Source organism: Urocitellus parryii, chromosome 10 (assembly GCF_045843805.1).
Source record: "Urocitellus parryii isolate mUroPar1 chromosome 10, mUroPar1.hap1, whole genome shotgun sequence".
Classification (NCBI taxonomy): Eukaryota; Metazoa; Chordata; class Mammalia; order Rodentia; family Sciuridae; genus Urocitellus; species Urocitellus parryii.
In genome coordinates this window covers 88,261,886-88,325,529 of record NC_135540.1, presented here as the reverse complement: position 1 = coordinate 88,325,529, position 63,644 = coordinate 88,261,886, and the positions used below count along the sequence as shown (strand labels likewise).

Below are 63,644 nucleotides of genomic sequence, written 5' to 3'. Positions count from 1 at the left end.
TTAAAAGAGTAGATTTTAAATATACTAATCATAAAAAAATGATAAGTATGTGAAGTGTTGGATATATTAATTAACTTGATTTAATCATCCCACAATGTATACATATGACATCACATTGAACCCTATAAATATAGAACAGCTATTTTTCAATTAAAAGTAAAAAGAAATCAGTAAGTCCAACTCAATCACAGGTGAGGAGGATTAGGCTGCATCTTTTGAGAGGAAAAGTACCGAAGATTTTATGGATGTATCACAAGTTCAAGACCAGTCTGGGCAACTAAGTGAGACCCTACCCCCAAATAAAAATGAAACAAAATGAATATTAAAAAATAAAAAAGGGCTAGGGATGTATCTCAGTGGCAGAGTGCCCATGGGTTCAATCCTTAGTACCATAAACATACACACACACAGAGAGAGAAAAAAATATTTAACACATTTATTATAGAACGCTTAATAAGTATAGCAAAACTAGAAATACATAATCACTCTTAATTCTGTAGTACAGACAAAATTACATTTAACATTCTTTTTTTGTGTGTACACATACAAATATTAGTGTGTGCATGTACACATATAAACACATATGTATCTGGTTGATAATAAATATTTTGCAATATGTATATATTCTTACTTAACTATATAAAGAAAATTTAGCTCTATAATTCAAATTTGGAAAAAAAATTAATGACTGCATAACATTTTCTGAGTAAATGTGTTGTTTCTTCTTAAATCTTTTTCCTATTTTTTGGACATTTATGTTTTTCACTTCCTTTTGTCACAATAAATGACAATATTATATTTGAAGAATGTCTTTGCATCTCTATTTCTATATAAGATCTTTCATGTAGAATTATAGAATAAGCTTACTACTAACTCGTCTTCAAAAAAAAATCACACCTATTTGTATTTCTATCATTTGTCGGAGTGCCCATCTCATTGTGATTTATTGAGTAGTTAACATTTCTTTATCTTTGCTAATAGAATTTGTCTTCTGTTGACATGCTAGTTACTATGTTATTGTTTTTCAACTCCAAGTTCAGTTCGTTGCCTGCTGTTATGAAAATGAGCACCAGCCCTTTAAATGTTTCCTTTGCAGTTTACATGATGTGATGCTTTGCCAGCAGAGGGCGATGCAGGTGAAAGGAGGCTTTCTTAATTCCTAGGAGCTGGCAGGCCAGATTCCCGGATATAGGACTTTGCTTCTCCACCACTCTGCTCAGAGTGGTTTCTCCAGCCCAAGTTGCCTGTAGGGTGCAGTTTTCTTCAGCATTTGTTTCTCCATCTGCTTCTCCAGCTTTTGATTTGGGCAATGGTGGTCTACCCTGAAGCCCAGGTACAGGCCTCTTCCTTGGCTCAAATTGCTGCTGTCACATCTGAGCACAGTGTCTGCTTGCAGACTCAAGGGGTCAGCGATCTAGCGTGCTTCTTTCCTGGCATTTGTTCCATGCAGCTTCGAAGATGCCCCAGCCTAAATCTTATACAGTATTATTCTAGATTCCTGCAAAACAGCCCCTTCAGCTCCCAGTCTTCGTGCCCACCTTCAACAAAGCTCCTAGTCCCTCTGTGTATCTCCCTCATCTAGTCACACTCCAAAGGTTAGTTCCTGCTTGCCCAGCAAGTGTGTGCTGTTCTGGCCTGGGCAGCCTCCCTAACTTCTATCCAGGGGGCTGCAACCACACCTTTCCCAGTAAATTCTGAAATCCTCTTTCCAATTTCTTCCTTTTTAGGGTTGTCTCCCTCAGCCTTAGGTACCCTTTCACTTTCTCTTACCATCTTTACACATACTCTCCCATCATGACTTCATAATTCTTTGTTTAAGTTACTGCATGTTTCTGTCTGCTGATTGAGCACATACACAAAGAGGTGATCACTGTTAAAGATACAACTTTTTCCCTATACTTAGTTGCCATTTGTACTTCCTCATCTGGGATTTTTCTTTTCATATCATTTCATAACATATATCTTTTTATTTTCTATGCAAGGCTTGGTACTTATGCATTTTGTAGATTTTCAATATGTTAATTTTTATCATTTATAGAAGGCACTTGATATTGCCTTAATTTTTTAAAGTAGACTGAATTTTAACTATCACATTTATCTTATTTTAGTGAGACAAAACTATTTTCCTATTAACTCATTGATGATAAAAGTAGAAGCCTCTTTTTTACTCAGTAAAAGAGTAACAGAAAAAGTCATAGTACACTTTCACTTTCAACCAGTTCAGATTTCTGTGATAATGGTAAGTAATACCTCTGTCTTAAAAATGTTTCACATTTTAATGTTAATAATTAATCTTTCAACTGGGTTTATTACATACAACCTTATTCCTTAGAATATGCAATGACCAACAATATAACACAATGCTTATGAAAAATGCAAGTGGAAGTAGTTTGGGGAATGGAAGAATGTTGCACCATTCTTCATTTTAATACAGATTCATAAATAAAATCATAGCTGGAATTTGTAGCATTTCTTTCTTCTGAGCGTGTTTTTTCAAGATGAGTTTAGCAGATTATAAGTACCTTGAGTGTGTCTTGCAGAACAGGGTTCTTCGACAGCACAGCTCCAGACCTCTGCCTGGCACAGCCACCAGAGCTTTGCTTTATCCACTGTACTCATTCAGCCAAAAATAGATATTTGTGGCCAAGTCTGGTTTTATCTAATGCAATATATTAAGTCTTTGTGGTGTTTTTGCTTGGAAAAATAAAGAAAGGGAGTTCAATTTTAAGAATAGTTTTGAAAGTGCTTAGTAGAGCAGAGAAAGAAAAAAGGGCCAAGACTGAGAAAATGATAATTTGGATCTCTTAACAGACTCCATAATCTTTTCCTTCCCAAAAGATAGATAGCTGTAATATTACAGTCATCAACTCAAAGAGAGACAATCCTGGCTTTAATGAAAATGTCAGCTTGTTCAAGGAGATGTGGAACACCGTGACTGTCAGATCCTTGATGGTGTAAGAATGTGATTCTTGTTCATTTCAAGAACTGGCTGTTTTTACTTCCAGTCATTTCTGTGTCAGCTGCTGATATTTCAGTTCTCTTGAGAATTCAAGCTAAAAGAAGTTTGACCTGCATAATATCTAAAAATGCCACTTAAACTTATGTTCATTACACATTTTACGATAATAGATATTTTTGGAATACACAGTATCCAAACTTATTTCAGTTACTGAAACTAGATTTGAACTCATTTTAGTCTAAACATGAACCCTGGTTAACCTCATCACTTCAAAGAAAAACAAGCTGTTTCAACATTTGGTTTTCTACCAGTTCAAAGTCACAGGTAATGGTTTGAATGCTAGTGTAGACTTTATGCATTTGTCAAATAGCAATCTCTCTGTAATTTTGTTGCCATGTTTTAGTAATAGAGGCCTGTATTACTAAACTGTCGTCTCTGTTTTTACTTTCCGTTTACTTTGAAGACATTTCAGTAGAATGGCCTTTTCTGTGTGGAATCTGGAAATGCGAAGTAGGAGAGAGTATTAAAAACCGGACGCATACTGTGCATTCCGTCTTTTAAAAGGACCAAGTGCCCAGGTGCACACACTTGACTTACTTTGCTATCGTTTTTTGAATCTCTCTCTTCTCTTCTTCATTTAATCTTTGAAGAATGGACTCCAAGAGGGAAAAATGAAAGTTAATGTATTGCGCCACCTGAGAAAGAAAAACATATAAAAAAAGAAAGCAGAACATTTATGTGAGAAGTGCTGAGTCAGGAGAGAAGATGCAAAGGCAGGTTCAGGGTGGTCAGATCCATACATCACTGCTAATTTCTTCTGCATCTTTATCCATGAGAAAAATTCGAGCATTGTTTTTGGAAGGTCCTTGTAGAAGCCTCTGCAGTAGTGGGATATCTGTCTTTTTTAGCCGTCTCTGCTCTGTAAATGAAAACAAGAAATCAACCACATTCAGGGACATTACTAGAGAAAAAGAAGAAAGATGATTTTCCCATTCACTTTCTTTGTCTCATTTCGGAAAAAATAGACCTAAAGAGAACATACAACAGGAAGCTCTCACTTGAAGTGGTACAGTATCCCCTCCCCCCTCCCCTCCCTGGTTTGGAGCAGGTGTTCCAAGACTCTAGTGGGTGAAACTGCAGATAGTTCCAAATCTTACACATGGCATGTCTTTTTCTTATACACACATACCTGTGATAAAGTTTAATTTATAAATTAGGCACAATAAGAGATTGACACTAATAATAAAGTCTAAAACTGTAACATAATATATTCTAATAATATCGTCTGCATCACTACTCTGAGGCCATTATTAAGTAAGTAAGGGTTATTTGAACACAAGCCCTGTGGTACCTGTGGTACCTCAGCAGTTGATGAGTAAGAAAGAGATAATCAGGTCAGAGAGAAATGGGAGGCAATGATCACTACCCTAATAGACACAGCAAGAAGAGAAAATGAAAAAGATAGATGTGCAGAGGTGGACAGAGATATAGTTGCCTAACACTTCCTGGAGAACCCTCAGTGGACCCCCAGGGGTTCTGATCCCCATTCAGATAATCGAATGGCCACTAAGAAAACTCTTAAGTATTATAAATTCTTTGAGGATACTTCAACTTTAGATTATCTTTCTCTGAAATTGAAGGACATAAGTAATGTTCTAAAACCCTCTTCTCTTTCTCCTACCTTTCCTCTCTTTTTTTTCCCCACAGAATGATGTCATTATAAGACACTGGAGTCAGGTGCAAAGAATGATCAAGCTTTCTTACCTCCTGTTGAAAAAATAATGTAAAGAGCAAAATCCTGAGGACTATTCTCAATCTGTCAATGGAAAAAAAATGAACAGACATGATTCTTTGTTTTCATGATATTTTCTAAGCCAACCAACCCCAAATTATGCATTTATATCCTCGCTTCCCCTTTTTACTCTCAAACATAAAACCTCTGCCCTCTTGGAAATAATGTGATTTCTTAGGGCATCATTACTAAATGGTGTTATACAAAGGAAAGACTCCTTCAGAACTGAACATACAATTTAGATTTACATGTTCACGGGTCTTTTCAGAAGAGTGCATTTATTTGTCCACAGTTAAATTATATTCAAGATATGTATAGCTCTGCTTAGTATAAAGAGTACCTTAAATTTTTGGAGAAGTTGCTTTATTACTTCTTCAGTTGTCATGGTACTGTTTATTCTGACCTTAGTTTCTGATCCAAAGGCCGGGGTGAAAATTGATGTCTGGGGGAAAAAATGTCATATAAGTTCTTTAAATTATATAAAGCTAACAAAAATCATACTGTGAATCTGAAGTGGACAGAATATATAATTCCTGAAAGTGATGACATTATTTCACAGGATATTCTAGAATTCTCAAATAACTAATTATTTAACATAGTCTTGACAATGTATCAAACTCTTCTAGACCCTTTATAAATACTTACTAAATTAATTTTTTAACACAATAATAAAACAAAACTAATTTTACATTTTATGATACAAGTGATATATGCTTAAATTAAGGAGAAAAAGTAATACGTAAGTGGAGACTCAGAAGTAGGTAACTAATGGTGTGTGCACACTTTATTACACTCATCTTGGAGGAAATATAACTCTGTGTGCCAGAGCAATAAATGGGGAAATGCCTAGTTTGCTTCATTTTATTTAATGCCACCCACAACCTTGTAAATCAGGAAACTATGGAAGAAACTAAGACCAAGAGATTGGGCAACCTATTAACTTTGCTTGACAAAAACTTGAAATCATGTTATCAAGCTCCAGAGCTCAAGCACTTAACCACTATGTTAAGATGACAGTTTAGTGCTATTTTCATTCCCAGCACAAGTGATCTATTTGGAAGCCACTCATTTGTAGCAACATTTCTTCAACACAGATCAGCCCCACAAGATGATGACATATAGCATAATTGCTGAGGACAGAAAGAAACCAGGACAGTTGGTAGGTAAATATCTGTGGAGAACTCTTAATGATACTTTATAGGTAGGAGGATAGTTATTGAAACCAGAAAAAAATGTTTAATTTGAACAAAGGATTGAGAAGAGAGGTTTCTCCCCACCGGGTTCCAAAAACAGTACTGATAGACTCCCAGCTGAAGAAAATAAGCAATAATGTAAAAAATCCTATAGTAAAAACCCTACAGAGAAATCAGTTGATATTTCTGATTGAAGGTCCAGAAGGTACTTGATATAGTTAAGTGCTTTTAAAGTATGTGTTTAAAAATGCATAAATGATTACTAAAGCATATGACATAAAAATATTTGAGTATTAAAAAAGAACGATATATTTCCTACTTTCAGCAAAATGAAATGTCTTATAAGTACTAATGGAAAGACATACATACATATAGCATACATTAGTGGCAGGTAAGAACACAAATTTTATCTAAACCATAACCACATATTCATTACAAAAATATGTGTGCAGGTACAAAACTTGAAAGAGACAGAGAAGAAGTTGTGCTCCATTTGTGTACTATATGTCAAAATTCATTCTATTGTAAAATTGATTAATTAATTAATTTTAAAAAGAGAATAAGTAAAATAAGAAGTTTGATTTATTAGAATAAATAGGTTTGTGGCTGACTTTCCCTTTTATTTAAATGTTAATATTCAAGTGTCCTTTGAGCCAACTTCCATGGTATTCTTTGCATTATTCTGACATTATCTCTTGATATTTTTATTTCCCTGTGCAAGTTCTGTGCTTCATGCTGGCAGAGGCATCCATTGACCCATTGGTATATTTCCAACACCAGCTCAATTCCTGACACTTAAGTGGAGTTCAACCACCACACTGATTAATAACTTGGGTTCTGGAGTCAGACAAATCTGGACTCAAATTTAGAGCTAATACTTAAAAGCAGTGTGCTCTAAGACAAATGACTTAACCTCTGTGAACCTCAATGAACTCATATGTAAAGAAGAGAAAATAGTTGTACCTACTTGTTGAGAGCCACAGCCAAAGGGGCCCTAGCAAACTTCCAGCTGCCGGCTGATGATTGGCTCACAGCGGCCCCAGCAACATCTAGCTGATTGGCTCCTCTGCGGTGATGTTCATTGGGCTGTTTCCCTGCCCTTCAGACTGCCAGCTGATGATTGGCTCACAGCGGCCCCAGCAACATCTAGCTGATTGGCTCCTCTGCGGTGATGTTCATTGGGCTGTTTCCCTGCCCTTCAGACTACGGAACTGCTCATTGGGGGACTTCTTTGGCTCCGCCCACGCAACCCAGCCAATCGGCCTCAAGAGCAGGAGGATTGTGGGAGGTGGTGTGGTTTGTGTGGGGAGAGGCTTGTGGAAGCCGGTGGTGGCAGTTGGGCTCTGAGGGTTTTTCCTGAGGAGCTGTTTTGTTTGGTGTTTGTAGTTTTAAAAATAAAGTTTGTTTCTTTTGACAAGTGGCTCCTGAATTGTGCCCAGCCAGACTGCGGCACCTACTTCATAGGATAGCTCTAGAGGTTAATGAGATAATTCATCAAAAATCTATTTGAAACCCTTAGTTTAGAGCTAGCACATAGGGAGTGCCCAGTGAAAGTTAGATAGACTACTGCCATTGTTATTATTAGTATACTAAATTTTAAGTTGAATTGAGTGGCATTCAACTTTTGTTAGAGCAATAGACAACACTGTTTTAAATCACATTTATGGAACTGTGACTCACTCACTTCATGGTTATAGAAGTGTCCATTAATAGAGGCCCGATGGCTCTGTCTGTCTTTTCGGTCCATCATTGGAGGCTTCCTTCTTTTTCTTACCAGGGCTGCTTCACTCATGGTTCTATAGAGCAATGGGGACTCTGGTTCTTCATATGCATATGGCTTCAGAGTACTGCTGTGATAAGATAAATAGTCTGGGAAGAATAAAGATCATAAGCCCATATCATTTAGCTGCCCATCTCCTTGTATCCTAGGAAGATTGGGATATGTTTTATTTAATTTTGAGAATATTGCTATTTCTCTACATATTTACTTTCTAAATATTGTCGGGGACTGATCAAACAGCAAATTCTCTCAGTGAATTGTGTCTCACATGAAATGATCCCAACAATCACATGTTTGGGGGTGGAGCATTCTTTCAATGTTAATTTAGTGTGAATAGTAAATTTTATAGAATTTCAGAATATTAGAGATGGAAAAACTTAATATTCTTTTAATCTGATCTCATATTGATAAGATAAAGCACAATGAGTTGAAGTGACTTTTCTGTGAACACAGTACCTTGAAATTATGGAGTCAAGTCTGGATCTCGGTTTTACATTTACTCCTGAGAAGATGGACATTGGCCCTAAAAATTCTATAGACGCTTGAGAAGCCATTTTTAACGTATGTAGGAATCTTGAAAGATTTTGTTCCCATCTTTTATAAAAGCAAAAGTAGCCATATGCTTTGGACAGATATCTGCTAGTAACATATCAGATAATTCATAAAATCTTTCTAGACATTCTAGGAATACAATTTAGTTTTTCCCCTTAATTGACCACTATCCTATTGTTTCTTGTCATTGGGCCATGTGAATTCAACAATGACCCACACTCTAGTCAAAATTTGGTTATTCTGTCATTCCAATTCATATACCAGATTTTAGAATATAAAGTTATAGTAAAGCTTCAGACTGACCTAGTTACTATTGGGTATACTGTAATCGTTAAATGAAATTGGACTGAGCAGCAATGTATTCCTAGTCTAAAGATGCAGAAGATTCAAAACTGCCTTCAGTACTTTTTCCAACTTTCTCAACTGGTTTTTCTGTAAGAACTGGGCCATCTGGTACCATCTGTGTTCTATTTTACTTTGGAATCTTAAATAATTTTCTATTGTGACTAGAGTACCATCAAATAGGTATGAGTTATTTAATCTTGCTCTGAAACTCGTGCATAAATACAAATAGACTTTTGTGGTAGCTTTGGTGCCTGATATTAAGATTCCTTTGGATTTAATGATGATTTTCAAAGAGATAATTGGATGGGCCTATAGATAATAAGATCCCATAAAACAAGATAAGGGAAACTTGGAAAAAATATCACGTTTTGTTACAGTATCTGAGACCTTATGGAGAGAGTGGAGGAAACAGAATTAAGAAGGGTTTAAAAACAAAACTAAAAAACAAACACTGGAAGTTGTTGGTAAGCTTTTGAATTGAACACCAGCTGCATGCCCCTTGATCAGTCTGAACCTAGGCTGGAAATATCAAATCCCCAGTTTAGGTGTGTGAACCCTGCTGCCCTGGTCCCCAGCTTCAGTTATCAAATCCTTTTTGGATCTCTATATATGAGAAGTACATAAAACATCCATTTAAAATATAAAATATCATGACTGACACTTGGCAGAGTCTCACTAAATTACAGTTATAATAATCATTATTATTACTACCACTGTCACATAATCATCATTATTATTGCAATTACTGACATCACATGTCATAGGAATTGGCATTTTCCATTGGATCTTCAAGTTGGATGGTTGACCATTTGATATTTAAGTAGATTTATCTTTTAAAAATTAAAATAACTACCAAATATAAAAGTGATTATAGCATATTTGCCTCTTTCTAAGCAGCAATACTACTTAAATATCTATTAACTAAAATCTTCAACGTCTAAAAACAATGTGATATTAGCTCTGAGGGACTTGGTCTAACATGAAGCTAATGAGAATAATAAATGGCTCTAATCCTCAGGGAAAATAGTGAACACTTAACAATACAAACTTTGTTCAAACCATTAGCTCTAGGTAATCTAATAAAGCTAAGGGACTTGATGTAATTTTTTAAAAGGTCAACATATTTTTTATATAGCAAAATAAGGTTCTTGAACATCATATTGTAGAAACTTAAATTACTATGCTTCTAGGAGATTTTAAAGAAATACTTATCTGTATATATTTCTTTTAATTCATACATATTTCATATATATGTGTGTGTATACCTGTGTGTGTGTGTATGGCAAGAGTTTACTGAGTAGTGGTCTGTAGAAAGAAACATTTAGGAGTCAGGTTTTACACTGATTAAAAATAAAGTCTCCCCATTAACAAGTTTTGATACTGACCTTCCTGGGAATTGCTTGCTTCAGACAATGGAATCTGGGTCCTCTCCAGCCCACTGATATGATAAAGATCATCAAATTCCCCCCAGCGTGTCATTCTCCTAAAAAGTAATAAATCTTGTAAATGTCATCAATTTCATTTGTATTGAAACTCAAGATAGTTTTCAGATTTATAATATTAATATAATACTTGTAGGTTTTTGTAGGTAGACATATTATTCAAAATTATAAAAATTTTATGATGCTATTAACATTATATTCATATCAAAGTGGGCAGTATGTGTTTTAAATACTTCCTGAACTTTTTTTGGAGCCACATCTTGATATCTTTAGTGTAATAATTCAGTTATACACTGAAACACAAGGTTATATAGAATCTATGAAGCATATATGCAAATATAATTGACCGAAACCAATATGATTCATTTTTACAAGCATACCTCACTATATTCTTAGGGGAGTTTAGATACTAAAGCGTTCACGTTCATTCCACCAATATGTATTGAGTATACCCATTGTATTAAAATGATTATTATGTAAAGTAACTCTAAAATAATAAGATATAGTGCCTAATAATAAGATATAGTACCCTGACCACATGAAAAACACAAAGGAGGAAAATGTATGAGAAACTCTGTCTATATTATGATTTATTTTGGAATATAGAAATTTTCTATGTATTCTGGTGCCATGAGTAAATGAAACCTGCTTATTTTTGCAGCAGGCTAACACTTATTTTATTTATCTGATCTTAAACAAGTTACTTATCATTTCTTGGCCTTAGTGTTATCTGTAAAATGGAGATGGTGATGATATGAGATAGGATGGGGTGCCTGTACTGATTAAATGAATTAATTCATATAAAGTTCTTGAAATGGTGCCCTGAATAATACTTAATGTGAGTATGATACATACTTAGTATATATCTAAAACTTATCAGAATTGTCTTCATCTTCATCACCATCATCTGAATCCATTTCCATGGGTTAAGCACAACTGGGATCCACATATTCCTGAATCTCTTGGGGGAAATGAACACTGTTATTTATGGAAACAGTCTTAGTCTCAATAAGGACATCTTCCATAATATCTGTGTATTGTGAACAAAAACATATTCACCCTAGGGAGTACGTGACATTAACACTACCAAAATGTCATTGATAGAGTATGTGGAGGGAAACCTATGAATACTAATGGTAGAGAATGTGAAAAAAAAATCATTCTTGTTTTTCCTCGACTTCTGAATTATTCAGAACTCTTTTCCAGCTATTTTATCAATTCATCTCACAATAGGCATAAGAAATAGATAACACAATCCTGATATATTTGTTAATGAATTTTGTCCAGAATATAATTAGTTGGTTAAAATAAATGATATAAAGGCCAAATACTACATGTAATAACTTAACTCAAAGGAGAACTACTCAGGTCCTAATGTGGAATCTAATTATTCTCACAGTATATAAAAATTATCCACTTACAATCTAATCTGTAGCAGATTAATAATCAAAAGAGGGCAGGTTTAGTTATCAGAGAAAGAGGGTAATCAGTAGAAAAGATGGAATTCCACGGAAAAGCAGAAACTAAATGGGCAAGCAACCTGATGCTATTTCATATGGGGGATGTAAGAATTCCCAGGATGCCAGATTAGTGATGTGCAATACAAATTATTGGTGACTCTGGAAAACTTGTCAGCTGTCCTCTCCTTCAGTTTAAAGGTGCCACACTGACACAGGAGTTCAAACATGGCTCAGTATATATAGTGTTTGGTTTATTTTCCTCCTTACCATCTACAGCTGAAAAAAAGACTTTTAAGCTGTGTGTTGTGTAATTTGAGTGCCATTCTGTACAACTGTACACATGACTAAGCTTGAGGGCAGTTACCCAGTGTTTTCAAGAGAGAACTGGTTAGAAATTTAATATCAAATAGTTTAACTTGCCCAAACACAGGACTGTTTGAATTGCTCTAACCAAACTTCAGGATGTGTACCATTTGCAAATTTAAACTCTAAGGAGGTTTCCTAATGAGTTGCAAAATAAAATGGAAGTAGAAATTTGATAGACAAATAGAAGCACTTCCCTAACCATATGGTAAAAAAATAAAAACAGTACTGGTGCTATTCAAATATGCACCTGTCCTGTTTCTACTCTTTACCTCATTCTGCCATGACTTGTTCAAAACATGACAATACTGATTTTGAAAAAATATTAAAAATAGCAATGAAAAGTAGTGCCATCAAAAATAACCTCAATGAAGCTGTTCTTTCCTTTCCTTTTCTTTTCCTCTTCTTCTTTTTTATTTTTACTTTTTGAATGGAAAATTTTCAAAGAGAACACTTGGCCCAGATATGAGAAATCAAAGTGCTGCTCATAGATTCATGTCTATAATGGATCACAAGTGGTCAGAACTCAGACAAATTTATTTTTTGTTGCTACAACTCCTATGTAAATGCTACTTCTTCAGTGTGACTCATTTTTAACGTAATTAAAACAAACTAGCATGACAGGACTGACGATTCTCTCAAACAGTGAACTGAAATACACGCAATTGCAGCCCTTCCTGCAGCTGGATACACAACAGCCATGACCTTTCCTGCTCGTTCACCCACTGGAGATACCAAGTCCATGTTCTTGCAAGAGCAGAGGTGTTAAGTTCTGCCTGCAGGTGCCCTGAATGGAAAAAGGCCCTTTGGAAAAACCTTGGGCGAGGGGCTAGTCAATTTCTTTACACAATCAAATAGAGGCTTAGAATTTAAATGAGTCAACCCGAGTGGTAACCAGAATTAGGACATTTAAGATTGGATTAAAACAAAGAATGATACTTAAGTTTGGCTATGTACCCCAGGAAAGAACCAGAGACCACTGAAAAGCCATTCCAAGTTATGCTTTGTCTTCCAGTGTGAATGTTCAGCTAATTTTCACCAAGTATTCTTGACTTATTAATCACAATCAAATCTAATTTTGCTCTTATGTGTGTGAGAATCTAAGTGTTTGTGGAAGGAGTGCCACTGTTTCCTGCTAGTTCTTGTCCACCCCAAATATCTGATATTCTGCAAAAGCATATTTCAGATATTCTAGTAAGTCTTGTTACTATGGTAAAGGCAATCTGATGTAGTTTTCTAAGTAATTCCTTTTCAACTTTAAACAATAGGAGATCAATGTTCTGGTAAACAATGAAAAATTCAAATAGGTTCCATAGAAGGTACAGCATAAGGGTATCATCTTATAATCTGCCTCAGTATATAGAATAACATTAATATTACCTTGCCTACCTGGGATCTTGAAAGTTATCCAAAAATTTAGAGTATTAGGAACAAGTATTTTGAATTTCAGAAATTAAAAAATATCTTGGGATAGCCACTCAAAATAATGATGGTTTACTGTGATATTGCAAGTACTTTCCTTCCATCTCCTTGACATCTTCCTTTAATTTAATGCACCACACTTATTAAGTTTTCATGAGTCAAAAAATGAAAATGCATCAAAAGGAGCTAGCTGCTCAGAGAAATTTGCCATGAGTTTTTACATAATATGAAATGCAATGGCTAATTTTGTGAATTTGTATCTTATAAAGTTGAGTAATTTGATGCTCCTAGACATTTAAATCATCAGTACTATTGTTAACAACAGCCAAGCCAGGGAACCTGCCTGGATCCCAGCTGGCTGTATTTGGTCCCCTGCCTGCATAAAAAATAATCAAACGATAAAAAAAGTAAAAATGAATGAGACCCAGTTTGACCAAACATGGAGAGAAGCAGCTAGTTTATTGCTCCGTCAGTCCTACAGAAGTAGTTACGATTTTAGAAACAAAACTCAGGAAATGTACATATATAGATCTAGCTAGGCTGTGGTAGTCAGAAATATGTCACAGTTTCAGTTTCTTTGGTGCCTGCCAGGGCCAGGGGTACCTTCTCAGTTTCCATTTTTAGCATGAAGAGGTTCAGGAGCAAAAAGTGATTTGAAACTTTTAATTTCAAAGGGGCTCTGTTACACTATCAGTCATCTAGTACCTGAAGGAGATGAATGTAGGGCTTCATGAGGCTGCCTGACTTTGGCTTGCCTTTTGCTTTTTCATAAGTAGTAGACCCTATGCCCACCCACAGTCCTTAGCTTAGATGGAAGACTAGTAAGAAGTGGCAGACAGAGAGACAGTGCTGTCATATAAAGAAGAAGTAATTTAATCAGTTTCTGGGTACCTCACTGGGGGACTGGAACACAAAGATTATTCCAGGTCTGTTGGGTACCATTTAGCAGCTCACACTGCAGAGAGGGAGATAGGTGTGTACAAATACAATGGAATGCATGCTCTAGAGGTGATACAGAGAAGTGGCCAGCTATACTGAGCATAGACTGAAAGAAGAAGGCTTTTTTTTTTTTACCTGACTTGAGAATTAAAGGATTAGATAGAAGAAAGTCAGGCAAATGGGTGTTGAGAAGCAGGTAGACTTCCAGGCAGAGTAAGATAGGCAAGGAAGGAACTTCAGAATATGTTTAGGGAATTACAAAACATTCAGCATTGCTGGAGCATCATATTTGAGAAAAGGTAAAAATCATGGTGAGGCTTAAATATTTTCTCCAAAGGAAAAGCACACTCCCTTCAAGATAATACCTGGATTTCCTTAGTTGTGGCCAAAGATCAGATGGGGCAAATTGTCTTGGCAGCTCTTTCTATACCCTCTCCTCCGATAGAACTCCAACTCATCCATTAGTGGATGGGAGGATGAAAGATGAGAAGAAATGGCTTAGGATCTCATGGCATATGCAAAAGGGCGATGAGGCTAAGGATCAAAAGGAGAGAAGGGAAGGAAGGAAGGAAGGAAGGAAAAGAAGAAAAGAAAGGAACTTTTGTAAGTTTGATTCTTGCTGGGAATATTTATAAAATGTCCTAAAATTTGTAAGGGGTAATAAAAAAATCAGCCCAACTTTGATATTCAAGGTACAGTTACATAAATCCATACAAAACTGTGTTTTGTGTACTTATTTAACTTCAAATGCACTTTGTTGTGCTCTGTCAAACAGGATCAGGATAATTAGGTGGAGCATAATTAAGTCATCCTTCTGGAAAGCAAGAAAAGACTTGTTCGAAGGAGAGGATATATTTAAATTTTATGCCTCTTCCCCCTTTTTTTTTTTTTTTAGAGACCAGGCCATGAATAACTGGATTCTGCCTTTCTTCTTTGTCTCTTGCAATGAAGCCTGTGGTCTTCCAGGTGGGAGAAAAAGTCTGGAATCCATGGAAGTAAAATAAAGTCTGGTTTTGTGGCATAGTCATTGGGAAATCTTGCACAAATTCCCAAATTCCAAAGAGCCCTGAACACTTAATTCATGGAGTTACTTTGTATGAGGCTGTGTAAAAGCACATGCAATAAAATTGTTATGAAGATCTTCTAAGGAATTAAAAGCATTAAAGATTGCTCACCCTTTGTTAGAAAAGACATCTGGTGACTTTGACATAGTGAAAGAAGAGATTGGCTTGTCATCTTGTATTTTCAGCTGTATAGGTCGTTTCACTCCCCAGAAAATGTCCAGCATTCCTTCAACAATTAGTTTCCCATCTTCAGTCTAAGAAAGAAACCAATAGTCTCTATAATTGTTTCTGTATTACTTTATAGAAGGTAAATGTTTTCACCAAAGTTATAGAAATTAAGTTCATAAGAAATGTTAAGAGGTTAAAAAAATCCTCAAAGGAATTATTTGACTTCTCAGTTTATCTGCGAAATAATTCTATCTTTGACACATTTTTTTCAGTTTTTGAAAACAGCTGTACCCAGCAAAGTGAGCAAGTTATAATGCTAACAGCATGTCCACCAGAGGGTAGAACATGTGAGAATGCTATCTGAACTCTATACTTCTTCAATTAAGTGGAATTCTAATGCTCTAATACTGTTTAAAATTGAAGCCTTTAAAAAACTGTATTGAACTAGAACCTAGAATAAAGTCATTGAGGGACTCAGCAACTGTTTATTCATTTCTAAATGAGGCTGAATTTAACTCACAAAATGATGCAGAACATGTGAAATAATACTTGTGAAATACACCATAAGATGCAGAACATAGAAATATTTGTAAAAAAATAAATATGATTTGAAAATTTGTTTTGAATTAGAAATAGTACAACAAAAGAAGAAAACATCATGCAAACAAATTAGCATATATTAAGAACAAAGAATATTCCTATAAAACTTACTTTCTAGTCTATTTTTTCTCCTTCATATGTGAATATCTTTTCTGTTATTAATGTATTATTGTTATAAATACTTTGGGAAATATGAAAGCTAAGAAAAGTGATATACTGATCATCTGATAACTATTATAACATCCATTAACTACTGTTATTATAAAAGTCAATAGTTAGTCAAATATAAATGACTCAGTTCTTATCTGAGAGCACAATATCAACTCCGGACTCTGGAATCAGATCCTGGCTCTACTATTTCCTAGCTGTGTGGCCTTGGACAAGTTGCTGACCACCTTTAAGCCTGGGTTTTCTCTTCTGAAAAATGGACATTATAATAATCCCTATTTCATAGGGCCAGGTATTTGGTAGGTACTCAATAAATAGTACTGCTTATTATTTCATTGGCTGATAAGGCTGAAATGACTTAAAGTTAGGTACATTTCTTTATAAAGAGTTTAGTTACTTTTTTTAGTATGGTATTAATTTGGGGAAGGTAATTGAAATATCTAATTGTACTAAATCATTTAAGTTCAGTAGTAAAAGCTAGAATGTTGTTAGAGTTTAGATGTGGTATCCCTCAAAAGCTTGTGTGTAAGAGAATGCAAGAAGGTTCAGAGAAGAGATGATTGGGTTGTGAGAGCCTTAACTGAATCAGTGATTTAATCCCCTGGTTGGGATTAACTGAGTGGTAACTGAAGGTTGGTAGGAATGGTTGGAGAAGTTGAGACACTAGGGGCGTGGCTTTGGGGCATATATTTTGTATCTGGTGAGTAGAGTCACTCTCTCTGCTTCCTGATCACCACGTGAGCTGCTTCCCTCTGCCACACTTTTCTGCCATGATGTCCTGCCTTACCTTGAGCCTGAATGAATGGAGCCAGCCTTTTATGGACTAAGACCTCTAAAACCATGAGCCCTCAAATAAACCTTTTCTCCTCTACAATTGTAGTATTGGGTCCTTAATCACAGTAATGAAAAAGTTGACTAAAACAAGTGTTTTTTAAATTTCCTTCTTTACAACTTATAAATTTAAGTCACATCATAGTGGTTGAAATTCCATGCTGCACCCTCAAATCTGGAGGTTTAAATCAGGAGTAGAAAATTCTAATGTTCCCTGAAGCCAGAACTGTAAAGAAGTGAAGAGAGTCAAATTAGAATATGAGATTGAGTGCAGACAGCATTCAGATTTTTAAAAAAGATTAAAAAAAAGAAAACTTAAGATTACTTTGTATAGTAGCATGCCAGTTGCACCCCTAAAAATGCATTCTAGTTTCATGACTTTCTCATACTGTTCAAAATTTTTAAATTTGTTGTTATGATATGGTGTATATTGATCAGAATCTAACTATCCACTTGAACAACCAAATCAAGTTTGAGGTTACAGGTGATTTATTTGAATACTCCCCAGTGGTAGACTTCAGATATCTTCAAATTTTCTCCATTAAAAATGATGTCACAACAAACATCCTTTTATATATATCCTGGTACATTTGTAAGAAAGTATTATGATAAATTTCTAATGAAATTGCTGTTCAAAACATATTCACACTCCAGTTTTTAAACATAAAGAAAATATATCATTAGAATTATTTTTAGCCGGGTATGACAGTGCACATTTATGACCCCAGCAACTCAGGAGGCAGAAGCAGGAGGATCACAAGTTCAAGGCCAGCCTCAGCTACTTAGTAATACCCTGCCTCAAAATACAAAGGGATAGGGCTGGGGATATAACTAAGTTTGTAGGTGCTTGACTCATATGCATGAGGCCCTGGGTTCAATCATCAGCACCACAAAAGAAAAAAAAAAAGGAAAAGAACAAATAAATAAATGGGATTGAGACATATGTAGCTCAGTAGTAGAAAGCCCCTTGGTTCAATACCCAGAACCAAAATAAACATATAAGAAAAAAATTACTTTTAAATGCTTTCCTATTCCCAAAATGTTTGGAAAATCACACATATCCAGGCCTGGTATTCTGTGATATAGTCTAAAAATAAAATTAAAATCAGGTTAAAGATTCACTTGTTTCTCCCAGACCACTTGTGCTGCTAGGTTATAGACTCTAATCCATCCTTACTCCTCTGAACATTTACAGAGTATTTTTCTTTCTATTAATCAAACTGGGATGCATTTCTTTGATGGACTTACCTGTCCATATAAAATATGCAAATTTTCCTGGTTCCCATAAAAAATGTTATAGGTCTTCAATAAAGAATGAAGCTGTTCCCTAAAAAAATAAAATAAATAAATATTACATTCTGTTGCTATTGGTGTTAGGCTTTGTAACAGCAAAAAGGCAATAATAGTATTTATTATCTCTAGGTTTCTAGAAAAAAAATGGTTCAATGGAATCTTTCATTTTTCTGTCACTTTAACTTAATGTAAGTCTTGGAAAGCCAAAGCACTGTTAAAACATTAGCAGACACTGAAGATGCTAATGCATAAATAAAACCAGACAAGAGAAATGACTGAGGCAGGTGAGGTAAGGAGAGCATGCTATGGAAGGAGGTGCCCATGAAACAAATTTGGTTTCACATTTTTGTTTTGTTTGGGACATTTAACGAAGCTAAACTTAGCACCTATATTCCTAACACATTGTCCTTCCCACTGGTGCTACAGAAAGGGTTAAGGAATTGTCACTGCTGCCAAGTTGTCTTACCCTTAGTGTCAAGTGGGCTGTGGCAGGTTCCAGCCACACTCCTATCCTCCTGTGTCCTTCTGTGTCCTCACATTTTAAAGGTTTATTGTCTCTCGCCTGGGTTACTGCAATGGCCTCCTAAGCCTATCTGTTTTGTATTCTTAACAGCTTAAATTATTTTAATGCAAACTTGACCATCTTTCTCCTTTGCTCACAATTTTCCAGTGGCTTCCCATTACTCATAATAAAATCTAACATACTTAAATTGAATTAAAAGGCTGGATGGCATCTGCTCTCTGTTACCTCTTCCCTCTCACTTCCTACTGCTCTTTCCTTCACTTACTATATGCAGTCTTAGGCACACTCCCATCTCAGGTTTTGAACTTGCAGATCCCTTTGCCCAGAATGATGCCCTTCCCCACTATCACATCACTCATTCATTAGTTAACCATTTAATCAAAAGTATCCTTCTCAAGAGTCTTTCTTGACTACGGAATCTGAAAAGTTTGCCTTCTCCCATCATTTCAGATCCTGTTTGCTTCCTTTATCTCCTTTGCCTCTGCCCTGAGTCATCATCTAACCTTCTATAAATTTTACTTAGTTATCTTATGCTCTGCCTTCTCCACTAGAGCATAGCTCTATGAGGGTAGAGGGTTTGTCTGCTTAATTTTTTTCACTTGGCACATAATAGGAACTCAACAAATTCTGATTAAATAAAATTATCAATATATTCTCTTCCTAAAAGACAGTGACAAAGGGAGAAAAAGCTTTTGTTATAGAAGCATCTTTTATAGGAAACAATCCCATGACATTAAAATTCCAAGTACTTCAACTGTCAAAAATCCCTTTGATCCCCAAGTATCTGTCTCCTTCTCCTAAGCCCATTGGCTCCATGAGGGCAAGCAGTTTGGTCTCTTTTGTTCACAGCTATGTTCTCCATGCTTTGAACAGAAGCTTGATCATAGTGTGCTCTTATGCAATCAATAGTAACTGAATATTAAATGACAAAATTCATATACATTGATTTTTCATTTTAGAAATCATATGAGCATACATTCTGTACTGGATTTTTCCTTCTTGGAATTTTCAGTGTGCACATTTCCAAGGATCCATACCCTCCATACAATTACCACATGAAAAGACTCTCCAGAAGTCCTCCATGCTGCTGTTTCATTTCCCAACAGGATTACTCTAAATTTTTAATGTTAATGAATATTTCTATTCTAAATATCATTGGGTGCACTGATTTTTCTTCCCTCAGGGTCATTACTGTGGGATATTTGCTTAAAAAATGCACTACTTCTAAAGAGCCTCTGAGCACTTTTATGGCTCTCATTATTTAGTGCTAGAGCATCACAAAGAAACTTCAGTTTCACTTGGGATGTAACTCCTGATATGCTGAGCTGTGAGGGTTGTTATGAAAGCAAATGAACTTTTACATAATCTTATTCCCTCAACTTCTGCTTCTGAAAAAATTTCATAACATGGTATAGCACTATAGCACAAGTCTCCTTCAAAGTATTTTCCCCAGGACTTTGTACAGTTGGAAAATGTTTCTGTTCCTAAACAGAATCTGACTAAAAGTTTTTCCACTGAAATGAGTCTCCAAATGACCCAGGGAGTTAGCAAATTGTGGTCTTGGGCTGCCTGGTTTTGTAAATAAAGTTTTATTGGAAGCTAGCCACACTAATTTGTTTGCTTATTGTCTATATGGCTGCTTTCCTGCTATAATTGCAGAGTTGAGTGGTTGAGATAACCACTGTGTGGTCCACAAAACCTAAAATATTTATAATCTTGCCCATTGCAGGAAAAGCCTGCCAATCGATGTTCTACTGTATAACACAGGGTAACTGGACACCACAGAAGTCTTCCATGTTTTCCTACCACAAGTAGGATCTTTTTTATTGAGTATACATAGCACTTGGGAAGATTTTGGAGTATAAGAGATGATTAGAATTCAGTAAACTCAAGTATTAAAATAAAATTAGGTACATTAATGGTGTAAGAGTGAGGGATTATAAAATTCAGAAGTCATGTAAACATCAATAGCAATGGTAGATACATTCCAAAAATGTCTTGTAATTGTATGTGTGTTATCAGACTTGAAGATGATTGTTTTATATACCTGATGGAATAGCAGGTCAAATATAACACTGGGAATCAAATGTGCCCATAACTTTCTAATTTGACTTGCTGGCAACTGGAGGTATGAGGAGCTGAAGAGTTACTGTCAAATTGATCACCTGTGTCTGCTGACTAATTTTAATTATGCCTGATAACAGAAGGCCCACACTAATGGTCATTCATTCACATGGGGTCACTGTGTAAGCACACTTGAGGAGCCTCATTCATACGTAGAAAGAGGGTAAGAGTTGATACTACCTACTATGAACCCTGATGGGTAATAACAAGAAGAGTGTCAAGAGTTCATTAGGCAAGGGAAACAACATGCACAACATATCATTATTTCTATAGTTTGTGAAGAAAACTCAGAGAGTTGAGAATCTAAGAGTATGACATGTGAAGTGGGGAATAGTGAGCAATGAGCACCAAGAAGCATCTTGAGAAACTTAAACTTCATTCTATAGGACATGGGCAGCTAGGGAAGGTTTTAGGCAATATAAAAATAGGATGATAGTAAATCCATTTGGTAGTGTGTGGAAGCTCGATTTCGACATAAAACAAGATGGTGGCAGTAGAGTGAGTGAGAATATTTCAACATTTGGACAGAGGTGTAGGAGTAAGGCTGATGTTCCATGGAAAGACAATGGGATGTCCCACATATATGGAAGGATCTAAAGTCTGGAAGAAACCTAAAGTAAGTATAGCATAAGAATTTATAGTTAGGAGATTTAAAGTATCATCAAGGCAGTTTCTTGTCATAAAAAAGGGACATTGATCTAATATATGCTAGTAGGGTATGTCAGTATTAATTTCAACACAAATTTCAGAGCCACTTAAATGGACCCCCTCCCATAAAGGAAAAAAAATCTGTGCATCTTTCTCCCTCAGCCCCTAAAAAGTTCCTCACCCAGCATAGACCAGCTGCTTAGTACAGGCTGCTCAGTTGCTCTAACAAAGGTTTAAAATGGTTTCTGGTACCCTCAGTTTATAAACTTGAGATTTCTAGAAATCATAGAATTAGACATGAGGAAATGGATATGAGGTTCAAACATACTTTACATGTGACACATAAAAAAACTGATTTCCTAAGAAAAGATCCATTTTCTCTGAAACACAAAATATCCTATCACAACATATAAGGATTTTTAAAAAATCATCACCCACTCTGTCATGGACATGGTGTTTTTACCTGAGGAATGCCAAACTTCCATATATACTGAATTTCTAAATGATGCACAGACTCATAAGCTTCTCTTAGGATAGAAGTTGGCACTCTGACACTGGCTGTACAGGAGAGAATTCTGATGGATGCTCAGAATTCTTCATCAGAGCCTCTTGCAGAGAGCCAGTCTAGGAGAGACTTGCCACTGGGTGGCAGGTATAGGGAGGGATGGAGGAAATCCCAGAGCCTCTGTTCTTTTAAGCTCCTGTTTGGTTTTAATGAGTAATAGTGGATCCAGAACAAACCATAAAATGCTCAGGTGTACTTTGTACTGTGGCTTGAAATGTAGCTGCTCAACAGATGGGAACCACCACATTCTGATGTTTGCCATGAATAATACATTTAGTGAGAAATGAGTTCCCCAATCTCTTTCAGGCTATTTAGCTGTCTAGAAGAAACAATTTTTATTTGATTTTATAAACCTGTTAAAAAAACATGAGCATGGGACATGATGATAAATGGAAGTGAATTATGCCTCACATCTATAGATAGACAGATGTCAAATATCAGTTGTAGTAAGAGTTTTTCCTCTTGTTTTTATAATGATTAGCAACATAATTAAATGGCAATTCTATTTCTTCCCTTGAAATTAAAAACCACTGTTCCACTCTTGATTCTTAAGAATTTAGACCTACTATGGGCAAAACACAAATATCACATGTGGTAGGTAACTCAACACAAATTTCAAAGGCTGCTGAATGATGCAAATAATCTTCAGGAGAAAATATGACTACCCAGGGCCACCAAAGGCATATTTCGCCTTTGCTACACTTGGCTGTCCTTCCTGAGTTTGTTACTTCTGCTTCTTGGAGACTTGCTAAAAAATGTTCATGGTTCAAGATGAGCTACACAGTGACAGCAGCAATAGGAACAGCATTCTGCTGTGTGTGTTGCCATGTTTAGAGCAGAAACCCAAAACTTTCTCCTAGAGTGTCAACAAATTAAAAAAAAAAACACTTATTCTTTTGCACATTTAGATTTTCTACCCCCAGCCATGGATTTTGTTCATGATGTTAAATTTTTAGCAATGAGATGATTCAACAATTTCATGTTAGCTACCAAAAGCTGAGTTTAAAATTTTCTGTTTTTATAAAGAACTATGAACTATACAAGTAAAGTTAACAAGGTGACTATATGCTGGGATTAAATTTTTGATTTTTGTGTGTTGTAATTCTGTATACTTTCCAAACTATGTAGTAAGTATGTCACACTTTCTTTGTATTTTTTTCATAATTTAACAACCAAAAAAAAAAAAAACAGTACAAACTTTTGCCTTTTTAAATGTTTTTAAGGTGGAATCAGGACAACAGAAAAGAATAAATAAAGCCTTGTCATTAAGCCATTTGCCAAGACAAGCCCTCATTCCACAGTACAGATGTCTGCAAGCAGAGGCAGCATTCCCTCTTTATCCTTCATTACTGTCCCCTCAAATCTTGGAAATGAAATTGCAAACGTTGGCAGCCCCTCTTCTATAAGCGGCTGTGGTATGGGTCTTCTTGCCCTTGGCTTCATCCAGGCTCTGCTGATCAGGAAGAATGTTTTCCATCTGGGCAGAGACCTTCCTCAGCCAGCCAAGTGGGTTATTCACATTTCCATTGCAAATGAAGGGATTGGATTCCAAAGGCTGAAAACTGAGAAGTCAGAGTGGGGAGGGCTATCTTGACCAAAGTAAAAATGCAAATCCTAAATTATCAGGGAGCTTCACATTTTGTTGAACTTTCCTGACTTCAATGCCCAGGAGAGGGGCATCTGTGTCAAAGGGGCTGCCTCTTTGAAAAAGGAAGTTTCCTAGCAACTCTGCTGGAGTATCATTAACTATGATGGTGGTTGGGATGGCAGAACCTTGGATTTGTTTACTCAAATGCCCTTCTATGCATTTCTAGCCTTAGAGCTTAACTCCTTCAGTGCTGATGACTGTCAAGAAAAAGAACCTGGGGATTTCCTGCAGTCTATTTGTGATCTAATCAACAAGGTAATTAAACCATACTTGTCTCATTCCCAACACATAAACATTCTCTGGCTGCTTAGGGTCATTTAAAAACTTTTGTGTTTTCTAGGACATTCATTTTTTCAACATTGCCCCTGTAGAAAATGGCATTTGGGCCAACTGATGGACAGAAGTCTCCTCTTCACTCAGGTACTCAACTCCTAGGACTCAGAAAGAGCAAAAGGATTAAAGATTAAGGAAGAAGGCCCCAGTATTAAAAGAAACTTGAAGTGATCTGCCCTAGCCTCTAGTGAGCAGACAAACAAATACCCAAAATGTTTTTTATGTAAACTCCTACTTGGATAGGAGTTATGGCAAATTGAAACAGTATAACTAGTTGTTAGTAAGGCATGGACAGGGGAGTAAAAATGAAGAGACAAAGATAGCATGACTTTTTTCTTTAATGCTAGTGCTTCTGAAGAAAGAAGAAATGTACTCCAGATCTGATATCTGGTCATTTTTCAGAGGACCCTTTCATAAGGGTAAATATCAGAATTTGATATTTTAGCACCTAACATGCTTGTCAACCTTAAATGAGAGGATGTACTTATCTCCTCCCTTTCCCTTAATATTTGTCTCCTAAAGTTTAAGGGAAAATATTTTAAATGCACAACCTGTTGTTCTAGTTGGCACATGCAATGAGCTGCTGCCACATCAGACCTCATTTTTCTGTTACCATAAGCAGCTGACATCCTTGTCCTCAGAGCAGGTTATGAAGCTAGGGGACAGGAAAGAGGATGAGGAAAGGCTCTGCCCTATCCTCTTCTCTCCTGGCCCCAGACAGGCAGAAGCAAGCTCTGATTCATGGCCCTGATACATTCATGAATCAGTACCAATTTTTATATTTTGATAGTAATCCAAAGTAGAAACTTGAACTTTGGATACATGCAAATTTGTTTCTTGTTGTAGGTGATTGTTTTGGAGGGAACTGATTGAGAAACATTCAGTGGGTAAGAAAGTCCTATTTGAAAACTACAGGAGCATAACGTGCCCCTGAATGTATAGACAACATGAATTCTAGGTGTACATCTACTCAAGTTAGATACGTGGTTCTCAAACTTGAACTAGCATCAGAGTCACTCAAAGGGCTATTGAAACTCAGATTGCTGAGCTGCATCCTTAGTTTCAGTAGGTCTGAGGCAGGTACTGACAATATGCATCTCTAACAGGTCTTCTGGGTTCTGGTGCTACTAGTTCAGGAGCCACACTTTGTATTCCACTCTTTTCCATCTCAGGTCACTGAGAAACTAGGTGATATGTGTGTGTGTGTGTGTGTGTGTGAGTGTGTGTGTATTTATATATATTATATGTATATTTATATATTTATTTTTATATATATTTAAATATATATTTATATATTATATATAATATATATATATATTTTTAAGAGACAGGAAGCTTTCTACTAACAGACTGCAGTTTTAGATATGTGGTCATTCTAAATAGAACTAAAATGAACACTAGTAATCAATGTAGAAATTTGTTCTTACATTAGAATAGCAGCACTATGTAGGTAATCACCCTGCCCCTTTATGTTGAAACAGTATTTCATTCAAGGAGACACATGTGAAGTCATACCAATGCTTAGTTCTTTGAGGCTAGTCATTTCCATACTCATCTGTATTCAACTGAATTTTACTAAGGAATTACTATATAACGGACAATATAATAGACGCTAGGGAACAGCAATGTTTAAAAAAAAAAATCTAGGCTCCTTCAGTGATAAGATTCACTTTCTAAAAGAGGATGAGAAAAGAAAACAAAAGAACAAATAAACAATTTCATAGAGGAATAAATTTGATGAGAATAATAAAACAGGCTTATGTGATATAGCACTAAGGAAGGTGACATTTTAGAGGAAGTCTGAAATATTAAACTGGAATGTCAATAATGGAAAGGAGCCAGCCACAAAGAGTCAGAGAGAGAGTTTCCAGGCAGGCGATGATGGAACTGTCGTGTCTTGTATGCAGGACTAAGCTTGGCATGTTTGAAGGAAAGAAAGAAGTAAAAAGTGGTTCAGATGAAGTTATAAAGTCCCTCTGGGCCTTAGAGCCTACACAAGGAGTTTGCATCTTACTCCAAGTGCAGCAGAAAACCTCTGAAGTTTAAGAAGGTAGGTGTGATTTACATCCCAGAGAGATGTTCTGACCTATGGGGGAGAATGGTCTGCAGGGGCAGGGAATGGTAGAGATAACAGCAACTTGGACTGGACGGTGAAAGGTAGTTGGATTTTGGAAGTGGAGTTGATTGGACTGGCTGTGTAGAGGATAGAAGTGGGAGAACGGAGCAAGTAGACTGCTACCTAACTGGTACTTAGGTCTTGCTTCTCTTTCCTCCATGGTTTACTCTTACATTTTAAGTTTTTCCAATGTGAGCCTTTTAGATCTTTTTAAAAGCCAGTTGAAAAGTAAACAGAAATGCCCCACATAGAGCTAGTTATTGCTGAAGCAGAGGCCAGCATGCTGTAAGACAACACCCTTTGCATATGGAGAGCTAGGGCTATTGTGCAGGTGAAAGATGACTGTCTGGCTTCACAGTCTGATGCCCCTTGTTCCCTTGGGAGGGGAAACGATCTGCCTCTTTTGTTTAATGAAGTCTTTCACTTATTCTACTGATATGCCTTCCAGCCTCATGGACCTCTGGGACTGTTACTTAACACAACAGTGGCCAGTGATTCTCAAGGCCATCAGTGTGAGCATGAGCTGGAGACAGGAGCTTTACTGTCACATGCCTCTTCCATCCACTAGCTCTTGCCTTGCTGTCCATGACTCTGGCCCCTGATTCTTCCTATTTCTGACAAAAAAATATATTAATCAACCCATTTTTTCTATTCTGTGTCCTCCATCTATTGCCTATGTTATATCTAGAGAATACAGACCACGTCTAATCACACCATCTGCTTTGCTTAGCATCCTTAAACATAAGTCTTTCTGCTGCTCTTGGGACAAACCCCCTAAATTCTTTCACAGCACATAAAGCCCTGAGTGGTCCCTCTCCTGCCTTCCTATTTAGCCATCTTTTAAGAGATATTCCCTTGTGTCCTGCACCATAGCCACCCTGGGCACATTTCACTCATTGAAACTCTGTGGTCTGGGATCATAAGGAATAGAGGGAGACTTCCCGGTGTCAGGAATGCACTCCCACCAGCTCCCTTGAACCTTGTTAGCTCCCTCCCTATTCAGATCTCAGTAGAAACAAAATTTCTAGACCCCTATTTTTAGGCAGGGTCCTTCAGAATATGTATCTCAGTTTGTCTTGGGCCTTCAAACTTAGACATTCTGCGGATGGGGCCCAGCACTCCTTATTTTAACAAGTTCTCCAGATGATTCTGTTAGAAGCTCAAAACTGAAATCTGCAACTTCAGACTGTAAACTCTGTAAGAGTTGGCTCCTTGTCTGTTTTTCTCAAAACTGAATTCTAGTCCAGTTTCTGGCTTATGATATGCTCTCAAAAATCATTTGATTAGGGAATAAAATATAGAAAAACGAATCCTGACCTACTAATAGGGTCAAAAATATTTAATCAGTGTAGAGACTCATCCAGAAATTCAGTTGAATTCCATACATGTAATATACTCTGAAGTCTTTGATTTTTAACTTCATCAGACTTTCTATGGAAACATTTCATCTATCTTGCAAAGAGCTATTGTTTTTCCACTGACTGAAGTGATAACATAGGCAATGTGTACTAGGTAAATTTTACTGGGAATAATAGATTATACAATAGGTTTTTGTCATATTGCTATCTTTAATGATTATTGACAATATGTTTATTGGAAAATATTGGACATGAAGAAAGCTTAATAATATCCTTTTCCCACATATTTGTGGGTGATATTATTGACTTTCTATGACATAGTAACATGTGCTAGCCAGCTTTTTATAATTTATTTTCACTGGATAACCAGATAGGAGTAATATAAATTTAAAAAAAAAAATCAGTTTCTCATGTAGAAAAAAAGAACTAAATTGAAAAGGAAACAGTTCCAAGCACATGTTTCAGACCCTTTGTCTCTAGCTTATTGTGAATCTTGACCCCTTATAAAAGTATGTCAGAGAGGTCTCCACTAGCTTCGTTAAAGACAGAGATCCAAGGTTTTGCAGGACAGTGATGCTCTCTTCATAACCCTGCCTTCAGAACTGGCTGACACTGACTCCTGAACAGTTTGCTTTTATTCTTTTGATCAGGAGAAGACCCTGGAGATGGAACCTGCCAAATGCTGCCCTCTGGCTCTAAGGGCAAGGTAGGAGGTGGCCTCCTGAACACTGGCTCTTTGTGTTTAATTTGTACTTTGAGGTGCAGGTGGCTGGTTCTTTTGTTTCAGCAAAGAGTTCTGGCCAACGTGCTTGGAAAAATAAACTGTTTGGAATAAAGCACTTTCTGCTAAAATTTATTACATCATGCTAATTAAATGTATTCATTAAAGACAGGAATGCATGTGTGACTTTCAAGCTGCTGACAGAAGAGTCAAACCTCCAAGGGTTTATATCATGTTCCTAAGCAGCAGAGAAAGTCAAGTTCTGAGAGTGAAATCAGATCTGTGCATTTGAAACTGGATTGGAACTTCTGGGTTTTGTTTTGTTTTGTTTTTTAAACATAGAGCTAGCATTTATGCACCTGTGCCCTGATTTCAGCCTACTACCTGAAATTAAATGCTATGAAAGCAGATACACAGAACCAATTTTTTTTTTTTTTTTTTTTTTTTTTTTTTTAGGTGAGAGTATTTGCCATTTGAAGCAGCAGAGCAGTGATGACTCCAGGCAATGAAACAGCAAGTGGAATCATCGTCACTGAAGCATGAAGCTAACCAATGCCAACACCCTTCAGCCAGGAACTTTCTACCCTCAGAGAATGCTCATCCAGGAGTAAGACACAAATATTATGCAGCCTACAATGCCATTAATATCAGGACCTCTTAACTTAATGATCATATATAATGCTCATGAAACTTGCTGAAAGAAATGTTCAATTACATAGATTTGATTATACTATTCATTTCTGTTGTTTTCCTGTATTTTTGTGCAGAAAAATGAAAATACCTTAATAAATTGATCATTTCTACCTTGTTTACTACAAAACAGTACACATAGAGAGTTGCAAAACTACTTAAAAGTAAATGAGTGTGTGTGTGTGTGTGTGTGTGTGTGTGTGTGTGTGTGTGTGTTGGAGCGGGTGATGTTTGCAAGATTTGTGGTAGGTTGGGTATGAGAATTGGCTAGTGGCATTGTTATAATTTCTGGTTAAAGTTTTGCAGAGATTTCTTCTGGTTCCAGGAATGTTGTTGATGTCAGGGGGTCAGAAGTTCTGAGAACTTTAATCCTTTTTTCCTCTGAGAAGTTCTCAGACTTCAGAATGTATCAGCATCACCTGACCTTGATTTGGGAATGGAGCCCAGGATCTGTATCATTAGCAAGCATCTGATGTGGAAGTGGTGCCATGGACCACACTGCAGAAACACTGTCCTCAAGTCTGGTGTTTGTGGAATTATGCTACGATATTTTTACTTCACATTTGGAGCTCTAATTAACACATGGGTCTGAGAGCCTGAAAGAGGCTCTGGATTACAGAAGACAAACTAAAAGTCCTTCATTATGCCAATTCAGAATATGACACTAAATAAAGGTCACTGATCTCAGATTGTTCTTTGGAAATAGCCTCCAAATAATGTCCACTGGGACATATTTTACTGCAAGAATAAAATGGGAATGCACATAGGTTCTCAAAATGTGTTAGTCTTCTTTCTCTTATATTGCTAATTATCAGAAAACACTTATAAAATTGTTTCTAGAGATTAAAAATTAGACTTTTATATAAGGTTTTAAGGCTAATTTGTAAGAAAGATGTTACGGTTTGCATGACGTGGTGACTACCAGTATATGGGTATGTGTCTACTGCAGTGGAAGCAAGAGGTAAGTTCACACTGTATTACACAGGTAAACAAAAGAAGGAAAGGTGGTGTACTGGGATGACAAGTTACCATTGGCTGGTCGTGGCTACAAATGAAATTTTATATAAATCTATTGAGAATAGAACCGGTAGCTCTATACAGGAGAAAGATGAAGTTGTTCTAGAAAAGCTGAAGATGAAGGAACTCCAGGAATCTAGAGAATAAAGATAAACATACACATAAAAATGGCCTGGATTAAGAGAATCAGGACCCCCCAGGTACAGACAGGAGTCAGGAAGGGCCTAGGGGCTTCTCTGCCACATTTGCTTTGGAATTTTGTCAGGGAAGAGAGGTCTTTGCCAATGGAAATGCCAATGAGTGCAGCCAGGGAACAGGGACTGCTATTGGGGCTGCCTGGTGCCAGTTTAGAGTAGGTTCCAATTTCAATAAGAAAGGTCTATGGAACTGAGAGAAGTCTTTGCTTCCTTGGGAGAGAAGGTAGAGAGCTACTATATCACAGCTGAGGTAGACTGAGGGAAAAAGATGATAACTTCAGACCAAGACGGATGGCCTTGGTGTAGCAGTGTCCTGGCAGGACAGGGTGGGGAATCATACTTTTGTGAGCTGAATTGAGTCAAGCAGAGCTGTGTAACAGGAAAATAACTACACAGGTTGTTCATTTGCCTCTAAGGCTACATACTGTCTCTTCTCCAAACTTCCCTCTCCGTCAGTGGAGTAAATTTGTTTTAATTGCACAGAAAACCTGTAGGCAACCAGGAACACAGGTGCAGACGGTATCTTTAGAGGCACTTCTCTTCCTTCTGTAATTCTCTTTGGGAGGAGGAAATGAGGGAAGGGGACTATCCCTCAGTCTTTTCCAGCACCTTTCTGTCCCCCTTCTTTTGTTTTATGCAACTGTGACCTTCACTGACCTTCTGCCTCTCAACTGCCCATCTCCTCAACTTCCCTTTTTGCAAATCTCCATCAATACTTGGGTTTCCTTGATGACTCAAAGTGGTGTCTTCTCTATTTTACTCTCTACACTTGCTCTTCCTCTCTGTCCAGTCTCCACATTCATTCTGTCCACTTTTCACCGGATTGCTCTTCTGCCTTGCCTTCTGTTTTTTTCTTTTCCAATTTCATTTCAGCTTTTTCTAACATTGGGCCTTGAATCTTCATATTCACACTCATCCCCTTGGTGATTGTACTCAGTCTCAAATGTAGCATGTCCAGGAATTCTTGGTCTTTTACCCCAGAATTACTCTTTCTTGTGTCTTCATAATATCAGAAAGTGTTACCCCATTCATTTAGACCAAAATCGTTACAATCATGCTTGGCTATTCTTTTTCTCTCATATCTCACATCTAGTCTTTCAGGAAATCCTAATGTTCTTTCCTTTAAAATATAGTCTGTCCCTCTGTCTGAGCAGGGCACTGGTTCTAGGACCCCCAGCAGATAACAAAATATTCAGATGCCCAAGACTCTGACATAAACTGATGTAGAATTTGCATATCACCTCCACCAACTTCTGTAGACTTGAGATCATCTCTAAATTATTTAGAATACCCAATACAGTATAAATGTGCTATATAAATAGTTGGTATGTTATATTACTTAGGAAATAATGACAAGAAAAATCTCTGCACATCGTCAATACAGACACATTTTTTTCCCTAATATTTCTAAGTTGAGGTTAGTAGAATTCCCAGATGTGGAACTCATGGTTATTAAGGGCTAACTAAAATCTGACCATATATATAATTTTTCAATTTCCACTGCTGCCACCTTGGTCCAAGCTACCATCATCTCTACGCTGGACTATCAGCTCCATGGTAATTCTCTGCTTCCACCTTTGCTCCTTCTCCAATGTGTTCCTAACACAGCAGCCACACTAGTATTGTCGCTCATGTGTCCATATTCTTCCTCAGCTTCTCGTCTTATTTTGTAAGAAAGGTCAATAGCCTATGAAATAATGGTCTATGAAACGCCAATATTCTGGCCCCATTTTGTCTCTGTCTACTTCTACCCCAAACCTTCTTCACTTTCCCTTAAGGTCTTTCTCTTTCAGTTTCCCTGTACTGGCCTCCTCAACACTCACTGCTATGCACCTGCCTCTGGGCTATGGACTTGCTCTCCCCTTTGCCTGGAATTCTTCCAGCCACATACCTGCAGTTTTTGTTCCAATGCTCTCTCCTCCCTCAGGCCTGAGCACAGAGCCTTTCCCATGGGCTACATCCAATATTCTTTACTCCCTTTACTATTTCATTTTTATTTCTCACACTTTTCAGCATTTATCTTTCATATGGACTATATTCCCTTGTTCCTGGGCACAGGATGTAACCCCTAAAAGCAGGGTTTTGTTGGGTTCATTGCTGAATGTTCAGATTCAGAAAAGTATCTCTCCACAGTGAGCATTCGGTAAGTATTTGAAGAATGAATAAAGGGATCCTCTCTTTCACTTTGTGTCTTCTTCTTACCCTCATATTTCACCCTTGTCCTCTAGCTCTTTAAATCTTTGATCATTTTAGTTCCTTGTTCCCTCTGCTTTCCTAGCACCCAATCCTGCGTCAGTAGCACCCACTTCCCTGTTCCACTGGCCTTATTTCCTTTCCCACCCCTTGTTTGACTTTGTCATGGTTGTTTCTTTATTTCTTTTCTTTTTCTTTTTTTGACTGTTTTTTTTTTCTTTTCTAAGTCTTTACCTGTGGTTGGCCAGGTTTAGTACTCATCTTTGCTCTTAAAGTTTTAAAACCCTTCCTCTATTATTTCCAGAGCAACATAAGATGCTATAACCATGCATAAGGAAACAGTTGTGCATGTTACCTGTATATTAAATAACCAGCACACCAGTAGGAACCAGGAAAAAAGAAGTGTGTCCTGAGGAGCAAGGAAGGGAGAGGCCAGGAGAGAACACAATGTTATTGGCCACAGAGCCAATTCTTTGGATGTATCTTTTATGAGGAGCCTTGGAGTCTTCACTTAATCCTGCTCTCTAGATCGTTGCAACTATTAAAGCAGAAATGTAACTTTTATGGAACCAAAACCACCATTAATGTACTAGGAAGGATTGTTCCACAAGAGAGTATGGTTTAGTGGTCTTAGGAATATACTTTTTCAACTTCTTATCCAGAATCTCAAGTGATGACTCTGTTGATCTTGTTAATCATTTATCAAGCTTATACAACTCTGAATGGTATATTCCATATTACTTCTATCCCCAAACTTTTCCCCTTGTAGTCTTCATAATAACAAAAAATGTTTACCCCATTCACTGAGCAGGTAACTGGCGAGCAGGATGACATATAATATAGGTATATAGTTACCTGGTTATGAACGTCCTCTCATTGATGAAGATCCAGGAAGGGTACTGGTGGGCCATCATAGTCATCTTCACCCCCTTTTGAGATGGTATGAGGATACCCTAACCATAAGAATAATGTTAATGATTTGTTCTTGTGATGCATTCATAAATTAGTTTCTTACTTAAATTGAAGGTTTGATTGTGTCTCTAGCTTATAAGACTATTTAGGGGAGCTTTCAGGTGATATTTCATGCATGAGCAAAAAGGAGAAAAACATGTTGTGTAAATTGAAAAACTACAGATGCAGTTACTCAAGGAAGGGAAGGATTGGGCAATTTGGTTTTTGATGTATTTTTCGAAAGAGTCCTCTTGGGTATGACTCTCTAGGAGTATTTTCCTTCAATTACAGCAACTTAGCCCAAACTAGCTGGACCCTGCCCTAGTCAGCCCAACACAATTTCAAGTTTCCAGGCAACTAAAATCAAGTTCTGACTCGAAGGGTTGATTAAAGATGATATAATATCCTCATGTCTCCTTCAGGCTCTGGAAACCGTGGTCAGATGTGAATAATCTCCTTCTTTATGAGTTCATGTAAATGGCATTAGGGTGTGGTCAGAAATTTTAAGCAAAATATTTTCTAGTTCTAGTTTTTGCAGAAATTTAACTTTGAATTATCCTTGCTCCAAGCTTACAGAATCATAGGAAACATAGCTAGAATAAAAAGGTGGGATGGAGAGGAAAGTCCAGAAAAAGAAGGTGCGTGTACAGAATATCCTTCTTTTACTTTCAAATCAAGTTATTTTGGTTTGGTAAGATGAGTGGATACCAGGAAGGAAGAGAAAAGATCAGCAATTCTGCTATTCTCATTTAACCCCTGAGGTCTCTTTTTCCTTATAGCATTTTGTTCCTCTCCCCAGGCCTCTGAGCTGAATGCTTGACTGGACTCTCCTTTTATGCATTTACCATTCTGCTCTTCATATCACCTTTTTGGGCCCAAACCTCCCTGGCATCTCATTCTTAGTAAATTCAGCCTAATTCATTCAATCTGACATTTGAACTTTCTGTTATTCTACCCAAACCCTCCTTTCTAAACTCAAAATTGAAGCATCCTTCAATGCCAGGCCTCATATTCAAATGAGATTTCACACCACTGAGTCTCCTCTCATGGATTCCTCTTGCACTGGAAGGTCCTAATCCCTGAAAACCCAGCCTCTGCTTCCTTTCGGTCCTCACTCAGGTGGAACCTCTGTGAGTCTCCCCAGAGCCTTTTTATCTGCATTGTTGTGATTCTACTTTTGGCTTTCCATTATCATCATTAATGATTTGTGCTTAACTTCATTCTTTATTGCTGTCCTGTTGCTCAAAGAGTGGTGCTCCCCTGTTTGGGAATGTCATCCTCTTTGGCAGCACATCACTGCCAGGGGTCTGTCTCACTAAGGACTTGGTCACAAGTTTAGCCAAAGCAACTCTGCAGTTTGGAAGCCATAAGGGCAGGTTAGACTGCCCTGGGACAGCAGAGTCCATGAGCCCAACAAATCTCATTCATTGACAGGATTTGGTCTGGGATGTCTAGTTATGCAGTCCTTGCTCTAACCTTGTTCCTAGAATTTGTCATTATAATAACCCACAAAAAGGGTTATAGATGCCCCATAGCTAGATCCCCCCAGTAATGACCCCATATCCCAAACACTACCTTTCCCTTCTCAATCTAGGCTATTTACCATCTATTTCTTTATCTTCCCTGCATTTCTCCTCCCACATTTCAATAGCCTAGGTTTTGCCAAATTGTTCATTTTCTTTGACTCACCTAAGCGCTTGATGAGATTGATTTTTTCTCTCCCTTTGAAACACTTTCCTCTAGAGGCTTTTGAGACAAAATGGCAATAATGACCCTGCTGCTCTATTTTCTGATTTCTCACAGGGCTCAACATGTTAGACTCCTCTGCTCACTTCTCTATACAGTCGCTACATGCTGCCTGGTTTCAGATACATTCTGTCCTCTCTTCTACACTTTCTTCCAGGGAAGCGAATCCATCTGCAGCCCAGCCTCTTGGCTGAGTTCCAGACTCACTTACCTCCACTTAATTTCTATTTAGATGTCTAATGGGCATCTCAAGAGCAGCATGGCTGAAACAGAACCACTAGCTTTCTCCCATACTTCAGAATTCCCTCCTCCACAATTCTTTTCATCTACCCAATTGGGCACCAAAACTAAGATTCAGTCTTGATTTTTTCCCCTTCCTTTGCCATAGAAGAATCTAACCTAAATGTAAGTCCTATTAATTATACTTTCAATATATAACCTGAATTCAAAAACTTTAATTTCTACTGCCATCACACTAAGCCAAGCCACCATCCTCTTTCTCCTGGATTACTGTACCAGCCTCCTCTTAACTGACTGCTCTGTGTCATGGTTTCAATGTCTGTGTCTCCCAAAAGTCATATGTTGAGATCTTAGCCCTCATGCATTGAGAGGTAGAACATTTAGGAGGTGACTAGGTCATGAGGACTGAGCCATGATGAGTAGGATTAGTGTCCTTTTTATAAAAGAGAACTTGGGAAGCTGCCTTGCCCTTCCACCATGTGAGGACATAGAAACTACTTCAGAACCAGAGAGCAAGCCCTCACCAAACACTGGGGATATTTTGAATTGAAGAATCATCAATGGAAGTTTCTTATCATCACAAAGTGAAGATTGGCAGTGATGGACTAAAGAATCATTATAGTAATTTCCCAATCAGTTCCCTCTCCTTGTATTCATAAAAACCAAAGAATCACTAAAGAGAGCAAACAGTTGCTATGTAATTATATTGTCAGACTTGTGATCTATGCTAAAGTAAACCATGGCCAGCTTCAGAAAAATTACAGAAGCCTTGACAAAAAAATTTCAAAGGTCTTTACATTATTCTCTGACATTCGGAAGGAAGACAGTTGAATGGAATTTAATAGAAAAGGAAAACAACATATTTTTTTTCATAGATAGCATATGACAATTGGATAGGAAATAATATTTATCATGTCTGATTTAAAAATTGGCTTAAAATATTCAAACAATTCAAATACCTAAAAGGCAAGAAAGTGATTTGGTAAAAGTATCATTGATATTATTATTTGCTAAAGTGAAGCATAGATCTATGAATTCAAATGATTTTCCCTCTGTATTTCCCCATTCCAGAAAATTTACAGAAAATTGAAACCTGATAGAGTCCCTAATGAAATCTAAATTGTGAAGACTTAGTAGTCTTAGGGTCTAATTTAGCTTTCTTAAAGGCTTAAAAGATAACAAAGAGGTTATGAATAGCAAAGACAAAAATGACTTATGAAGAAAGGAAAAGTTGGAGGTCTACAAGTTTTGAAGTCTGTCTTTGGATGTTCAGTTCTTTGACTTGAAGAGGAAAGTAATTGCTATGTGGTCTGCTTGGAGGGTGAATCATATAGTTACTATCAGGCCCTGGGGCCAGAGTTTATTGACTTAGATTATATATAAAATAAGATTATTAATTAATAAGTTTGTTCATTTGCTTTTCCATTTTGTCCACACCGACTCAAGAGACAGGGAATTTGACATGCCAGGAATTAAGTCCTGGAGAAATAAACAGCACTGGAAGAACCAGGCAGGTCTAAGCTGAGTGTGAATGGGAGAGGCCCAGGGAGGTGCGATTGTTCTGAGCAGGCAGATCGGATCTGTAGAAACAGAAGCCCACAACAGACAGCCCTCAGCAAGGGGAAATGCTGAGACCTACAGAAAAAAAAAAATGTAGCATTTGCTGCTCACCTTGCTCTGCTCTGCACTCCTGCCTAGATGTGGGCTTACCTGGAATCAGTTTTCTTGTGATCAGAATGCAGCCAGAGGATGGGGGAGGAAAGCTCAGGCCCCAGTGAACACAAATGGGCCAGTCACTTAAAATACCTTCCTGTGCCCAACCATGGGTTAACTAAATGGTTACTTATTTTAAAGTGGAAAATTTGATTTGCTTGTTTGTATATTCAACAAATATTTCTTGAGTTCCTTCTCTGTACCTGCTACCAGACACAGGAAGTGAAGCCTGTGTCTGTATCTGTATTCACAGCCCCTTGTTCCTCAGATCACTTGAATATGTGAAGTGTCACAGTGGTCAGGATTTTACAAAGAATTACAAAACAAAACAAACCAACCAAGTGAAAACCAAAAACAACCTCCCCAAAAAACAAACCAACTAAGTGAAAACCAAAAACAACCTCCCCAAACCCCAAAACAAAACAGTTGCTAATTTCTCTTGCATTTGAACTTCCATAGCAAACTAGCTGCAGTTTTCTAATTGCTTATTGCTTTCTTCCTCTAACCATGTATTATTTTACTTAATTTGTTGACTAGATCCTTTAAGAAAGGATCATTATTATTCATGTTTCTTCAAGAGTGAGTGAATATACACAGATTATATATATATATATATATATATATATATATATATACATATTTATACAGTATTGAATACATTCAATATTCAGAGAAACATTTAAATATTAACAATGATATTAAGAGTTATAAAAATATGAAAATTTATTTTCATTTTGAATTCATATGTACTTTCCAAATTCTATACAAGGAACATATATTATATCACATACATGCCCCCAATAAAAGTAACTAAAAAGACAAAATACCAAAAAGTATCCCATTGGAACAGCAAGTGTGTATTTTAATTAGGAGTTAGGATATATTAATGGTTGTAAATATGGAGTTTTAAAAAAATGTTCCATCCTGAAGAGGCAATGGAAAGTTACAAGGATGTTTTCAGCACTAAAATAAAACTGTTTTCTTAAGGCTGTGATCTGGAACCTGGGAGTAGGGAAGAACAGAGCCATGCACAGATACATCACTCAGGGGAAATGAGACAAAGCTGTCAGCTTCCTATAATTCCATCCATTATCCAGTTTGAAAAGAAAGGAAAAGAGTTCAAAGAAGTACGGTTTCTGGAAAACATTTGGCTCCATTTTTTCCCCCTGAAGAATGTGCCTCATTTGCAGAGATGGTAAAGGTTGGGGGGAGAAATACAAAAACTATCACTTTATTAAGTGATATTGTTTGCAGTTAGAAATTGTCTTGAGATACAAATAAAAATTGATTTCAATTCTTAAATTGAAGACAGGACTAAACAGTATATGGGTCAAGCAACCAGACTTCTAGGTGACCATGCCACGGCTGTCAGTTCAAGTGGAATCTCATTTGAAGTGTCAAAGCACTAATATTCCATTGCATATTTACATGATGCTAATTAGTGCACTTTATTCTGCCCGCAGTGTCCTCAGGGAGGTGAGGAAAGCAGGAGTGGAGGATGAAGTGAACTAGCATGAAGCCACTTAGGAACTTGCTACCACTCCACTTGCCAAGGGTATCTTCTGAAATTGTGGCTGTGATGGAGCTCAAAGATCTTCTCCTTCATCTGAGTTTTCAAGAAGAAATCTTAAAAGTTGATTTCACAAAGATCCTGACTCATTTTTCTTGTTCAGTATTGGCTATGAAAGAATCAGCACTCTTGCTTTTTGAGCTCCACTTACTAGGCTCTGGGTGATGATGCAGAAATTTTCCTACAACCATTTAAACTACTAAGATTACATCCTCTTGCATAAAGAGGAGACAGCTCCATGTTCAGGGACTGAAAGCAGTGACAGCAGTTGGTTTGATATTTAAGACTGTATTATGAAAGTGAAGAGATCACAATCAGTGATAGTTTTGAAATATTGAGATAAATTTTGGCAACAGAATAGTTAGTTTTTTAACTCTAAACTTCAGAGCAAAGAGAATATTCAGAAGCTCTTTCTCAGAGGCTGTGTTTTCAATTTGCCTGTATTTGAAAAAAAATTTTTTAAATCCAAACTTACAGAAAGTCCATGTGTCTCTAGCAACCCTGAATTCCCTATTTACATTGTAATCAGCAAATCTGTACAAGTAAATGGACTGTTAGCATTAGGTTTCTATTTCAGTTAAAAGAATAGGATGCTTCTTATTTCGGAAATTAAAATGTACATAAGGTATAACATTTTAAATTATAATTATATATATGTATGTGTATGTGTATATATATATATATATATATATATATATATATATATATATATATATATATGGTTGTTTATGGACCTTTATTATATATATAGTTAGTTAGTTGTTGTACCTTTATTTTATTTATTTATTTAAATGTAGTGCTGAGAATTGAGCCCAGTGTCTCACACATGCTAGGCAAGCTCTTTACCACTGAGCTACAACCCTAGCCCTTAAGACATTACATGTATGTTATACTATGTTGAGCTCTTTACCTCTCTCTTGGATTGATCAAAATATTTAATAGTGCCAGGTGTGGTGGTGTACACCTGAATCCCAGAGACTCAGGAGGCTGAAGCAAAGGATTGCAAGTTCAAGGCCAGTCTCAGCAACTTAGTGAGACTCTCAACACCTTAGTGAGACTCTGTGTCAAAATAAATAAATAAAAAGGACAGGAGATATAGCTCAGTGTTAATGTGCGTCTGACTTCAATCTTCAGTACCAAAAATAAATAAATAAATAATGGTTTATCATAGAGTGTTATATACATTAGAAATAGTAGAAAACTCTTTCTATATACACACATATATAATTATTTATAATCAAATAATTTAATTTAAGGAATTTAACAATATGTATTCAGCATAAAAGCATATTTTCTCTTTGAAAAGTATTTTATAAATATTCATACTCTAATTCATTCTATGCTGATTTGATTATTTTATAAGTGTTTAGATAAACTGCAATAACTACTAGTTAAGCCTGGAGGATAATAACATAATAAAGTTCATGTGGTTTGGCTTTAGAATTCTACCTAGAATTCTTCAGTCAATACCTAATTATAAGTACATTGGAGTACCTCAACTCTACAATTTGAAAAAAAGAATCCATTAAAACAATGATGGTATTAAGTTAGGATCAACTGCAAACCACTTCAATATTTTATGTTAATAAAATAAAAAGATAAAATGACATCAATGGAGACTACTAGTCATAGCTACTAAATTTGTCCCCCTCAAAGTTATAAATACTAATAAAACTAACAACATCATCCACAAAATTTCCCTTTAACTAAAACTTCATCAAATAAAGCCACTTCTGTGTAATTTAAGCTTAAGAGGTAAGGACTGACAAAACACAAGTACCCTTATTTCAAGCTTTCACATATGAAAGTCTATATCATTTCAATGCAAAAAAAAATCAATCTGTGCTATCATATTAGGATTTGGACCATATTGTCTATTTTGATCAATGTTATTCAAACACAGACTATCTTGTGAAACTTGAAATGCCATGGGCTCCACAACATGAAATAGTAACTATTCGCTATAAAAGCTTGTTTTCTATTTTAAAATAATAGATTTACATAAATATGAATTTTCTAAGATCAAAGTCAGTGGCAGGTAAGCTTAAATTTGCCTCTACATAGTCTATTTTTTTTTTTTTGGAAAAATGGCAAGAAAGCTGGTAATTTCATTTCTACTCAGATGATACTTGCCCACTTGCGACGTGCTCAGTGTCTTGGACCCACTGTCTGGAAACCAGTTCAGTTCCAGTGTCACCACACTGCCTGGTCTGCCAGCTCAGCTCATCTCACCTTCTCTGATGTGCCTTTTTGGCTGAGTTATTTTTTAAATTTATTTTTTATTCATTTGAATTAGCTATACATGACAGTAGAATGCACTTTGATGCATCATATATAATAGAGTATAATTTCTCATTCTTCTGGTTATGCATGATGTAGAATCCTACCAGTTGTATATTTATATATGTACACAGGGTAATAATGTCTGATTCATTCTACCATCCTTCCTACTTCCAATACCCCTCCCCTACCTTATTTCTTAATTCTATTAGAAGGTGTCATTTCTGGAACACCTGCTAAGTGTTTAATTCCCACCAAAGCCCTATGTGGAAGATCCTATTATGATGATTGTTTTATAAGGACAGGCTTTGGTGGCTTAGACAGGTTAAGTAACTTGCAAATGGGCAAACTAATAAGTGGCACCTACTTCAGAATTTGTATTCCTAACTCATGGACCTGTATTTAATCACAATTGTTCTTTCATTGTTTGGTGAGGTTTTAAATTATATCCCAAATCCTTTTCAATTATTTGGGGGCCATTTCTCTGTTGCTTTGTGGAAACAAAGGTTCAATTGCATCCTCAATTAAAAAGATCCTTTGGATCTTATGATTCAACACATGTTCTTAAAGTCCTCAAAGAAAGCGGGATGCCCTCCAGGAGCCTAGTGTCTTTGCAAGGGTATGCTCCAGGTAAAGGGTTTATAGAACTACTCCCTCCAGGAAGGGAGGAGGAAATGGCAAGGTTTCCTCCAAGCCCTTCTCCCCCACTCTCTCTACTTCCCCACCCTCCCAAAAGCTTACCTTGGCCAGGAAAGAGTATTCTGAGAAAAATCAAAAGGAAAAGCCATGTCCGGGATCAGGCTGCTCCGATGCACCCATTCACCTTTGCTGCCAATGGGATTCCGCTTTCTAATAATTGGCCCTCAACCTCACCCCAGAAAGTGGACTAGAGGGGTTCTTTGCCCGACCCCCATTTTCACCTGTTGTTCACACTCTGAGCGGGAGGAGCCTTTTCACCGCAGTCCTTGGGCTGAACTTGCACGGGAGAGTTTGTTCCTGGACTGGGTCGGAGGCTGGCTGGGGAGACAGTGTTCTGTCTCTGCCTGTCTGTCCTGGAGCTCCTCCAGTCACTCACCTGCAGGGGAGGTCTGAGACCAGCGTGGGCGTCGCGCGTGCTCCCTGAGCATGGCTCGGGGCTCCGCGCTTGCAGTGGCCCCCACGCAATTAGCAACCCCGAGAAGCTATTAATTATTGCTCTTTTCTATCACTGCAGGCAAGTGTGAGAAACCTGAGCCACTCCCAGCGCCTCGGTGCATGTTGGGAGTGTTTACTTTCTTAGAAACAGCTGATAGGTACACTCCTTTGCTCCCCGACACACTTCTTAAGTGAGCTGACAATCTGGGTGACGCTTGAACCACGGAGCTGGACGGATTTTAATCTCCATTCTATAGTCCAGCTGGACTCTAGTTGAATGGCTTGTGAGAAATGACGCTGACCAGGACTGAACACCATTATTCACATCTTTCCTTTTAAAATTTTCTCTTTGAATTTGAAATTCTTTTTTTTTTTTTCTTCCTCTTGGTCTTTTGCCACCCAGTTTCCCAGCCAGCACCTTTGCACCCACAAGCAGCTTGCCACACCTCTGCAGCTTTCCCAACCCACATACCTGCAGGCCTTCCACCCCTGAGGCCCTGATTTAGTAGGTCTTGGGTATGTTGTGCGCTCATCCATACATTAAATATCGCCACCAAAGAATCTGGACGACATCAAAGTTTGAAAACGATTTTAATAAAGTACAACCGAGGAGATAAATAATAACAACTAAGTGGATATGTTCAAAAGGTCGCAGAGTTATCTGTTTAGCTAGCGGTGTGCAAAGACCAGGAACTGTGAGATTTATCATTCTTTGGGCAAATAGGTTTACTGGATCATAATGAAAGCTTTTGCAATCTTACCTAAGGACAGGTGTGACCAGCTGTAACTTGTATTAGTTTGATCATCACATTGGCCCCACGTTCCCTGGTGTGTGATTGGTGGTATAGACTGACCTTTGGATGATGACTAACAGGACCTGCAGTGTTTACAGCTCCCAGGTTCCGGAATGCATGTTCAAATGCATGCTCTGTCAGTATTGTCTATGCTCAGAGGGGATCATTTGTTTATTATCAGCAACTGGGACATTGTTTTTTGCTTTTTATGTACAAGCATCTTTGAAGGTTTTATTTTGATTATTGTCTGCCAACTGGTTTCCTTTAGTTAGAGGCTCAGTGACTCGTCTTGTTTTTGAATGTTATAGTAAATAGGCCAATTTTTATTTTGGAATATGAAGAGTATATAGTTACACATGTGCAATGTAGAAAATTTGTAAAATAGAAATGTAAAGAAAAAAAACACCTACAATTTCCCTCTCAAATATAAGTAATATAAACAATTTGGTGAATGCCCTTATTTTGACATATTTCCTCTGTGGATATTTACCAAAATACTGCTACATTCAGTTTATTGTTTTATAACCTGCTTTTATCTCATAAAAGATATTCTGAGCAATTTACCATATGTCAAGGCAGTTTTTTCCTGCAATATGATTTTAACTAGCTGCACTGTATTATACCATATGCATATACCACTATTTAATCAGTTCCTTTTTGTGAAAAAGTTGTACTTCAAAACAACATTCCAGCAAATGTTTATATATAACTACATACAACCATGATTATGACTTTTACATGTATTTTAAAACTTGCCAGATGAAAGAGAACGTACATTTTAAAAAATTTTCTCTCCTCAAAAAACCTTGTCAATTTTATACTTCTAAGGCAACTAACATGAATTGTAATACTTTTTTTAACAGTTACTGATTTGAAAGGTTAAAAATATATATTATATTTTAATATGTAACTTATTGATTATCTGTAAGGTTGAACTCTTTATTTAGATACACCTTGCATTTTTGCTTTTTTATTTATTGTATTCTTTGCTCATTTTTTTCATATTGATTTGTAAGATGTGTTTATATATTAAGTATATCAACTCTTCATTGTATTTGCTATGACTTTATTTCCCATGTTGATTACCTTAGTCTTAATTGTGTTTTTTTTCTGGGGGAGGGGTGGTGAGTGGAGGGTACTGGGGATTGAACTCAGGGGCACTGGACCACTGAGCCACATCCTAGCCATATTTTTTTGTATTTTTATTTAGAGACAGCGTCTCACTGAGTTACTTAGCACCTCATTTTTGCTGAGGCTGGCTTTGAACTCGAGATCCTCCCACCTCAGTCTCTGGAGCTGCTGGGATTAATTATGGTATTTTGGACATAGAAAATTTCAATATTTAAAGTCAAATATATTATTTTTCTTTATCAGTGGTACCTTAGTTTTATAAAAAGCTTTTCCATCTCTAGATAAATATGTATATAAATATTTATGTATTTGTGTGTGTGTATATACATATATACATATTTCCCTTCTAATGTTTTGAGAGATTATCTATTCATTAAATTGAACCTTTCAACCCATCTGGACTTTATATGTTAAAAGCCATGAAATTGAAGTTTTGACTGGTCTATTAGGCAAGTTACATTTATTAAATAACTATAAATTATAAACTCCATGAAGTTAAGGACTCTGTCTACCTCATTCTCTATTTTATCTCCTGAGTTTAGCACAGTCATTGGAAGACCCATGATTGCTCAGGCCAAATGTTTAACCAGAACTCTTGATCCCTTCCTTTCTTTCTTTCCATGCCCAGTAAATGAGCCAGTCTTGCTGTTGTACCTCCACTGGTGCCACCCGACATCTGGCCTATGAATGGCCTCCTAATTGATCTCTCTTCCCCAACTCTGTCCTGTGAGAGACAATTCTTCATCCAGACAGCATAATCTTTTGTAAACAATATTTGGATCACTACATCACTCTGATTTTCTTTTCTGAGAACCTCTCTAGTGGTTTTCCCATGTAACTTGAAGAATTCCTTCCTGTGGTCTACAATTCCCTGCAGGACCTAGCTCCTTCCTATTTGACTGTATGGATTCTCTGATTCTCTGCCTTCCTGATACTCACTTTACACTTACCTATTTGTCCTGTTTGTCTTTTTTTTTTTCCCTAGAATAGACCGACACATGTTTCTGCCTCACCATCTTGCCCCCACCTCCACCCCAGAAAGCTCTGGTCTGGTCAAAGCTGGTTTCTTTTTCTTTTTCTTTTTTTTCCTCTCAAATATTGAATCCTCAGAGAGACTTCCATTACCATTTTTCCAGTACTTACGGTGGTTATCACCAGCTGAATGTAATTTTTTTGTTTGGGGCTAGTTCTTTATCTTACCTCCCCTCTCACTGAAACATCGGTTCTAAGAGATTAAGGACTTTGACCTCTAGGTTCACTGCTCTATCCCAGTGTCTAGAACTATTCTAGCTCCCTGTCAGAAGCCCAGGGAGCACTGCACTGGCTCATAAATAAATAATGATGACTTAACAAATATGTGTTTGTGTCAATAAATATACATTATAGTTTTTCCTTATTTTAAAATGACATTTCAATCAAATAATAAAGGCATATATTTTTAACATGTTTCTAGTACTTGTATCCAACTGACCTACATACCTACATTGTCATCAATTTCATATTGCCAGTTTTATAATTTAATATCTGGCAGATTAATCTGACCATTATTTTTCCCCTGAAATGTTCTGGATTAATCTTGTCATATGCCACCATAAATAGCTATTCACTCTAGGATACTAATAATATTTATGCTTACATTTAGTGACTTTGCCATAAAACATTGTCACTGGCAGATTTTCTTAGGTCAATTTTCTAATCTATATTACCAATTGATACCTTCAGGTTCAGGAGGGAAAGGCTTCTAAAGTAGAGGTTTTTCTTGGTTGTAACCTTCTTTAAGGGTACTGAAATGAGTGTTGGATTTACCACTCTCATTTTGTTCATGTCTGTTTCCTTTGAAGGACTTTCTTACATTGATTCTAGGCGGGCCCATGTGACTTACTTTATCCAATGGGCCAGTACAAAGCAAGGAGTTTAAAACCATTTATGCATTGGGCTTTTTCTTTTGTTGCTCTTAAAGTTACCAAACACCACATGAACCTAGGCTAATCTATGGAATGATAAAGACTCTTGACCCAGGTGCCCCATTACTCCAACTAAAAGTAGAGCCCTTAAGCTAACTGACAGCTGATTAAAGATTCATAAATGAATCCAGCTAAGAACAGCAGAGAAACTGCCCAGCTCAGCTTAAGTTCACATGGCCAACCCAACAGAAACTTCAATCACATTAGTGGTTGTTATTTTACGCTACTAAGTTTTGGGGTGGTGTTATTCAGCACAAACTAGCTGATACATCAGGTGTGTTTTTCACATACACATATATTCATGTACACAGAAACATACATTCACACCAATATATTACTACTTGGAAAGTAAGAGAAATGTTTGGATCACAATGTCACCATACCACATATACAAATGGATCAGAAAAGAAAGAGATTTGAGTTTTCATCAGGTTGGGTCATTTCCACAAACCACTAAATCACTCCTAAAAATATTTGTAGATAATTATATCTTGAAAGAAATAAATGGAAAACAAGCAATTACCTGTTTTAGCAACATATGGTCAAATTGCAGTAGGCACTTGTGTCCGTGTAATTTGTGACCTTATATTTCATTTCAAAGCTTAGGCTGTAATAAAAGCCTAGATATCAAGAGAAGTGTGTAAAAGGAAGCAGAATTGCTCTGGACAATGAGGGAACTTCCCATAAAAACCTAACTGGAAATTATCTACATGAGGAAGCCCTTTTTTATCACGAGACAACATAATGCTTTATTTTTCCAATATGTAAAGCTTAAAGTAAATATATTTTACAATTGGGAATTTTGCCATAAAAATTTTAGTAAATTATAACAACTACAACAGATTAATTCTCTTGGGGAAAAAAATCCCAGCATTTTTGCAGAACTTGAAAAATAAACATCTCTTCTTGTTTCCATTAAGGAACATTTGTTTTTCCTATGAAAACAAATGCAGAGTTTGATTTTTTAAAAGAAATGTCTTTGTTGATAAAATAAAGAAGGAGAAATTTTCTTTAAAAATTTTCCCACAACTCCATTAAAGCAATGCTATTTTTATTTATGTACAGGTTATTTAAAACTTTTGATAGTTGATGGATTTCTTAAAAGCTTCATCCTTTTGTAGTTATATTATAGGACTGAACAGTGGCTTCTAAGTGAGGCCATTATTTGTCTGATGAAGATAAATGCCACACATCTGTTTTTATAGCTTGAACAAGGAAAAATAATTGTATTAATTGAGAAGTGATTAAAAATAACTTCCATTTTGAAAGCATTTTTCTTTCTCTTGTAACAAACAGTTTCTTATTTTTAACATAGTCTTGTTCTCAATAATGTAATGATCAGGGGATAAAAGTACAGATTAGTCATTTATTGAAAAATTATTCTGTGCCAGGCAGAGGCAAAGATGGTATACAAACCAAGATGAAATCTCAACCCCCGGAGGAGCTCACAAGACAAACTCGTCAGTCTTCTCTATCAGAGAAGAGAAGAGATTTAAAAGCATGCACACATTCAAAATTCAGTGACAGCAAGAAGCATGGGGCCCAATGGTGCTCGGAGAGATTTTAAGAGATAGAAGGATAAATTGTTTGTTTGCTTTTTAACCAAAAGTACTCTTTTTAACCATAGAGAATCATTTTCATATAGATGAAACGAGCAGTAATCCTCTCCCACTCCCAAAGTGACTGCCTTTTAAAGTTAACTGTGTGTACAAACATAAAGAAGTCCAGTGAAATGGGATTCCTCTTTTTCTAAATATAGCATTCAGCAATTTTCATTTTATTAATTTTCTATTGAATCATTGATTTCTTTTTAAAAATAAACTGTGTGTATTTGACTCTTACAACATGATATTATAGAATACATATAGATAGTAAAATGGTCATATAGTGAAGTAAATGAACATATCATCATCTCAGTCACTTTCTGTGTGTGTGGCAAGAGACACTAAAGAACTTATTTAACAAAAACTCTTAAATACAATAAATAAGCTTATTAACTGTCATCCTCACATTGTATATTAGATAGTGAGTCTTGTTCATTATCTGTAACTGGGTAGCTTAGCCTACATCATCTCTCAATCTCTTTCCCTCTTAGTAAATGCTGTTTTATTTTCCCCTCTCTCTCTGCATTTTGGTCTCCTTTGCTTTTTCTTTTCCTTTTTTTTTTTTTTTTTTTTGGTACCAAGGATTGAACCCAAGGGAGCTTAACCACTAAGCCATATCCCCCACCCCCTTTTATATTTTGTTTAGACAGGATCTCACTGGGTTGCTTAGAGCCTTGCTAAATTGATAAGGCTGACTTCAAACCTGCAATCTTCCTGCCTCAGCCTCACAAGCCGCTGGGATTACAGGCATGCACCACCTCACCTGGTTGCTTTTTCTTTGATTCCACATGTGAGTGACATCACACAAGGTTTTGCTTTCTGTATCTGATTTATTTCACTTATAAAAATGTCCTCCAGGTCCATCCATTTTGTGCCATTTTTTCAAGACTGAATAATATTCTGTTGTGTCATTTTCTTTATCCATTCATCCCATGGACATTTAGATGTTACAATATCTTGGATATTGTGAATAATGCCTTAATTAACATGGAAATATAGATATATTGACAAGGTAGTGATTTCATCTCATTTAGTTATATACTGAGGAGAAGGATTGCTAGGTCATAATGGCAGTACTATTTTTAATTTCTTCAGGAACCTCTGTGATGTTTTCCATAATTACTATGACCAATCTAAAGTCTAACCAACAATGTCGGAGTGCTTCCTTTGCTTTATTCTTGTCAACATTTATTATCCCTTGTCTTTTTGTTAATAGCTGTGCTAGCGGGTGTGAGATGATACCTCATGATGATTTTAATTCACGTTTTCCTGATGATTAGTGATGCTAAGCATTTTCTGACATACCTCTTGGTCATGTTTATGTCATCTTTCAAAAAATGTCTATTTATGTTTTTTGTCCATTTTTAAATTGATCTATTTGTTTTTCTACTATTGAGTTGTAATAGGTAATAGTTATTTATAAATTTTGGATATTAACACTTTATCAGGTATGTGGTTTACAAATAATACTTCTCCCCAGTCTATATATTACATTTTTTTTTGTATCAGAGATTGAACCCAGGCACTTAACCTGATCCACATCTCTGGTCTCACTAAATTGCTTAGGGCCTTGCTAAATTGCTGAGGCTGGCCTTGAACTTATGATTCTCCTTTCTCAGCCTCCTGAGTCTCTGAAATTAGAGGTGTGAGCCACCAGGTCCGGTATAGATTGCTTTGTAATTTTGTTGATTGTTTCCTTTACTGAGCATAAGCTTTCAAGGTTGATGTAGTTTCATTTATTTATTTTTGCTTTTGTGTGTGTGTGTGCATATATATATTTTTTGAGGGTTTTTTTTTGTGTGTGTATGGTATAAGGGTCCATGCCAGGTGTGCAGTGGCTCACACCTGTAATCCCAGCAATTTCAGAGGCTGAAGCAGGAGGATCGCAGATTCAAACTCAGCCTAAGCAACTTAGTGAGGCCCTAAGCAACTTATCAAGACTCTGTCTCAAAATAAAAAATACAAAGGGCTGGGCATGTGTCTCAGAGGGAAAGTGCCCCTGGGTTTAATCCCTGGTGCCAAAACAAACAAACAAAACCAACTAAAAATAGAACTACCATAAAAAGATCCAGTTCTACTCCTGGGTATATACCCTAAGGAAATGAAGACCACATGTAGAAGAGATAGCTGCATACCCATGACTATTGCAGCAATAGTCACAATTGCCAATGTATGGTATCAGCCTAGATGCCCATCAACAGATGAATGGATCTAGAAAATATGGTACATGTGTCTATTGTATGTGTACACACAATGGAGTATTATTCAGCCATAAATAAGAATGAAATCATATCATTTGCAGGAAAGTGGATAGAACAGGAGACCATTATTTTGAATGAGATAAATTAAACTCATAAAAGTATTGTACGTTCCCTCCACATATTGAGGCAAGAGAGGAAGTAAAGGAACTTCATGGCCATTAAGGAAGAGGAAGGGGGCTGGGAAGAAGTAAGAGGGGAAGATATTGGGGTATTGGAGAGTAAAATTGATCAAATTGTGTTTTTTCTATGTGCAAGTAGGCCACAGTGAAACCTATTATTCTGTATAATTGAGATGTGCTTATAAAAAATAAAAATAAAAAAGAGATTTATACAGCACCAGTATAGTAATGGAGTATTCTGAATTTGACATATTTTACCTCTACATTTGAGCTTTGTGCTTTCATATGTTTTTTATGATTACAATCATCATTCTTGTTTTCCAGTTGAAGAGCTCCTTAAGCATTTCTTGCCAGGTAAATCTGGTGGTGATGAATCTTCTCAGCTTTTGTTTGTCTTAGAAACACTATTTCTTCTTTATTTCTGAAGATCAGCTATGCCGAGTAAAGTATTCTTGGCTGGTAGTTTATTGCTTTATTTTTTTCCTTTTAGCACTTTACATACATCATCCCATTTTCTCCCATTCTGGAAGGTTCTTCAGAAAAATCCCCTGATGCTTATCTCAAGTGAAAAAAGCATCACATTGTCACATGATTTTCTTTCTTTCTTTTTGGCTTCTGCTTTAAAACTTCTCTTTGTTTTTTGGTGTTTTAATATTAATGTACCTTAGTAAGAAATCCATAAACTTTTCTTCCAGTCTTTTTTAGTCTTTTTTTCTTTTTCACTTCTGAAATATTTCATAAAGATCTGTTTTCAAGTCCAAAGATTTTTTCTTTTGCTTGATCTAGTCTGTTATTGAAGCTCTCAACTGTGTATATCTTTTTAACTTTCACTCATTGATTTCCTCAGCTCCAATATTTGTAATTTTTTTATCCATTATTTTGTTGAGTTTCTTATTTGGATCATAAATTGTTTTCTTGATTTTATTGAATTGTCTATCTCTTATATGTCAGAGTTTCCTTAAGATCATTATTTTTGAATTTCTTTTAAGCTGTTCATAAATATTCATTTCTTGGCTATTACTAGAGAATTACTGTGTTCGTTTGGTGATGCCATGTTTTCATTTAAAATTTTTTTTTTCAGATTTCTTTTGTTTCTGTGTTGACATTTGCACATCTGGGGAACAGTAATTTCTTCCAAACTTTATAGAGTGGCTTTCATAGGGAGAGACTTTCACCCACAGATCAGTCCCAGGATGTCAGAGGGGAAAGATCTTAGGGCTCTGGTTGTAAGTGAATGCTAGGGTGGGGCCTCTGTATAGCTTCTTCAGCTGTGATAAATGTCAGCTGGCTCCAGGAGTTTGTGACAGTGGTGGCAGCAACATTTGCTATTAGAGCCCTCAATGGAAAGAGCTTGTGGAGTCTTCCTGTTTCCATCTTCCCAACAATGGGGAGTCTTAGTTGAGGGGATCCTTCTTGGTGTCAGGTCTGACTTGGCTCCTGAGCAGCAGCAATGGTGCTGGAGTCCAGTGCACAAATGCTCAGAGTACCCATGGAGCTGGGGTCCTGGGCTCAGGGTCTCATGCAACTATGATGACAGCTGGGACTCAAGGTGAATGTTTATTTTCCAAGGAATGGGTAGGGGCAGATTGTCCACAAAGCTGGGGTCTATAATTCTGAGGCACACTCCATCCGACCACTTGGGCCTAAGAGGCTGGATTGTAGTTAGAAGCCTGATCCTGGGAGGCATGGTGTGGCATAGGTCTAGCTCTGGGGAAGAAGGAGTTCTGTGGACCTTTGGGCTCTGGGAGCAGGGCATGATTGCAATTCAAGAACCATAGTGTCTGGGGCACAATAGCAATTTAGTTTTCAGGGGATGAAGTGATGTAGTGGTGACTCTGGACCCTGGGACACTAGGACACATTAGTTTTTCAGGCTCAGGTACAGTGATAGCAAGGATCTCAGAGTGCAGGAACACAACTGTGATTTGAGCCCTGGTGGGAAATAAGCAATGCAATAGCATCTCCACTCTCCAGGAGGCAGGGTGCCTCAGCAATTCAGATTTAGGGTGGTGGTAGGGTTAGTACAATTCTGGGAAAACTGTGTGCTACAGTGGTTTGGCTTCGAGGGCAGGGGTTCCAAGTTCAGCCAATGCTGTTTCCTTGATGTGAGGGGTGCAACATTGGCTCAGCCCTGGGAACTTGGCTATTGGTTCAGTCAAGGTGTTGATGACCTATGTAGCAGGGCACTGTTTTAACTCCAGTGTTAGCTTTGGGTGGCCAAGGGACCACTGTCCCGGGAGGTAGAGCACCAATTCAGGTTCAAAGGTGCAAGCCAGTACACAGTGACTGACAGGAGTAGGGCACAGAAGCTTGCCTGAAGGGACAGAGTGTGGCAGCAGCTTGGCTTATGGATGGATGTTAGGCCACAAGGTAGGGCAAAGCCTCAGGCATGGATGAGTGCAATGGTGACTCCTCCCCAGAGGACACATTCTAGCAGTGGTCTGGTTCCAGGATGGTGCAGTGCAATTGCAGAGTGGGCTGTGGGGGTAGGAATACAGCCTTGGCTCCTTCTGTATGGGAACAGCTGTGTGGATATCAGGCAGCTTCCTCTGCTGGGGTTGGGTCCTATGAGGAGACTCCAGTGGTGGGGATTGTGATTTGTTTCTTTGGCTGTCTTTGTGAGAGGGGCAAGCACAAGAGACTTCTGGTCAGCCATCTTGCTCTTGCTCATTTTGATTTGTATTTGATTCTGTTCCTCCATTCCTTCTCCTTCGATACACACATACCCTCACATGCACACACAAAGACACATACACCTTAGTATCATAGAAGATATCTCTTAAAGTTTGGGAAAAGAATTAAACAAATAGATAATAATAATACCATATTATATAAAACTTTTAATTCCAATGCCAATGGCTTATAAGCAATTAAGGTCAATGCGCATATACCTGAATATCAGCAGTTGAGTGACATTGAAAGTCAAGAAGTCACCTGAACATTTCTTTAGGGATGAATTGTTATAGTGAGTATATTTCCAATTAAAAAAACTGGAATACTTGGTCTGACTTCTGGATAGAAAGACATGAAGTTAGAATTTTCCCTAGGAAGTCATGGATATGTGAATGTTAAACAAACAACAATCTCATTAATGCAGACTGCATATGTGTTCTGTATTCATTCCTTCATTCTTGCCCTAATTGTAAGAGATCGAAACAATAACAGCTCCCACATATTATATAGACTTTATTGAGTTGATATTCTCTCTCTCTCTCTCTCTCTCTCTCACACACACACACACACACACACACACACTCATTTTAAGTGTGCAGTTTTGACTTTTGATGAATATATATAGACACTATAACCACTGTAATCAAGATAAAGATAATTTCTGTCACCTCAACGTTTTTCTATGTATTCTCTTGTAATCTCCCTTATGTCTAGCTGCAGGCAATGATAGTAAAAATGGAAAGAATTTCATAGCCAGATTGTATGGATAAACTTATACTGCTTGTCAATATGGAATGAAGAAGTTAGGAAGAGAAATATGCTGAGTATTTTTCTTTAATCTTCTCCTTGAAAAATTAGATTTTTTATTTTGTACTAAGTTTATTTAGTTTACATACAATAAACTGCACATATGTAAAGCATACAATTTGTTTTTTTTTTGGTGTGTGTGTGTGTATATACACCCACACATATCACAATCCTGAAATCAATATCACAATCAAGGTAATGAACATGTCCATTACTCCTGGAAGTATTCTCACTTCCTTTTGTAATCCTGACCTCCTCCATTTGTCCAGCGGTATATGATTATGAAATTGACACCCTGCTCACTGCACCAAGAATTCGACTTTGCCCAGCAATATATGAGAATCCTAATTATTGTACACTTTGGTATGAGTAGCCTTTTTAATTTTATTCATTCCATTAAGTATGTAGTGGTATCTCATTGTGGTTTTAATTTTCATTATTCTAATGACTAATTATGTTGTGTATGTTTTATGTAATTTTTTGACATCACATATCTTATTTTGTGATGTATCTATTGAAGTAGTTTACACAATTTAAAAATTGTGCTGTTTGTTTTCATATTAATGAAACTTAAGAACTCTATAGATCCTGGATATAAGCTTTTTACCAAATATGATTTATAGATTTTCCAGTCTGTGACTTCTCTTTATATTTCCATAAGAGGATCCTTGGATAAGAGTTCATTGACATTGTTTTCAGATTCTACATTGCAACTAGGCTTTAAGAAACTACCACTTATTGAGTTTTGGTATAAGATCAAAGAAGTATACCCACAATTATCTAAAGTTTGTAAAAAAGAAAATGTTATTAAAATATTCCTCTTTCAACTATATATGTATATGATAATTTTTTCAATATTACACATGGTTAAATACAGAAGCATAAAAATTCAGATATTTTTTATTAAACTAGATATGCTAGATATTAAAGAGATTGTAAACTATAAAAAGGGCTCTTTTCAATACCTGTCATGAAAATATATTTTTTTCTTAAAATGTTATAAAATTGATATGCAATGATTTTATTTTAAAAAATTAAAGTGTAAATATTAAAAACTATTCTCAGTTTTAATCTCTAACATGGTAAGTATTGATAAATATAATACACAAAACAAAAAATTATTTGGGGTCCTCAACAATTTTGAAGAGTATAAGTCTATAAACTGAAACAATTGAGAATTGCTGGCTGGGAACAAAGAGATGGGTAGGACTTAAGGGATAAGAATTGGGAGTAACTCATGCATGTAATCAGCAACTTGGGAGGCTGAGGCAGGAGGATTGCAAATCCAAAGGCAGTCTTAGCAAACTAGTGAGGGCCTAAATAATTTAGCAAGACCCTATCTCAAAATAAAAAATAAAAATAAAGAGGGCTGGGAATGTGGTTCAGTAGGTAAGCACCTCTGTGTTCAATTCCTGGTACAAAAAAAAAAAAAAGAAAAAGAAAAAAATAGAATTGGGAATAATCATTACCTTCAAAATGCAAATAATAATTTATGCTTTGTTGTGAGTTAGCATTTGAAAATTACTTGGCACAACGTAGGCATTCAATAATGTTTTTTTAAAAAAACCTTTCTTTTAAGGGATAATATAAAATCAGTTTCTTATATTACTTCCAGGTAATTATTTAGTGAAATACTATTAATTTTCTTTATGCAGGAATAAGTGGGAGGGGGAATACAAAGAGGGGAGAAAGTTTGATTGAGAGAAACAATGAAGAAAGAGGTATGTAGCTTGACATAGTCCTTCTTGTATTCATATGAGTCAATAGTCCCTTCCATTAGATATAACTAGTTTTCTTACTTTTTAATGGAATTTCTTACTCATTTAAATTACTCATTTGAACTTTTAAAAGCTAAGTCTAAATGTTCTAGCTAGTTTGTAGTGTGGCAGAAAGAACACTAGAGACAGAAGATCTGATGTGATTTAAATTCAGGTCCTACTCTTACTGGATTTGCTACCTTGGTTACTTAACTGTTTGAAGCCCTAGTTTCCTCATCTGTGAAATGACAGTTTGATAGTATTACTCAGGAGATGTGAGTGAAACACACACACACACTACATGCCTGGCATATACAGGTATACAATGAATGGCCACTGTGACTGCTCTTTACTGAAGTGTGAGAAGCAGAGGATAATGATCTTGAAAGCAAGAAATATGTGCTTCCAGGACTGAATGTAAGAGTTGTAACTGAGGGATGGAGCTAAACATAGACTGTGGAGGGATGAAAACTATTTTAGAAGAAAGGTTGATTTAAAGTTTTGTTCTTTCATTGTGACTTACATACTATTGTAATCTGATCTAGTTCTATTATCTCTATCTGTGGGACTGATAAAGATGGACTGAGGGCAACTGAAATTAAATGTGTATGTGGGGGGAGAATAGGAAGAATGGGGCGAGGCCAACACCACAGATTTCTAGATAGAGAGAGAGTTATGACAGAGACTGAGACAGAACATCTACACAAGTTCAAAAGTTCAAAAATCTTGCAATATCATTGACCCCAAGCCCTGTGCTTTGCAATCATGTTGGGGTTGTCAAGTGCCAGGCTCCATCTTCTTGGCATTGCTTTATAGGTTTTAAATTTAAAATTGATTTCTTTTCCTAAACTCATGTGGGTATGTTGGATGCAACATGACACAATATTAAGAGATTAGGCTTTGGGCCTAGACTGAACTGAGTGTGAACTGCGGTTTTGCCAGTTTAGGTAACTTAATTAACACAATCTGTATTATTGAGTCCAAGCCATGTCTCTGGTATTGTCCTAATTTCTAACAATATGATAGTCAGCAAGATACTCTATGGACCTCAGAGTATCAACTGGGGAATCAATAATCCTTTTCAAATGACACTGACGAATGTATAATTACACATTTACATCAGTTCTGTAAATTAGGAGTGCGTGTGTGTATGCAGGGAGCATTATAGTCAGAAAAAGCAGCATGTACAAAGACCTGTGGCAGGAAAGACCAGAGAAAATGAAAAGACTCAGATAAAGCAAGTATAGCTAGAATGAAGGCAGCAGGGGGAGAATGCAGACGCCTCCATTTCCTGGGGTGTGGATTGGGGATAATACTCCACAGGGTCATTTTGTGGATCAGTGAGAACACATGACACTGTCCAACCAATAGTGACTACTCATTAAATGGTGACTCCAATTGTCATTATGTAATTACTGCAGATGTAAAGATACTTCCTTGAACTTCATAATGTCAGATTGACCCTCTCTTCAATGTTTTAAGTGCATTGGCCCTTCAAGACTGACCACTGGCAGACAAATGGATCTCCGTCCCTGCAGTGCCCAGCAAATCTATGGTTTAGTGGCAAGGGAGGGATTGCTTTCTTTTGGTCTTGGATTATGTAGAAGTATGACATTAAAAAAAAGTTGTAGTTGAAAAGAAGGAAGGAAGAAGTTGAAGAAACTCAATATTCTAAGTTTATATTCCCCAGACGTTTTGAAATGTGACATTCCATTCCCCTAGTCTGTCATTTTTTATCTTGCAGGCATAAGGTCCAACCTCCTAACGTGTTCCTGCAAGCAAAACTCTGAACAAAGAAGCTTCTGTAAAAAACAATATTTTCTAGAAGTATTAGTAGAATTCAATTTCAGGATCAGGTGGTCTCACCTGTCTGGGGCCTTTTAAAAGGACTTTAGGGAGCAGGACCCTGCAGCCCAGGGATCGTAGTACTCACAACCTTGATAAAAATCCCACATCCTCTCCTGATATACCTGTGTCTTAGCTTTCCAATTTGGGAAACAAGAATAATGATGAAAATATTATCCACTCTTCATCTAATTATGAGGATTAAATAGTTAAGCTTAGTATACGTGGTTTGTGAAGCCTTGACTCTATCATAGAGCAAGCATGTGTGTTAGCTGGCATTATAATGAAGGGGTGGTTGCCAACTTTGCCCCACCCTCCTTCCAACATATACACATGCACACCCATGTGCACACATAGAAATGAATTTATGATCTTGATGTCAGGATGTGGCATGCAATTAAAAAGACTTTGAATCTAATAAGTTTCCAAATACTATATTTATTAAGGGCAAAGGGAAGAACAGTGTTTTAATTTTCACAGCATCCTTCTAGGACCAGTGTTGTTTCATAACAGCACATGAGGGAGAAAGAATGGGGGAGGATTACAGGGGGGGCAGCTCTTCTCCTGTCTAATTTCATATATGAATCTCAATCCACAACCACCTTACCAGCAGCCCCAAAGCCCTAGTATTCACCATAGAAGAATTAAGGCCTGAGGAGAATGGAAAGAAGATAGCAGGAATAGGAGTTGGGAAACAAGCGTATTCATTGTGCTGGGAAGTTTAGATTTTTTTTTTTTTTTTTTGTCCAGATTCAGGTCCTGAGACCGCTTTGCTTGCAGAAGGCTGAGGTAGGCAGGTACTCAAGATTTGTTTCCAGGCTTCAGGTTTCTGAGTAATTTTGCCTTTGGGTGAACAAGAAGGAATTAACTGACACAACAGCACCTCTCCTCCAAATTCCATGTTAGCAGTTATCAGCTTTTGAATTGCAGGTTCCTACTGGTAGAAGTTTCTGGATCCTGAAGCTGTAAGGGTCACATTTCCATTGCCATCTTGTAGACTGAAAGGTTCTTGCTTCCTGTTGATCTCTCCCAGTGAGGGCCTTGGTTCTTTGCCAGTCTTTTATAAAATTGGAGAACCTGAAGCTGTAGGAACCTGTGATCTGCACTGTTGAACCTGCAATATCAGGATACACATCTCTCCTTTCTACCTGTTCTTACTTCAGACCTATTCATGGCTTTTCACACTGAGAACTTCAACCCAGCCTTTTGCCACCTCTCAAAGTTGCCATGTTCTTAACTTTCTTAGCTCTAACCATTTGTCTTAACCCAGAGACCACTGTAAAAGGAGAGGCGTACACTTGCACGTGAGTAAAACGTGGCTGTACCTGGGTTTAATGGTGACCTCCACAATTCTTTGGCATTTGTTCCTAACTAAGTAAGAACATAACTCATGCCCCTGCAAAATCCCTTCATAGGTCTTCTATATTTTGAGGGGTATCTTAACCCAGTCCTTCTATATTCTCCCCAACCCTCATATTCACCACTTCCACTGCTGCTGGGTTCTTTAGGGAGAGGGTGACCGATGTCCAGGCCTGAGCCTGAGGTGCTTTACCCTGAGGCCTCCCAAACTGTCAACCCTGGAGGGGCCAAAGGGTCACACACATCTATGAGAAGAGGAATCTTCTTCCCCTCAGTCAAACTGCAAAGGCCCACATGTCTTGCTCCTGTGTGAGGCCTCAGTCCTTCCTGGGGAAGAATCTTCCCTCCCTACACTTCACACTGCTTAGCTGAAGGCCTATTAAGTGAAGCTCAGTTTAGGCAGTGCATGACACAGCTATCCAGAAAAACTCACAAGGCATACTAAAGTACAGTTTGAAGAAACCAAGAAGCATCAAGACCAGAGTCAGATATGGTAGGAACGTGGGCATTATCAGACCGGGAATTTTTTGATAATTAATATGTGAAGGCTTCTAGTTGAGGCAATATTGTCTTGTCCTTGATCTTGAAAAGTTTAATAATGGGTCTACCCCTTCTATTCTGTTCCACTCCCACAGTCTATTCTCAGCACTGTAGCCAAAGTAGTCATTTTGAGATAAAAGTTTCATCATTTCAGTGACACTGTTTTTAAAAGCTCAAATGGTTCCCCATTTCACTCACAGTGGAAGTCAAGGTCCTGACAATGACCAAGGCTCTAACTTGGTCCTCACTGCATAGCTGAGCATGTTTTCTAGTACTTTCCTTATTGCTCAGTTGGTTCTAGCCACATTGGCCTCTTGCCCTTCCTCGGGAGCTTACAGTGCTGTTCCATCTGCCTTATACATATTTCCTCTGGATGAGACATACACATGGTTTATCTCCAATTCCTGCTGAATTGTCATCTTCAGAGAGACTTTCCCTGACCACGTTGCTTAAAGTTGCAGCCCCAGCCCAGCACTGCCTACAACGTTTCCCTGATGTATTTTCTCCATAGCAATCATTGCTCTTTAATTTTTCTATTTGTATATTGTCTAGCTCCTTTCAATAGAATATAAACTTCATGAACACAGGGATTTTTGTCTTGTTTGCTGCTGCAATCTTAGTGGTTACCATTGAGTCTGGAGTACAGTGAACACTCACAAATAATTGTGGATTGATTGAATGAATCAATGCCAACAATTATATTTGTTTTGGAATATACTACTAGGTGAAAGATATGATAATAAATTTTATTTTAATTTGTTCTCAAGTTATTGGATGTTTGTTAGAGAAGGAAGTGTTTTTGCTGATGATTGATTTATTTTGTAGTTTACCAGACATACAGTAAAGCCTCCTTTTAAAGGTTTCTATTCATGCATATGAGCCATTTTAGGATAGTATCATATTTAGGGAGCAACTTTGAACCTAACAAACAACACGTTCTGATAGAGAACTCTAAAAGGACTATATTTCCCAAATCTTAACAGAACTGAATCCTTTCCACTTTGTTCAGTTGCATGGAAGCTATAACAAAAATGATAATAGTATCTTTTTTGCTTCAAAGAAATGTGGTATTGTCAAGGCAAATACGCATTTGTGACTAATGTATTTTTATCAGTTAATAGTCTCTGAGACTTTTCAAGAAGAGCTTCTTGCTAAAGATCCTGGTCAATTCAGGAAAGAGGCTTAACTATATAGTGACTAAATACTCAGAAGCCCACAAGTCTTACATAAATCAAGACCCAGGACACCAATTTCTTGAGATTCAGCTGGTCTTGGGGGCTGCACACAGAACAGGGTACTGGTTCTCAAACTTCAGCATCTTCATGCATTGTCATCCAAGGACTTGCTAAAAACAGAAAACTGGGTCCCATGCACAGGGTTTTCATTCAGTGCATTCACATTAAAACTTGCATTTCTAACAGGTTCCCAGGTGGTGCTGATGCTGCTGATTCCAAGACCAGACTTTGAGATAGGGTACTGAGTGCTGTTTGCTGCTTCTGTCTTTTCTACCTGGGTAAAAATCTCTCCTCCAGCCTCACAGCTGGACCCAGTGCCCAGTCCTATAACCTTTACATCCAGGGCTGTGGCTGAGCATGAAAGTTCTAGACAGTGATGAATGTGAGAAAGTACGAGTCTCACTCATTCCAGCTGAGCTTTTCTTCTGCTATAAGGAGGTCAGACATTTCCTATCCCCTATAAGTGGTGATGATGCCACTGTTCCAAAGAATTGATTGAGCTAGTTCAGTAATTCCTCAAATGAAGAAATGAGGTGAAGAGTGGGTTAAGCCAGTGGTCCTGTGACCTGAATGTACACATTCAGGTACTTACTAAAAATGCAGATTCCCCATTGCCTCCACCATTACCTTACTAGGGTCCTGGTTATTAGGTCTAGGGTACTTTAAGAGACAGCATTTTAAATAAACACACAGATAATTTAACTATGGCAAACAGAGGACCCACTTGAAGAAATATTTGATTATGTAATTTGCCTTGTTCATTCAGATGATAGTATACATGAAATAGAATCATGTCTAATTCTTTCAAATATATTCTTGAGTGAACACTGTGTACAAGCATTATTCTAGGCTTTGAAGAGGCAATATACACCAAATCATTGTGCTCTTTCAACTAAACCTGCTCTCTCTGAAAATAAGTCTGATGAATTCTTGAGGTGAATTAGGCTTTGCTGTGGTTCAGTTTTAGCCACTGTTAAGGAAATGATTATTGGCATTAATTTTAAAATATAATAGTAAATAAAATCACTTTCTCTGAGGAAATCCAATTAAATACCACATTAATCCATATCAATGACACAAATTAATGTAATACAGTTTAATACATCACAGTACTATGCAGCAAAAAATGATGCAACGCATTGCTACAATCTCACTGCCTCTTTTGTTAGTGTCAGCTCAGCTGTTGGACTGTAGCACCCTCTACTGGCAGAAACTGAAATCCTTTTTTGATGGCTACAGACAGCTGCACTCTCCCACCAAGAGAACTGTCAAGAGCCTGTTAGAAGGGAATGGAGCTGAGGTCTAGCTGGCTGCCGTTTAATAAATTGAGCTCCTGGATTAAGAGAATTGCTTCCACTTGAACTAGTGATAAAGCAACTAAGTGTATTATCTATACTACTGATTGTTTTTACCATATTGTTTCTCCATATTTCTTTTTCTTTTTATTGGTGGGGGGCGGGTACCAGAGATTGAACTCGGGGCATTGGACCATGGAGCCACATCCCCAGCCCTACTTGGTATTTTACTTAGAGACAGGGTCTCACTGAGTTGCTTAGCTTCTTGCTTTTGCTGAGACTAGCTTTGAACTCAAGATCCTCCTTTCTCAGCCTCCAGAGCCGCTGGGATTATAGGCACGAGCCCCACCCAGCATCACCATATTATTTTATTTGTGACCAATACAGATAGTGGTCAGCTTGACTTTATCAGCCTACAGATAGGAGCCTGGGGTGGCAAATACTGAAGTGTTAGAAACCATATGAAAGATTAAAATAAAATAAAGAGAAAACCAGAATATGCAATAGATTATAATATAAATAGAAAACTCCATACCCTCAAATATAAAATAATTTCCCCTCTGTGGTTGGGAGCAGCTGCTCTTATGCTGTTCAGAGATAGCAAGGAGAATACTAATGATTAAAATTCCTCCTTTGGAAAAATGTACATGTGTAATTATAATTCATTCAATCATATTTATGGAACATGACTATGCTTCAAGCTCAAATTTTATATATGCAAACATATGTGCACACACAGTAAGCCATTGTTTTCTGTATAATAAGTCCCTTTTTCCTCCTTCACACACTTGCTGAGGATGATAAGCACTTTCTTGGTGTTGGGCATTGTATCAAAGACTTAGTTTCATTGTTTTAATTTAATCCTAGTCAATCAATGATATAGGTATAATTATCACAATTTAGGATACTCAGGATTAGTAACACTCAATACAAGTTCCAAAAGTCACAATGCAGGTAGGTGGCAGGCATGGTTTGAACACTTTAAGCAGAAAAAGTGGGGAGGAAGAAGTATACAATTTTGGAGAAAGCTGTTTCATTGTGCTTTGTCTGTGGAACTCATGAGATGATTCATTATTCCTCTTTCCTAATGTGAGTGCCCTCCTGGCATCCTCTTTTCTCTCTTCTTGCAGGGTTCGTTGATCTTCTATTCTGAGCCAGTCATTAACAATAGACTCTAGGATACAAACCTGGAAGGATATTTTATTGAGATACTTATTTATATTTACTTGTATATTTTTTTTTCCTTCTTAGAGTCCTGGTTCTTGTGCCTTTTTGACTGGGGGTAGGTAGAACACAGAAGTTACTAGAGGGAGTATTCATTCAGGTTTTTGCTTTCTTAAAATCTAAGGGATTGAAAAGACTTAGGGAGAAAAGAGAGCAGAGCTGAAGGGACCATGTGAGAAGAGAGAAGACACTGCCCCAGGGAGTGAACGGAGACAGGTGTCAGTGGATCCTGGCGGTAGCTGTGCCTTATCCTGTGGCAGCTCCCTGGAGGTGTGAGCACTGGAGGTTGCAGGCAGGGGAGCATCCAGGCTTGGCAAAGACACCAAGAGCCAGGGAGAACATGGTTCATCATCCAAAGAGAGATCCTGTGGGATTGAAGGGGGATGCTATCAACAATTGTGCCCAAACAAGGTATAAAGAGGGACTACCCTGAACAGGCCAGCACATTGGGTCCTTCTACCCATAGCCTTCTTGGCTCAGAAACAGTAGAACCCCTGTCTTCAGGGCCCAAGTGGCTTTGAACAATGAGGATTTCAGATTCCATTTTGCCGACTTTTCTTCTTGTAAAAACAGAAATGAAAACATATTTACTCAAACATTTAGATGAAAATGCTCATAGAAGTTTTCCTTGCTCACATCCCTCAAATGGAAACTGTTTAAATGTACAAAAAGTACTGAATAAATAAATGAATTGTGGCATATCCATGTAGTGGAACTCTTCTCAGCAATATGAAAGTTGGCTTCTGATTCTCATAATAGCATGAATCAAACTAAACTACTATTGAGCGAAAGAAGCCTGACACAGAGGACAATAGATTATATAACTATAAGAAATCCTAGGAAAGTAAAACTGTTGTAATAGAAAGCAGAAAAATGGTTGCCAGAGATGGGGTGGTTGA

General features: G+C 37.1%; 1 protein-coding gene across 2 annotated transcripts; it reads right to left on the bottom strand.

Annotated features, from left to right (window-relative positions):
* Nucleotides 1–3,371: 3,371 nt before the first annotated feature.
* Nucleotides 3,372–33,450, bottom strand: Rassf6 (Ras association domain family member 6). Of its 2 annotated transcripts, XM_026408473.1 has the most exons (10): nt 33,360–33,450; nt 18,327–18,405; nt 15,423–15,565; nt 10,007–10,101; nt 7,629–7,813; nt 5,092–5,193; nt 4,724–4,775; nt 3,760–3,878; nt 3,557–3,654; nt 3,372–3,456 (listed from the first exon to the last, which is right to left on the bottom strand). In XM_026408473.1, the coding sequence occupies exons 1-10, from the start codon at nt 33,422–33,424 to the stop codon at nt 3,381–3,383; spliced, it is 1,014 nt and encodes a 337-aa protein (XP_026264258.1). In that variant the 5' UTR covers nt 33,425–33,450; the 3' UTR covers nt 3,372–3,380. The 2 variants fall into 2 exon arrangements, with proteins under 2 accessions (XP_026264258.1, XP_077659663.1); XM_077803537.1 differs by lacking the exon at nt 5,092–5,193 and having other exon boundaries at nt 33,360–33,424.
* Nucleotides 33,451–63,644: the final 30,194 nt, after the last annotated feature.

What these genes read in the sequence shown, in the direction of transcription:
- Rassf6 (XM_026408473.1), bottom strand. Translation starts at nt 33,424, where the DNA reads ATGACTATGATGGCCCACCAGTACCCTTCCTGGATCTTCATCAATGAG. An exon ending in AACTTCTCCAAAAATTTAAG is followed by an intron (nt 4,776 to 5,091) that starts GTACTCTTTATA and finishes TTCCATTGACAG; the next exon opens with ATTGAGAATAGTCCTCAGGA. An exon ending in CATTATTTTTTCAACAGGAG is followed by an intron (nt 3,879 to 4,723) that starts GTAAGAAAGCTT and finishes TTTCATTTACAG; the next exon opens with AGCAGAGACGGCTAAAAAAG.